Below are 72089 nucleotides of genomic sequence, written 5' to 3'. Positions count from 1 at the left end.
AAATTGACAACCCTCAGAAGAGAGGGTTGGGGGGAGGGAAGTGATCAACCACAGAACTTATATGCATGTACGCATAACCGATGGACATGAACAACAAAGCTGGGGACGGGGTTGGGAGGATGGGGAGGAGAGTATCAATGGGGAAAAAAGGAGAAACATCTATAACAAAAATAAATTAATTAAAAAAATTTTTTAAATAAATAAGTAAAAAATAGATAAATTTGCCCTGCTGGTATAGCTTGGTGGTTGAGCATCAACCCATGCACCAAAAGGTCACCAGTTCAATTCTCGGTCAGGGCACATGCCCAGGTTGTGGGCCAAATCCCTGTTGGTGGGCATGCAGGAGGAGATCAATCAATGTTCTCTCTCATCAATGTTTCTATCTCTCTTCTTCTCCCTTCTTCTCTCTCTAAAATCAATAAAGAAAAATAAATAAATACATTTGGATTAATTTACCAAATTAAAAACTTTTGTGCTTCAAAGAATGTTACTGAGAAAGTGTAAAGATGACGCACAGAATGAAAAGTTATGTGCAAATCATGTATCTGATAAGGGTCTAATATTCAGAATACATAAAAAACTCTTATAACTCAAAATGAAAGACAAAACCCAGTTGAAAAATGAAGAGGATTTGGACAGTCATTTCTCCAAAGAAGATATACAAATGGCCAATAAACACATAAAAAGATGCTCAACACCCTTAGTCATTAGGAAAATGCAAACCATGACAAGATACAACTTCACATCTACTAGGATGGCCATAACCAAAAAGACAGACACTAACTAGTGTTAGTAAAAAATGTATAGAAATTGGCATCCTCATATATTGTTGATGGGCATGTAAAATGGTGCAGCCACTTTGGAAAACAGTTTGGCAATTTCTCAAAAAGTTAAACATAAATTTTGGTTATATACCACTCCAGAGTATATAACCAAGAGAAATAAAACACATGTCCACACAAAAACCTGTACAAGAATGTTCACAATAGCACTACTCATAATAGCCAAAAGGTGGAAACAATACAAATGTCTGTAAACAGATTAATGAAATGAATGAAAAAAATGGAATACTAGTCACCTATAGAAAGGGCTGAGTACTGATTCATGCTACAACATGGATGAACCTTGAAAACATCATTCTAAGTGAAAGAAGCCAGTGGACACAATGGTCACACACCGTATTATTCCTTTTATAGGAAATGTCCGAACAGGCAGAGCTGTACAGACAGAAAGCAGATAGTGTGAGGGTATAGGGAATGGAGAGTAACTACTAGTGGACACAGAGTTTTTTGGGGGTGATAAAAATGTTCTGGAATTAGCCCGGCCAGTGTGGCTCAGTGGTTGAGCACTGACCCATGCACCAAGAGGTCGCTGGTTCGATTCCTGGTCAGGGCACATGCCCAGGTTGTGGGCCAAATCTCCAGTGGGGGAATGCAGGAGGCGGCCAATCGATGTTCTCTCTCATTGATGTTTCTCTCTCTCTCCCTCTCCCTTCTTCTCTCTCTAAAATCAATAAAGAAAAAAATTTTTTTTAATGTTCTGGACTAAGAGTGGTAATGATTGTATAATTTTGGAATATAATAAAAAAGCATTTTAAAGGGGTGAATTTTATGATATATGTATTATATCTAAACAAAAATCATAATGGATAAATTACCTTTATCAGCTTCTGAGAGCAAATGTTACCCGGGAGGAGAGAGTACGGTTGAAAGAGCAAGAAGTCATAGGAGCCCCAAGTTGGCAGTGCAGACTGGCCCAGACAGGAGAATTGGGGCACCCTGCCCTAAACTCTCTTTTTGTTTACAGGCCATTTAACCTGCCCACCTCTCTTCCCCCGCTGTAGAAGGAAAATAACCTCAACCACAGGCGGGGGGGAAATCACTAAAATCAACATTCTTTGCCTTAAAGGTTGTTTCAGTCACCAAAAAATGGACAAGTAATTTTCAAAACAGCGCAATCAACAAAATATGTATATATATTTTTTTCACAGCTAAGAAAGGGAAAGGATAATGAAAAATCCTGGCTTCAGGAAGCGCTTACTTGCCAAAAAATTTATCAAAAACATGTGGTCCCAGCTCAAAGCCTGGATCCATACACAAGTCTCAAGATGATGGAGTAAGCTGTGCAAGTTTACATAAAACAGGTTCCTCCAAGCCCCACAGATGCCTGTTGACTTCCAAGAGGGGCAATCGAATAGCAGGTTTAGTTACATGGCACTGCCCGCTTGAAAAGGTAACTCGGGAAGTTAATGCTTAAGGAACATCCTCAGGAGATCCACCTTGGATCAGGTGTCTGAACTTGGCCCGACTAATTACACACCTTCTTTCATAACAAAAAGAGATATCCATTAGGTAACCCTAGAGGAGGATCTGCCTTTTAAATTGTTAACAGACTTTGGACCAAGTAAAATACTTGAAAGGAAAAAGCAATCATCCTTTGGAAGACTTTTGAGCTGGACATTCTCCTAAAAGACTCCTAGTCTGATTAAACTTCTGCCATCTTCCTTCCTACACAACCATCTGGCGCAACCACTACAGAAAGGCTGAGTGGAGGTCTTTGACCTGTGATGTAGGCTTATGGTACATTTATGCAGCACTGATAAAGAACCACAATGGATTAATATGGGATCATAAAAAGTTTTTATAGAGGCATGTGAGAGAAAGTATTTCTGAGCAGGTTAGGAGGAACCAAATATTTCGAGTTGTCCCTTTTCTGTCTTGGGGAAGAAAGCTGGCCCAAAGAGGAGACACAGATGGGGGAGTCAGGATGGGGAGTGAAGAGAAATGCAGACATCATCAACATTTGGGCACCAGAGAACTAGGATGAGACAGCAGCAAAATGGTCTCTTGCTAAAGAGTTTGAGAAGTAGTTGCTGTTAATGTACCTGATTTTCAAATAAATTTTTAAGAAATCACTCAACACTTAGCCTCAACCTATAGTCACCTGGAAGCAGATAAATATAAGACAAAACTAGAATTCAAGGCAGCAAATGAATACCAGACAGTAGGGCGGCTGGCCTCCACAAGGGGCCCCTGCTGATTTCTGCCTGCGGCTTTAGAGAAAGGCTAAGAGTGGTCACTAATTTATAACGCATGTTTAATCCTAACTTAAATTATTGTCATTTAAACCTGGACAAGTTCTCTTGTGAGATCTTGGTCTTTATTTTCTTTCTTCTTTCTTTCTTTCTTTCTTTCTTCTTTCTTTCTTCCTTCCTTCCTTTCTTTCTTTCTTTCTTTCTTTCTTTCTTTCTTTCTTTCTTTCTTTCTTCTTTCTTCCTCTCCCTCCCTCCCTTCTTCCTCCCTCCCTCCCTCTCTTCTTTCTTTCTTTCTTTCTTTCTTTCTTTCTTTCTTTCTTTCTTTCTTTCTTTCTTTCTTCTTTCTTTCTTTCTTTCCTTCCTTCCTTCCTTCCTTCCTTCCTTCCTTCCTTCCTTCCTTCCTTCCTTCCTTCCTTTCTTTCTTTCTTTCTTTCTTTCTTTCTTTCTTTCTTTCTTTCTTTCTTTCTCTATCTCTCTTTCTTTCTTTCTCCCTCCCTCCCTTCCTCCCTTCTTTCTTCCTCCCTCCCTCCTTTCTTTCTCTCTCCCTCTTTCCCTCTTTCTTTTAGATCTTGGCCTTTAAAATAACATACATTCACCTCCTATTCTTTTTCAATATTTCCCCTGTAACTTTTTCACGACTTTTCAGGTTCCACTTGGGGATATCTCTAGGGTACAGATTCTCTGAGCCCCAGCCTTCCCATCAACTGAGCGCTTGAGATGTGGCTAATCCAAACTGAGATATGTGCTGTATTTTGCAGATTTGGTAATATGTTTTAAATAAATTTTAAATATTGGTTCCATGTTGAAATAAATTTGAGGTATATTGGCTTCAGTAAATTATTAAAATTAATTTCATCTGTTTTTTTTTTGGCTTTAATATGGCTGCTAGAAAATTTTAAATTGCATAAATAGATCACATTCTATTTCTATGGGACAGAGCTACACTGAGCTTTTAATACATAAAAGCGCCTTATGACTAAGAAGAGACTGTAGCGGGCCTGGTTTCCAAACACATTCAACCACACAACCATTTTTCACATAACACCCTGCTCTACTTATAGACTCCATCTCCTTTGTGGGGTCCAAACACAGAACCAAGTCCCTTAATTCCTTCAAGCTGCCTGGAGTCTGTTCAGTGACTGGTAGCAGTTTCAGTGCTCTGCCCAGAAGTATGCCTCCCAGAGAAACCGATGTATGGAAATGAAGCAGCCGAGGCCCTTCGAGGATGTACCTCCTTGGTCTGACAGCTTTAACATGGTCAAGATCAGCAGGAGCAACTTCCACATAGGTATTCAATGTGTGAGTAGTTTTGGCAAAAATAAAATGAAAGTCCATTTTATCATTTCACCGAATCTCATACCATCACAGAATTCACTTTTGGAAGGTATCTAATCCAATACTCTAGATTAGAGTGTTCCAGATTCGAGAACAAACATCTAGCTGCTGCTAATATGCCAAATATTTATTCAGTGTTCACTGTGCACCAGCCACTCGTTTCATCCTCACCAACACGCATACCAAGTACTGTTATGAGCAGTCCAATTTCACAGGTGCTGAGAAGATCAGAGAGACTGGACCACTTCTCTGTGGTCACACAACCTGAGGGAGGGGCTGGTACATTTCACTTGCTCTCCTGCCTCTGGCAAGTGGAGAGACAAAGTATTGCAGCGATAGCTGACAGTAATATGCAGAGTTTGCACTAGACAAATGACTGCTATAATGTATTCAGAAGAGTCAATACTTATTTTAAACAATTTTAAAGCAATTAAGGTCATAATATGGAAATGGAAACTGTCAGAAAAACCCCTGCTTTTTCATTTTTTCATACCTACAGGTGGAAGTTTCCTGTGATGTGTATTACTGTTACATACACTGACATACTGGAGAGCTACCAGGCATCTTTCCCGAACTTTACATTTTATGTCTCTTGTGAATTTACATACTAGAGTTTCCACATGCAGATATGGGAACAACACACACCTGGAGAAAGCTTTGAGCTTTTCAGATTTCAGGGCTCAGAGTACAGCCAGGTCAGAGAGAATGGTGTTCTGTTCAGCTATGGTTTCTGTAGGGATGCCTGGGACCCCCACAGAAGTTAATGCGGAATATGTTTGGTTATTAGTTAATTCTTACCTTTTTCAGGATAAAGAGAAGGAAACGGTCAGAACTGATGAGCTTCCACTCCTTCCCTGGGCCAGAGCTGACTCTAGCAAGGATCCTGACTCAGAGTATTAGGTTCTGCTGCCTTCTACTGGCCACAGTGAGGCTCTGCACAAAACCCACAGGCAGGAAAATTAAATTCAGTGCTTCATTAATACAGGGACTCTTTTTAAAGGTGGAGGTGGAAGGTGGGGATCTCTGTAATATATTTGCAATCCCCAGACTGAAAAACACCATTCTAAATCATGCAAATGGAGAAGTTCAAAAGCAACCAAGCCTTACATTCTAAGAGGTGCTTTAAATATCTGTGGGAGATCCTGCAAGGCACAGATGTTATCTTTGTTCTCAGGATTAGGTACCTGTAGTTCCACAACAAATCTTGCAGTAATTGATGACCCTTTGTCAGGGCACCTCTCTACTTAATGTTGGTGTTTATAACTCCATTCTTACAGAAACACACCCTTCCCTTAGTTTCTGTGAAACTGTACATGTTTCTCTTCCGTGCCCTGTATGCATTTGTCTCCCTGGCGCCTCCCCTGCAAATAGGGATGTTTTTGCCATCGCAGCATTCTGTCCTTTGATGCTTCCTTGTTAATGAGATTTCTTTATTCCGACAATTTCCAGTATCACCTTCTCCAAAACTCCTCCACCTCCACCCCTCCACCTCTTCAGAAGCAAAATCTGCCTCTCTCCTTTACAGGCGAGGCAACCATGTCACCCTGTCCTTAACTTGATAGCTGCAGTCACCTTTATAGGTGTCTGTCTCAACCCCTAGACCTCCAGCGATTTAAGAACAGAGACCAGGTCTTAGACATTTTAAAATAATATACTTGTTTATATCACTTAAATTTGAAAATATGCTCAGCATTATTAAAGGAACCATCTTGACTAAGCTGTTTGAATCGGAGGTTTATGACCTAATAAGACATAGACACAAACTGAAACGCAAGACGGAATGTGAGAGACAAATGGCAGGTTACAGAGCTGACAAAACCACAAACACAAAGAAGCAATTACCTCTACCCAGAGGAGAAAATGGAGTTTGAGAATTATCTGAAATGATAAGTTATATATGTGGGACTGGGGGGGAGGGGGTTGTTATATATGGAAACTATTCCAGAGAGAATTTTTCTCTTGTATTTTTAAGATAAAACACAAGCCTATGAGACAGGAAAAGTTTGAGTGTCTTCTATGGGCAAGGAGAAGTGCTATTTTTTTTCCCAGAGCCTAAGAGAGAAAGACAGATGGGGTCAGGTCACTGAGGCCTTAAAAGCCAAATAAGGAGGGTAGTATGACATCTCGACTAGGCAGGAACCGGGTGGAATGTCTGTGCACCGATGGAGCACAGATACCCTGCACCCAGATACCCAGCTGTACCCCACTTTTCCATGAGAGCTGTAGCACTTCTGGGAAGATTGTCATTCATCTCTTACCCTTTGTGACAGCAAGGATGGACCTGGAGAGTATTATGCTAAGCAAAACAATCCAGACAAAGACAAATATCATATAATCTCACTTATGTGTGGTATCTAATGAACAAAATAAACTGACAAAATAAAACCAGAGGCATAGATTCGGGGAACAGACTGTCAGAGGTCAGAGGAGAGGGGAATAGGGGGACTGGATAAAAGAAGATGAAGGGATTAGCCAAAAACAAAATCTCATGGACTCAGACAACAGAGCGGTGAAGGCCAGAGGGAAGGGTGGGCAAGGGCTGGGTAGAGGTGGGCAAAGGGGGTGGGAGGATAGGGCACATCTGTAATAGTGTCAACAATAAAAAATAAAAAAAACTGTTCCTGGAGTTGGGACAAACACAGACATGACCTGGGTGGCAGCTTTGAGGGCGGGTCCCCAGAGGCTGTCTGACTTGGTAACCCAGGCAGAGCCCCAAGGCCCAGGGTTCCAAGTGCCCAGGGTAACGTGCGGGCTCCTTGTGAGGTGGCTGGTACAACCACGATGAAAGGGCCACACAGGATTCTAAAGAGTCTCTTCACCTCTGGACACCTCAAGATACAGGCAATTTTTGGAGGGACACCCTTCCCTACCCCACCTCAGACTGGGTGTAGAAAGGAGGCATCATTCCCTTCATTGTACAAGAGCAGTAGTTCCCAAATTTGAGTGTTTGCCCAAATCACCTGGAGGGTTTGTCATAGCAAACTGCCCCAACCCATAGTATCTAAGTTAACAGGCCTGGGACAGAGCCCCCAAATTTGCATTTCCACTAAGTTCCTGGGTAAGGCTGATGCTGCTGGTCCAGGGAACAGCCTTTGAAAACCATTGTACAACATTCCTGGGAAGAAAATGCTAAGAGCAGAACCCATGCCCGTTCTGTTCCTCATGGAGTACCCAGCACCCTGCAAAGTACCCAAGACTAAGAGGCCCTCCAGAAACATATGGATAAGATGGTTATAAACAAGTGCATACCAGATGACATGTGACAGATGAAGTCCTGTACTCCATGCCTTCCCAGAAGAGGTCATCCCTGCCTTTGTACAGATTAGTGTAACAAACACCCATTTTGTTTTAACATTTTAATAAATTTTCTTAGTTTTTTTTTTTTAATCCTCACCTGAGGGTATTTTTCCACTTATCTTCAGATAGAGTGGGAGAGTGAGAGAGAGAGAAACATTGATGTGAGAGAGACACATTGACTGGTTGCCTCCCACACAACCCCGACCAGGGCCGGGAACCAAACAGCAACCAAGGCACATGCCCTTGACCGGAACGGAACTCAGAACTCTTTGGTCCGTGGGCTGATGCTCAAACCACTGAGCCAAACTGGCCAGGGCTTAGATTTTTTTTTTAAACAAGAAAATGTCGCGGAGTTTAAGCAGAGCTCCACCTCAGACATTCCTCCTCTCCCTCCCAGAGGTCAGCATGTCTTGCAATTGGTGTGATTCCTTCTCTTTCTTGTCTTTTTACATTTACATATATACATATTCAGTAATAGATATTCAGTATGTAGGAGTATTATTTGATGTTTGTAAAAGTCATGAATGCATCATATAGCGTGTTGCCTGGTGTACTTATTTGATTCAGTATGAGTTTATTGTGGTAAAATATACATAAAATTTACCATTTTAACCATTTTTGAGTGTATGGTTTAGTGGCATTAAGTGCATTAATTGTTATACAACCACCACCACAACCATCTCCAGAACTTTTCATCATCCTGAATTAAAACTTCATACCCATTAAACAATAATCCTTTAACATAGTGTTTTAGGATTTCTTCACATTGATGCATTTAGTTTTCATCATTTTAACTGCTGAATAGTATTCCATGATCTGTCTATGCAACATTTATTTTTCCACTCCCTTCTGATAGACATTTAAATTATTTCCAATTTTTATCTATTATAAATACTCTTGTATATGTCTCACTGTGCACACATCCATCTAGAAGAGGAATAAGGGTGAAGACAAATGCATCTTCAACTCTACTAGACAACATCCAAAACACTTTCTGACCCTGGCATAGCATTGACCCCATATGCCAAGGTTGTGGGTTCAATCACTGGTCAGGGTACATACAGGGATCAACCAGTGAAAGCATGAATGGGTGTAACAGCAAGTCAATGTTTCTCCCTCTATATATCAATCAATAAATAAAAAATGATACAAAAAGCTTTCTGTTCCTGAAACACAAAAACCTCAATTTCCCCACATTCCTGACATTTGGTCTCACTGAACTTTTAATTTCGGCCAACCTGGTGGTTATAAAATGACCTCTCATTTTAATTTGCATTCTCCTGGTTACTGGTAGGTTGAACATCCTTTCCTTTATTTATAAGGAACTCAGATGTCTTCTTTTGTGAATTCCCTGTTCAGATCTTTCCCATATTTTCTATCAAATTGTTTGATTGATTAGTTTTTACATATTCTAGAGAATATTCCTTATGAGTTACAAATATCTATTCCCAGTCTATGACTTGTGTTTTGTTTTTGTTAATCCTCACCCAAGAATAACTTTTATACTGATTTCTTTGTTTTTTTTTAGGGAGAGTGGAAGGAAGGGATTGGGGAGAAACATCAATGCACGACCCATCAATTGGTTGCCTCCTGCGCACACTCTAACAAGGGCCTGAGATTGAACCTGCAACCCATATACGTGACCTTGACTGGGAATAAAGCCCATGATACTTTGGTACAAAGGTGAGCTGCTATTCTAACCACCAAGCGACACTGCCAGGGCTGTGACCTGTCTTTGAACTTAAAGTGTCTTAATCCTCACCTGAGGATATTTTTCCACTTATCTTAGAATAATGATGATTTCATATAACCTAACTGATTGATAATTTCCTTTCTGATTTGTGATTTTTGTGTCTTAAGAAATCCTTCCTACTAAAAAGCTTCTGCACAGCAAAAGAAACAACCATCAAAATGGAAAGGCAACCCACTGTATGGGAGAACATCATTGCCAATGATACATCAGATAAGGGGTTAATTTCCAAAATATATACTCATACAATTCAACAAAAGGAAGACAAAAAACCCAATTTAAAAATGGGCAGAGGAGAAGAATAGACACCTCTCCAAACAGGACATATAAATGGCCAAGAGACATATGAAGAAATGATCAACATCACTAATCATCAGAGAGATGCAAATTAAAACAACAATGAGGTATCACCTCACACCTGTCAGAACAGCTGCCATCAACAAATCATAAACAACAAGTGTTGGCAAGGGTATGGAGAAAAGGGGACTCTAGTGCACTGCTGGTGGGAATGCAGACTGGTGCAGCCACTATGGAAAACAATATGGTGTTACTTCAAAAAATTAAAAATTGAACTTCCATTTGACCCAGTGATCCCACTTCTAGGAATATACCCTAAGAAGCATGAAACACCAATCAGAAAGAATATATGTACCCCCATGTTCATAGCAGCACTATTTACAATAGCTAAGATCTGGAAACAGCCCAAGTGTCCATCAGTAGATGAATGGATAAAAAAGCTGTGGTACATGTACACAATGGAGTACTATGTAGCTGTAAGAAAGAAAGATCTCTTATTCTTTGAGACGACATGGAGGGACCTAGAAAGTATTATCCTAAGTGAAACAAGCCAAGCAGAAAAAGACAAATATCACATGATCTCACTTATATATGGAATATAATGAATATAACAGTCTGAGGAATAGGATAGACCCAGAAACACGAAAGTAGGGTACAGACTGACAACTCTCAGAAGAGGGGGTGGTGGGGGTGGGAAGAGATAAACCACAGAACTTATATGCATGTATACATAACCAATGGACATGGACAACAAAGCTGGCGACAAGGCGGGGGTGGGGGGTGGGGAGGAGGATGTCAATGGGGTAAAAAAAGAGAAACATCTGTAACAAAAATAAATTTAAAAAAAAATCCTTCCTGAGGGAGAAAAAATGGCAGTGGAGTAAATGGAAGCTACACAGATGATCTCCCAAAACCAAACAGGAATTACAACTAAAATAAAGACAAATTGGCAGAAAAAAGCAACAGAAAAGCAGTGGAAGAGGACCATATAACCAGAAACATTGGTAGGTCTGCAGAGGCGTGAGAGGGTGGTGGGCTGGGAGCCCACAGACAGCAGTGGCCTTAGCTGTGAGCAGTGCCCTCGGGGTTAAAATCACAAGCTGGCTCCACAGAGCAGAGGGCCAGGACAAAGCACTAGATTGGCTACAGCGACTCACCTTGGGCTCCGGCAGAGGAAGGGCGGACTGGACTGAAACTCTGTGGGGACACCCAGGATTTGGAGGGTGCTCAGAGTTTTTGATGAGTTGCAGCAACAAAGGATGGTGGCCAACTTGCTCCTTCCCTGCCAAACAGATTGGTGGCCAGCTTGCTCCTTCCTGGAGCTGTGGGGAAAAGCAGCAGCCCTTCCCTCGGAGACTCAACCCCACCCAGGCAAAAAAAAAAAAAAAAAAATGCAAATTGAGGCTCATTAACATTGGCCCCACCATCTGGAAATCCTCTTATGAAAAATACCTGAGGGCTACATCCCAAGGCCCTGAGTAACTGAAACTAATAGCCTTCAGGCAAAAAGCTAGAGGATAACTGGACTTTTCCTGGGCTTGCAAATCTATCCAGGAAAGTAAGATTTCACAGTGGTGTTTAACATGGGCCCTCCCATGCTCATCCAAGCCCAGTAGAGGGAGCCACAGACAGCATAACACAAACACCCACAAGGAAAATTTGGCAGGCTCCAAAACCCACAGAGATAGCCAAAATGGTGAAACAAAGAAACAAATCCCAAATGAAAGAACAAGAGAACTCTACTGAAGATGAGATAAATGTAATGCAGTTAAGCAAGTTTTCAGAGGTAGAGTTCAGAGCTATGATCTTGAGGAAGCTCAACAGCATAAGTAAGGACATCAACACCATGAGTAAAGATATAGAAACACTGAAAACCAACCAAGTGGAAATGAAGAATGACATAGCAGAAATGAAGAACACATTGGAAGGACTAACCAGCAGAGTAGAGGAAGCTGAGGACTGGATCAGTGAATTGGAAGATAGGGTAGAAAAAAATCAACCAATCAGAAAACCAAAAGGAAAAAACAATTAAACAATTAAAAAATAGCTTAAGAGAACTGTGGGACAACTGGAAACATAATAATATTCGCATCATAGGAGTCCCTGAAGAAGAAGAAAATGAGCAAGGTTTGAGAATATATTTGAAGAAACAGTGACAGAAAACTTTCCTAACTTGGTGAAAAAAAAGAAGGCATTCAAATTCAAGAAGCACAGAGAGCCCCAAGTAAGAACTCAAACAGGCCCACACCAAGACATAATAACTGAAATGCCAAAAATTAAAGACAAATAATCCTAAAGGCATCAAGAGATAAGCAACAGGTTACCTACAAAAGAACCCCCATAAGGCTCTCAGCTGACTTCTCAACAGAAACACTACAGGCCAGAAGGAAATGGCATAAAGTAATCAAGATCACTCTGAATCTAAGACTACTCTGTCTAGCAAGGCTATCATTCAAAATAGAAGGTCAAATAAAGAGCTTCCCAGACAAAAATAAATAAATAAATAAATAAATAAATAAATAAATAAATAAGGCTAAGGGAATATATTAGCACCAAACCAGCACTACAAGAAATGTTAAAGGGGCTGCTGAAATTAGTAGAAGAAATAGGAAGAAAAATATAACCACACTAAACAAAAATGGCAATAAATAAGTATCTATCAATAATTGCCTTAAGGCCACAGTCTTCGTGGAGAGTCGCCGTGGTTTCCTGCTTCAATAGTGCTTGGATGGAACCGGTCCTCGACCCATCCCCACCCCCCCCAGCCACTCGATCCAGCCTTCCGCCACCTCCTCACAGTGCCTCGAACATCCCCAAGGCCCCTGCTTCAGCGCCACGCAGCCACCTCTCCTTAGCCACCCACCATGACATCCACTAAGTCCACCGCATAGGTGCACCAGAACTACCATCAGGACTCAGAGTCTGCCATCAACCCCCAGATCAACCTGGAGCTCTACGCTTCCTACATCTACTTGTCCACATCTTACTACTTCGACTGCAATGATGTGGCTTTGAAGAAATTTGCCAAATATTTTCTTCACCAATCTCATGAAGAGAGGGAACATGCTGAGAAATTGATGAAGCTGCAGAACCAACAATGTGGCCGAATCTTCCTCCAGGATATCAAGAAACCAGACCGTGATGACTGGGAGAATGGGCTGAATGTGATGGGGTGTGCATTACACTTGGAAAAAAGTGTGAATCAATCACTACTGGATTTGCACAAACTGGCCACTGACAAAAATGACCCTCACTTGTGTGACTTCCTTGAAACTCACTACCTGAATGACCAAGTGAAATCCATCAAAGAACTGGGTGACCATGTAACCAACTTGTGCAGATTGGGGACCCTTGAAACTGGCATGGCAGAGTATCTGTTTGACAAGCACACTCTGGGAGACAGTGATGAGAGCTAAGCCTTAGGCTGACTTTCCATACCCACGAGGGTGACTTCCCCAGTCACCAAAGCAGTACGTGCATGTTGGAGATACCTTTACCATTTCTATAACTTGTACCAAATCATCCACTTACATCTTTTCATTTGTACCATTCCTTCAAATAAAGTAATTTGGTACCCCCCCAAATAATAATAATCACCTTAAATGTAAATGGATTGAATGCTCTGACACAAAGTAGCTGACTAGATAATAAAGCATGACTCACATATATGTTGTTTACAAGAGACCCACCTCACAAAAAAGACTTACATAGGTTGAAAGTGAAGGAATGGAAAAAAATCTTCCAAGCCAAAAAAAAAGCTGGGGTAGCGATACTCATATCTGATATATGTATTAGATTTCAAAATGAAGGCCGTAACTAGAGACAAAGAAGGCCACTACATAATATTGAAAGGATCTATCCAACAGGACAACAGGACGATATAACCTTGGTAAACATATATGCACCCAATATAGGAGCACCAAAATATATTAAAAATCTTCTGGAGGACTTCAAAGGAGAAATTGACAGCAATACAATTATAGCAGGGGACTTCAACACCCTGCTGACATCACTGGATAGATAATCTAGACAAAAAATTAGCAAGAAAACAGAGACTCTAAATGAAGCACTAGATAAAACGGATTTAATCTTCAGAGAAGTACACCCCAAAACTACAGAATTCACATTCTTCTCAAGTGCACATGGGACATTCTCAAAGATAGACCACATGTTAGGGCACAAACTAAGTCTGTACATGTTCAAGAAGACTGAAATCATATCAAGCATCTTCTCAGCTCACAACGACATGAAACTAGAAATCAATTGCAACAAGAACATGCAAAGACATTTTAACACATGGAGGCTAAATAGCATGTTATTGAACAATGAATGGGTTACCATGGAGATCAAGGAAGAAATTAAAAACTTCCTGGAAACCAATGAAAATGAACACACAACAACACCAAATCTATGGGATGCAATGAAAACATTTCTGAGAGGGAAGTTCATAACACTACAGGCCCACCTCAAGAATCAAGAAAAATTTCTAATTGACTACCTAACCACCCAACTTAAAGAACTAAAAAGCAAACAAACAAACAGACAAACAAAAACACCCCAGAGCAAGTAGAAAGAAGGAAATAGTAAAGATCAGAGCAGAAATAAATGACATGGAGACCAAAAAAAAAATCAAAGGATCAATGAAACAAAAAGCTGGTTTTCGAAAAGATAAACAAGATTGATGGACTCTTAACTAGACTCACCAAGAAACAAAGAGAGAGAACCCAAATACACAAAATCAGAAATGAAAGAGAATAAGTAATAACTGACACCACAGAAATACAAAGGATTGTTAACAAATACTAGGAACAATTGCACGGCAACAAATTGGACAATCTAAATGAAATGGACAAATTTCTAGAAACACATAGTCTCCCAAAACTGAACCGGGAAGACATAGAAAACTTGAACAGACCAATAACAATGAAGAACATTGAACATGTAATCAAGCCCTGGCCGGTTTGGCTCAGCGGTTAGAGCGTTGACCTACGGTCCTGAGAGACCCGGGTTCGGTTCCCGCTAAGGGCATGTACCTCAGTTGCAGTTTGTCCCCGGCTCTGGTCAGTCGTGCGGGTGGCAGCCACTCGATGTGTTCCTTTCACATCGATGTTTCTCTCTCTCTATTCCTCTCTCTCCCCCTCCTACTCTACCTGAACAAAAAATGGAAAAATGTCCTCGGGTGAGGATAATAAAAAATAAAAAATTAAAAAAAGGAACATGTAATCAAGACTCTCCCAGCAAACAAAAGCCCAGGCCCAGATGGCTTCACAGGGGAGTTTTACCGAACATTCAAAGAACTAACACCCATTCTCCTCAAACTATTCCAGAAAATTCAAAAAAAATGAAGACTTCCAAAGTCATTTTATGAGACCACCATAATTCTAATTCCAAAATCAGATAAAGACACTACAAAGAAAGACAACTACAGACCAATATCCCTGATGAACATAGATGCCAAAACCCTGAACAAAATACTAGCAAATTGGATCCAGCAATACATCAAAAAATTATTCACGATGACCAAGTGGGATTCATCCCAGGGATGCAAGGTTGGTACAATATTTGTAAATCAATAAATGGGATACACCACATAAACAAAATGAAAGATAAAAACCGTACGATCATATCAATAGATGCTGAAAAAAGAATTTGACAAAATCCAGCACCCATTTCTGATAAAAATGCTGAGCAATTTGGGAATAGAGGGATCAAATCTTGACATAATAAAGGCCATATATGAAAGACCAACAGCCAACATCATACTCAATGGACAGAAACTAAAAGCATTTCTGTTAAGAACAGGAATAAAACAAGAATGCCCACTTTCACCACTCTTATTTAACATAGTACTGGAAGTCTTAGCTACAGCAATCAAACATGAAGAAAAAATAAAAGGGATCCAAATTGGAAAGGAGGAAGTGAAACTGTCATTATTCACAGATGACATGATATTATACACAGAAAACCCTAAAGACTCCATCAAAAATCTACTATACTTAATAAATGAATTTGACAAAGTAGCAGGATACAAAATTAACGTCAAGAAATCGATGGCAGCCCTGGCCGGTTTGGCTCAGCGGTTAGAGCGTCGGCCTGCGGTCCCGAGAGACCCGGGTTTGGTTCCCGCTAAGGGCACGTACCTTGGTTGCAGTTTGTCCCCAGCCCTGGTTGGGTCGTGTGGGTGGCAACCACTCGATGTGTCGCTTTCACATAGATGTTTCTCTCTCTCTCTCTCCCTCTCACTCTATCTGAACAAAATATCGAAAAATGTCCTCAGGTGAGGATAAAAAAAAAAAAAAAGAAATCGACGGCATTCTTATACATTAATGATGAACTCACAGAAAGAGAAACTAAAAAAGCAATCCCATTTAGTATCGTGGAAAAAAAAAAATTAAGATACCTAGGAATAGACTTCACCAAAGAAATAAAGGAACTATTTGCAGAAAACTACAGGTCATTGAAAGAAGAAATAGAGGAAGATATAAAAAAGTGGAAGCACATACATTGTTCATAAATTGGAAGAATTAACATCATTAAAATGTCCATATTACCCAAAGCAATCTATAGATTCAATGCAATCCTCATCAAAATACCAATGACATACTTCACAGAACTAGAACAAATACTTCAGAAGTTCATATGGAACCAAAAACCTCGAATAACCACAGCAGTCTTGCAAAAGAAGGACAAAGTAGGTGTTATTATAATACCATATATCAGGTTATACTACAAAGCTACTGTAATTAAAACAGCCTGGTACTGGCACAAGAACAGGCATATAGATCAATGGAATAGAACAGAGAACCCAGAAATGGACCCAAAACATTATGCTCGATTAATATTTGACAAAGGTGGCAAGAACATACAGTGGAGTAAAGACAGCCTCTTTAATAAATGGTGTTGGGAAAATTGGACAACTACATGCAAAAAAATGAAAGTAGACCGTCAACTTACACTATACACAAGAATAAACTCAAAATGGATAAAAGACTTAAATGTGACTCATGAATCCATAAAGCTCCTAGAAGAAAATATAGGCAACAAAATTTCAGACATTATACGCAGCAGAATTTTCACTGATACATCACCTACAGCAACAGAAACAAAGGAAAAAAAGAACACATGGAACTACATCAAACTCAAAAGCTTCTGCACAGCAAAAGAAACAATCATCAAAATGAAAAGGCAACCCACTGTATGGGAGAGCATAATTGCCAATGATACATCAGATAAGGGGTCAATTTCCAAAATGCAACTCATACAGCTCAACAATAGAAAGACAAAGAACCCAATTAAAAAATGGGCAGGGGAGACCTGGCCGGTTTGGCTCAGTGGTTGGTTGGAGTGTTGGCCTGTAGTCCAGAGGGACCCGGGTTCAGTTCCCGCTAGGGGCGCATACCTCGGTTGCAGTTTGTTCTCATCTCTGGTTGGGTCGTGCAGAAGGCGGTTGCTCGATGTGTCCCTTTCACGTCGATGTTTCTCTCTCTCTCCTCTCTCTCTCTCTCTCTCTCTCTCTCTCTCTCTCTCTCTCCTTCTCCTTCCCACTCTACCTGAACAAAAAATGGAAGAATGTCCTCAAGTGAGGATTAAAAAAAAAAAAGGGCAGAGGAGCTAAATAGACCCCTCTCCAAACAGGACATACAAATGGCTAAGAGACACATGAAGAAATGCTCAACATCACTAATCATCAGAGAGATGCAAATTAAAACAACAATGAGGTATCACCTCACACCTGTCAGAATGGCCGCCATCAACAAATTATCAAACAACAAGTGTTGGCGAAGGTGTGGAGAAAAGAGGACTCTAGTACACTGCTGGTGGGAATGAAGACTGGTGCAGCAGCCACTATGGAAAACAGTATAATGTTACCTCAAAAAATTAAAAATTTTATTGCCATCTGACCCAGTGATCCTGCTTCTAGGAATATACCCTAAGAAGCCTGAAACACCAATCAGAAAGAATATATGTACCCCTATGTTCACAGCAGCACTATTTACAATAGCTAAGATCTGGAAACAGCCCAAATGTCCATCAGTAGACAAATGGATAAAAAAAGCTGTGGTACATATACACAATGGAGTACTATGCAGCGTAAGAAAGATCTTTTTTTTTTTTTATCCTCATCCGAGGACATTTTTCCATTTTTTGTTCAGACAGAGTGGGAGGGAGAGAGAAATATTGATGTGAAAGGGACACATCGAGTGGCTGCCACCCACACAACCAACCAGGGCCAGGGACAAACTGCAACCAAAGTACGTGCCCCTAGTGGGAACCGAATCCGAGTCTCTCTGGACTGCAGGCCGATGCTCTAACCGCTGAGACAAACCAGCCAGGGCAGAAAGATCTCTTATCCTTTGAGATGACATGGAGGGAACTGGAAAATATTATCCTAAGTGAAACAAGCCAAGCAGAGAAAGACAAATATCACATGATCTCACTTATTTGTGGAATATAATGAACATAACAGTCTGAAGAACAGGGTAGTCCCAGAGACGTGGAAGTGGAGTACAGACTGACAATCCCCAGAAAAGGGGTTGGGGGGATAAACCACAGAACTTATATGTATGTACGCATAACCAATGAACATGGACAACAAAACTGGGGATGGGGGGCAAGGAAGGGGGAGGAGGGTGTCAATAGGGATAAAACGAGAAACATCTGTAACAAAAATAAAAAAATAAATCTTTCTTGCTCTGAGGACATATACTCTTATACTTTCTTTTGAGTGTAAAGATTTACTTTTCTATATAAAACCCCTAGTTATCTTATAACTAACACAATTATACTGCATTGATATTTGGGTGTGAAATTTAGTAATATGTACATTTTACTTTTTTTTTTTTTTTTTATCCTCACCCGAGGATATTTTTCCATTTTTTGTACGGATAGAGTGGGAGGGAGAGAGAGGAAGGGAGAGAGAGAGAAAAACATCGATGTGAGGGGACACATCGAGTGGCTGCCACCCGCACAACCAACCAGGGCCGGGGACAAACTGCAACCGAAGTACGTGCCCTTAGCGGGAACCGAACCCGGGTCTCTCCGGACCGCAGGCCGACGCTCTAACCGCTGAGCCAAACTGGCCAGGGCCATTTTACTTTTTATATGTTTCAATTTTTTAGAGAGAAGAAGGGAGAGGGAGATAGAAACATCAATGTGAGAGAGAAACATCAATCGGCTGCTTCCTGCACGCCCCCTACTGGGGATCAAGCCTGCAACCTGGGCAAGTGCCCTGATAGGGAATCGAACAGGGACCTCTCAGTCCATGGGAGGATGCTCAATCCACACCAGCTGGGCACTATTATGTACACTTTAATTATTCCATTTCTATTTGTAATTTTTGGCATTTCTAATTTTTTAACTTAAAGCTCAAAGAATTGAAGATACACTGGCCATCCTTGACCTTGATGGGTCACTGACATTCACTTTACACATCCAAGAGTGAGGACAAGAGTGTCTGGCATTGGCTGTATAATGGGCCCTAGTGTGATAACTAGACTTGATTTGTGGGACATTAAGCACCTTGGATAGTTGCAGGAACTTCAGAGGGGGAGGCACTGCAAAGGGCAGGATTTTATTTTGCCAGCCAGGTGGGGTCTTAGAGTCTTGATACTGGGTATTAATAATAATAGGCTAATGAGTACTTCACCACAGATCAAGTATGGCCACTTGGGGTAAAAGGTGTGGGCCTTGCTCTGGCTCAGCGGTTAGAGCATCGGCCTACGGTCCAGAGAGACCCGGGTTCGGTTCCCGCTCAGGGCACGTATTTCGGTTCAGTTTGTCCCCGGCCCTGGTTGGTCGTGTGGGTGGCAGCCACTCGATGTGTCCCTTCGTGTCGATGTTTCTCTCTCTCTCTCTCCCTCTCTCTCTCTCCCGCTCCATCTGAACAAAAAATGGAAAAATGTCCTCGGGTGAGGATAAAAAAAATATATATATATATATAAAAGATGTGGGCCTTGACTCCACAGGCAGTGGGGGGGCCCTCCAGGTTGGGGTGTGTTCAAGATGGAAGTTGGGGGATATGTACAGACGTGTAAGAAGGCTGGGACAAGCCTGTGGAAGTAGAGAAATTAGAGGCTATCTTCATCAGTTGAGGCTGCTATAATAAAATATCATAGACCAGTGACTTAAATATTTCCTTATCTCAGTTGTGGAGGCTGGAAGTCCAGGATCAGGGTGCTGGCAGATTCGGTGTCTGGTAAAAGCCCTCTTCTTACTTGTAGATGGCTCCTTCTTGCTGCATCCTCTCATGGCAAAGAGCAGGCGAGCTCTTGTCTCTCCCTTTTTTACAGGGACACTCATTCCATCATTGGGGCTCCACCTTCAAGACCTCAGCTAATCCTAATCACTCTGTCTCCTAATACCCTTGCATTGGGGATTTAGGTTTCAACATATGAATTTTAGGGGTTCACAAACATCCAGTCCACAGCAGAGACCGCTGCAAACCATTCAGGCAAATGAAGTGTGAACTTAGGAAGAACCAGTGGAGGACTGGAGTGGATGGATGTGAGCAATACCCAGAAAAGTACAATCAACTGGAGGACAGACTAAGCAGAGGGAATCACCACCAACTGTCACGGTGCCTCTCCCCCTCAAAGGAATCCTAGACTCTTAATGTTCATCCAGTCCAAGCACCCACGTGTTGCTTGCAGCAGCCTGCCAAGCATGGAAATGGAAACATTCCTGCTCACTCTCTTTGAAGAATACAGTCTCAAGGACAGAGGATTGGCTGTCGGCAGAGAAATTCGAGCCAAGGAGGACCAAACATGAACAAGACCAGATATGTCCTGTGTTCCAGATGTGAGTGCTTTGAGAAAGTTAAAACAAACTCGGTTTTTGTTTTGTTTTGTTTGCCTCTGCCATTGTCTCTTATTCCTCATTGTGTATTCTGTCTCTCTGATTTCAAGTCTGGACACTGAAGCGAGGTCCACTCCTGAGCTGTTTTCAGCATATGCTGAGCATACTGCTAATGCAGAATAGTGCCAGACAAGGACAGCACCCTTGGGTAGGATGAACTCATTTGTCATCCTTCTCTAAGTGGTCTCTGACCAGAGGAGATAATTAAGGAATGTGGTATATTTGGGGACAAAGGGATTAAGAACTGAGAACAAAGATTAAATAAATAGCTGCTCCTTTGCTTGGAGAACAGTAAACTCTAGTCAACTTAGGGCTTAGTTCTGGAACTAATTTTATTTAACAAATTCTTAGAGCAAGTAATAGACACTAAGCCTGAACCATAGAGGGGCACGTACTTGTCTTCTCATCTTTTCTGCATCTCTCCCATCCTCACTCCTGCCTCTTTTTTCCTCCCCACACCAAATACTAGGGAGAATTTGGCTTCCAACCATCATGATTCATTACAATGTGATCATGTGCAGAGGGTCTTAAACAATGGGGGACCAAGAGCCAATTATATGTAATTCAGAAAAATGTGAAGAATGTACCCAAACCAAGGTACTCAAGATTTCATTTATATATTGCAGAATCCCTAAAGGACAGGAAGCTGGAAGTGGTTGGGATAGGATCTCTGGTTAGAAGGCAAGAGGAGCTTTCCTTAAGAGAGGAAAACATGGAATGTCAGAGTGAAGAACTGGATAAATAATCAGGATGGGTGGATATCAAGGGCTCAGCATTTGGGACAGTGTAGTCTGCATTTTAAAAAGTAATGTGCAGCCCTGGCCAGTGGGGCTGTTGTTAGAGCATCGACCTGCACACCCAAGGGTCGCAGGTTCGCCCCCTGGCCCAGTCGGGGCGCATACAGGAGGCCATCAATTGATGTCTCTCTCTCATCTTGATGTTTTTCTCTTTTTTCCCCTCCTCCCTCCTTCCCTTCCTCTCTCTCTAAAAATCAATGGAAAAAATATCCTTGGGTGAGAATTAACAACCAAATTATGTGCAAAACTTCACTCATTTTAATTAGTGGAGACAAGAGCAAGGGATGTGAAAACACAGTAAGAACATAAACTGAGTTTTTTTCTAGAACTATCTTTTTTTAAATGTTTTTATTGATTTTTTAGAAATAAAGAGAGAGAAACATCGACATGAGACAGAAACACAGCCAGCTGCCTCCTGCACGCCCCCTACTGGGGATGAAGACTGCAACCCAGGTATGTGCCTTGACCAGGAATAGAACTGGGACCTCTCAAGTCTATGGGATGATGCTCAGTTCACTGAGCCTCACCTGCGGATTCTAGTACTATCTTTCATATATCAAAAAGACAAAGGGAAATGCTAATTTTGTAGCAGTTGATACTCTGGGTGCAAACAATGAAATCATTTCACAGCACCAAATGAATAACTTTGGTGGTTTAAAAAAAATGGAATTCACTGGGGAAAATACTACAGCATGGTGGGATCTTGTGGAATGTGGCTACCTTTTGAGATGTGCAGGGCCAGAAAAACAACGACTCATTGTTTTTTGTTGTTGTTGTTAATCCTCACCTGAGGATATTTTTTCCATCTATTTTTTATTTTATTTTATTATTATTTTTTTAATCCTCACCCGAGGATATTTTTACATTTATCTTTAGACAGAGTGGGACGGAGAGAGAAAGAAACATCCATGTGAGAAAGACACATCAACCGGTCTAGATTCTATCCAGCTTTCCCACCACCATTTATTGAATAGACTGTTTTTACTCCATTGTATGCTCTTGCCTCCTTTGTGAAATATTGAGTATAAAGGTGTGGGTTGATTTCTGGGCTCTCTGCTCTATTCCACTGATCTATATGTCTGTTCTTATGCCAGTTCCAGACTGTTTTGATTACAGTGGCCTTGTAGTATGGTTTGATGCTCAGTATTGTTATCTCCCCAACTTTGTTCATCTTTCTCAAGATTGCTGAGGCTATTCTGGGTATTTGGTGCCATCTAAATTTTTGGAATATTTTTTCTAGATCTGTGAAATATGCCATTGGCATTTTAATTGGAATTGCTTTTTTTCCCCCTTTCTTCTTCTTCTTCTTCTTTTTTTTTTTTTTTGAAAGAGAGAGAAAGAAAAAAAAAAACATCAATGAGAGAACATCAATTGGCTGCCTCCTGCATGCCCCCCACTGGGGATCAGGCCCACAACCTGGGCATGTGCCCTGACCGGAAATTGAATCAGTGACCTCTTGGTGCATGGGTCAACGCTCAACCACTGAGCCACACCAGCTGGATGTGACCTATGGATTTTATCAAAGATTGTAAAACACCACTAATGAAAATGAATGATTATTGAAATTACTGAAGCATTAATAAATTAATGGAATAATATTATACTCCCTGTATTTTAAATTTCTCCTCCAAATTCAAATTCTGTTCTCACAGCATTTGCCACTGTATTACTCACTGATGGGATCATAGTTCCCCTTTGAGGAGCCAGTAAAACCTAGGAACTCTCTTCCCAGAAATGTACAAGTAGACATAATTTTGCACATAACTTCATAAGGTTCATAGATTCTCCTCTTCCTCTCAAAAAAAACCCACAAAACATCCCTAAGACCTTGACCTATCACTTGGTATTACAGCAATTCCCTTTCATTGGCTGGGGTTTTGACCTGTTCACAGGGCCCCAACACTGAGCACAGTACCTTCAAACTATAGCTGCTCAAAGATAAGGTTTGTAGTTAACCCAACTTTTTAGCAACTTTGGTGGCATCAAAGAAATGATGCTTAGACGTGAGGAAAAAGCATATTTATGTTGTTCAAGAAAAAAAATTATTGGCCTTTCCAGCTGTTTCCATTTTTTTTTTTTTCCTCACCTGAGGATATTTTTCCATTTTTTGTACAGATAGAGTGGGAGGGAGAGAGAGGAAGGGAGAGAGAGAGAAACATCGACGCGAAGGGACACATCGAGTGGCTGCCACCCGCACGACCAACCAGGGTCGGGGACAAACTGCAACCGAAGTACGTGCCCTTAGCGGGAACCGAACCCGGGTCTCTCCAGACCGCAGGCCACGCTCTAACCGCTGAGCCAAACTGGCCAGGGCTGTTTCCATTTTTTTAATCCTTACCTGAGGATATGTTTATTTTATTTATTTATTTATTTATTTATTATTTATTTTTATCCTCACCCGTGGACATTTTTTAATTTATCTTCAGATAGAGTGGGAGGGAGAGAAGAAGGGAGGGAGAGAGAGAGAGAGATAGGGAGGAAGAGAGAGAGAGAAACATCGAGTGGTTGCCACCCACATGACCCCAACCAGGACCGAGGACAAACTGCAACCGAGGTACCTGCCCTTAATGCAGTGGTTCTCAACCTTCCTAATGCCATGACCCTTTAATCCAGTTCCTCATATTGTATGTGGGTGTATCTGCATGTGGGTGGACCTGCCTGGAGATGGATAGAGGAGCGGTGTCTTGGTTCCTAAGACCATCAGAAATATGTGTTTTTGCCCTGGCAGGTTTGGCTCAGCAGTTGGAGCGTTGGCCTGCAGTCCAGAGAGACCCGGGTTCGGTTCCCGCTAAGGGCATGTACCTCAGTTGCAGTTTGTCCCTGGCCCTGATTGGGTTGTGCGGGTGGCAGCCACTTGATGTGTCCCTTTCACATCGATGTTTCTCTCTTTCTTCCTCTCTCACCCTCTCACCCTGTCTGAAAAAAAAAAAAATGTGTTTTCCAGTGGTCTTAGGCAACCCCTGTGTAAGGGTCGCTCGACCCCCAAAGGGGTCGCAACCCACAGGTTGAGAACTGCTGCTAGCGGGAACTGAACCCAGGACTCTCTGGTCCACAGGCCGATGCTCTAAGCCCTAAGTCAAACCAGCCAGGGCTGTTTTTATTGATTTTTAGAGAGAGAGAAACATTGATCGGTTGTCTCCCGTATGTGCCACAACCTGGGATTGAACCCACAACCTAGGTATGTGCCCTGACCAGGAATGAAACCCACAACCTTTTAGTGTACAGGATAACACTCCAACCAAATGAGCAACCCAGCCAGAGCCAGCTGTTTTCATTTTTATTGTGATATAGATCACTTGAAAATTCCACAGCATGAAAACAGAGATGGTTTCTCTTATAGACAGGGATCTGGAACCTTAGTCCTTGGGAAAGATGTGTGGTTACAAGAATAAGCTTAGACAGGGGCCTAGGGGAAAAACAGAGAGTGCCCCAAACAATCTAGATGCAGCCTAAAATTGCCTTAGGGGTCTTGTTTCTTTCCAGAACCTGCCCACCAGGACAATGCTGGCTGCCACAGCACAGACAACCAGGGGTTCCAGGCACAGGCTCTACTTCGCAATCTCGTCCAGGCCTCACAGCTGTACTACCTGACCTGCCAAGGTCCCATCTTGCTTTCACATTCTCTGGCCTTCCCAGGATCTGAACCTATTACCTCTGGTCATCCTGGTTCCGCATCTGAACTTCCGCCTGCCCCATGAAAACCTATTTTCAGTAGGGTTTGGACCCTTGCCTCCTGGCCCTAAGCCCTGTTACCAGACAATCCCAGGGCTGCAAATTAAGGCCCAGAGGTGATGGGGTAGTAGGTAATGAACACTCTTGTAACCTGCTGGGAAGCAAAGGATGGCCTAGAGAATCCTAGCTCTGACCTGGGCTGAGATGAAGGAAGACAGCAGAGGGAGATGTCTGGGAAGGTATCATCTCAATGGAACTGAGCGAGCATTTTGGGCTGTTGCCTCCAAGTGTAGGTTAAAGAGCAAGATCTCAGGCATCTTTGTGGCCTCGATGCTGGTCCTGGTCCAGCAAATAGTTACTCACAATGCAGGCATGTGCCCTGACCAGGAATGGAACCAGCAATGTTTCAATACATGGGGTGATGCCCAACTAACTGAGCCACACTGGCCTGGGCTGGAAAGAAGACTCTTGATTGGAATCTTGAATAGGTTTACTTATAATTTGTCAGGAACAGGGATAAAGTGGTACAAGCAAAGGAATTGTGCTTGCTGAGACTCTAAGCAGAGAATAGAAGGTGAGCCTGGAGATCTGTAAGTGACTCAGCATGGCTGTATGGCTAATGATTAGGAAGCAGGCACCTTCTAGAGATTAGATCAGAGAGGAAAAGTAGAAGCTCGATCATGAAGGTTTACTTACTTACTTATTTTTTAATCCTCACCCAAGGATATTTTTCCATTGATTTTTAGATAGAGTGGAAGGGAGGGAGAGAGGGAGGTGGGGGCAGAGAAAGGGGGTGGGTGGAAGAGAGAGAGGGAGACATCGATGTTGAGAAAGACACATCAATTGTGTACCTACTATATGACCCAACATGGTCTGGGAATCAGACCTGCAAACAAGGAATCGAACCCAAGACCCTTTGGTCTGTAGGCCAACATTCTAACGCTGAGCCAAACCAGTCAGGGCATGAAGGTTTATTTTTTAATTTTTTTTTAATCCTCACCCTATCTTCAGATAGAGTGGAAAGGAGGGAAGGAGGAAGGAAGGGAGGGAGGGAGGGAAGGGGAGAGAGAGAGAGAGAGAGAGAGAGAGAGAGAGAGAGAAACATTCCATGTGAAAGAGACACATCTACTGGCTGCCTCCCGCACAACCCTGACCAGGGCCTGGATGAACTGCAACAGAGGTACGTGCCCTTGACTGAAATCGAACCCATGACTCATTGGTCCGTGGGCCAACTCTCTAACCCGAGCCAAACCTGCCAGAGTGAAGGTTAATTTTTTTCAAACCATATTAAGGAGTCTGAAGTTTATTTACTTAACCAATGCTATAACTTCACTGTTTCTTTAAAATTTTGACTTACACCCAGCAGGTGTGGCTCAGTGGTTGAGCGTGGACCCATGCACCAAGAGGTTGCCAGTTCGATTCCCAATTGGCGCACATGCCCAGGTTATGGGCCCGATCCCTGGTGGGGGGCATGCAAGAGGCAGCCAATCGATTTCTCTCTCATTGATGTTTCTATCTCTTTCTCCCTCTCCCTTCCTCTCTCTAAAAATCAATAAAGAAAATTTTTTTTAAATAAAATAATATAAAATAGTCTCAGCTCTGGTTCCCAGTACCTCTCCGCTGCATCCCTTCCCCACCTCCCCCACTGGCCAAACTTGATGTGACCCCAGTCCTACCCAGTGGCCGCCCCTCTGACCACCACCCCGCCCTGCACCCCTGGAGCGCACCACTCACCTTGCCCACTCCCACCTCCTCTCTGCCCCCTCCCCCACCGGAATCCCGCTCTGTATTTCCTTCCTCTCTCCCCCACCCCCCGCACCATGAAAGAAATTTAAATTAAAAAAAAGAAATAAAATAAAGTTTTGACTTACTTTTTATCCTAAAGAATGTCAATTAAATCACAGGTAGATGTGAAATGTTATATTTCAAGATGTTTGTTATATCTTTGCAAAGTGTGTTGAAATGAACACATAAGTATCAAAATAAAATGTTCTTCCATGTACTCCCTAAAGTTATCTGTGCACAGCCATAAGTGAGTGCCATATTTTAAGAAATAGAGCTAGAGACAATGGAAGCCACATAAAGATTTTAAGCAGCGAAAGAATACTATCAGGTTTGCCTTTGATACATATTCTGGCAGTTAATCACTTTAGACTGAATGGAAAGAAGTAAACATCACAACAAAAAGACCACAAACTAGGATATCTTAATAGTCCAGGTGAAAGATGAGACAATGAACAAAGACAGGAACAGTGGGAGTGAAGGGGAGGATATGGATATAAAAACATGCAGGAGGTAGAATGGACTGATAATAGTAAAGACTGAAAAAAGGGAGGCGTTGGGGATAAACTCCAGGGTTCTAGCATGGGCAGTGCAGCAGACAACGGTCTATGCACCAGGACATCAATGAACGAGAAGTCAACTGGGGGGCAGGGCAGGGTTGAAAGGAAAATGATTATTTTGGTCTGGAACATGCTGAATTTGAAGTGTTTGCGGAACATGTGTAAGTGCTTGAATGTCTGAGTCTAGGGCTTGGGCTGTCCTCTAGAGCAGTGCTGCCAGTAGAAATATACAGTGAGCTGCCCTGGTCATTGTAAATGTTCAAATGGCCATGTTAAAAAAAAGTAAAAGGACGTCTTGGCTGCTGTAAAGCGTCAGCCCAAGCACTGAAGGGTTGTGGGTTTGATTCCTGGTCAAGGGCACAAATCTGGGTTGCAGGCCCAACCCTGGGATATGCATGCAGGAGGTAACCAATCAATGTGTCTCTCTCACATTCATGTTTCTTTCTCTCTACCCCCCCCCCCACCTCTGGCCCTTCTACTCTCTCTAAAAAAATATCCTCAGGTGAGGATTAACAACAACAACAAAAAGTAAAAAGATACCCATGAAATCAATAATGTATTTTACATAACCCAACATATCTAAAATGTTATATTTCAAGATGAATCAACATAAAATGTATTGAGATAATTTACTTTTTTCTTTTAAAGTCTTCATAATCCAGTGCATTTTTTCCATGAGAGCACATCTCAGTTCAGACATTCTAACCACTTGTGAGTGGCCACTGTATTTATTGGACAGCGTGGCTCCAGAAGGAAGAACACGAGAAAGTCAAAGACAAATCTGATGAATATCAGTGCTGGGGTGTGTGGATGGGAGAGAAAGACACTGAAAGAGGACAAATCAAAAAAGATTTAAGTAGTAGTCCAGCTGGTGGGGCTCAGTGGTTGAGCATCAGCCTGTGCACCAAGAGGTTGCCAGTTCGATTCCCAATTAGAACACATGCCCAGGTTGTGGGCCCAATCCCCAGTGGGGGGCATGCAGGAGGCAGCCAATCAGTGTTCTCTCTCATCAATGTTTCTATCTCTCTCTCCCTTTCTCTCTAAAATCAATAAAGGGGAAAAAAAATTCTTTTTAAAGATTAAGAAGTAGCCAAAAAGATTAGGGAGAGAATAACAGAAGAGCTAACATCCATCCTATAGAATTTCAAAAAGAAGAGGGACACTTAATGGCCTCAAATGCTGCAGAGGGGTCCTCTGCAGTAGGCACTTGGGCTCCAAGCAGACTTAGCCAAGTTTAAATCCTGGCTTGACTGCTTAGCTGGGTGCTGTGGCAGAGGCTGTTGATGTTATGGATGCCTGGCCCACCTCTGGTTTACCTGGAACCTCAGGAACAGTTTTCAGCCCACTGACAGCATCCCACTTCAGTCACCTGCCTGCCTGGTACTCAGGGATGCTTCTGTGGGCCAGGAAGTCTAAGTCTCTCATAGTCCAGTGAAAGACAGGTACAGGGGACTCACCAGCCCCCCAGGGACAACACTTAGCCATTAAAGGATGAGAGTCAGTGGATGAATACCCCCACCTCCTTGTCTGCCAGTGGCAAAATTTTTTTCTTCTTTTAAATCCTCACCCAAGGATATTTTTTTCCATTTATCTTCAGACAGAGTCGGAGAGAGAGGGAGAAACATCGACATGGACAAGACATATCGACCAGTTGCCTCCCCTACGACCCTGACCAGGGCCAGGGACCGAACCGCAACCAAGGTACATGCCCTTGACTGGAATCGAACCTGTGACTCCCTGGTCCTTGGGCTGACACTCCAACCACTGAGCCAAAACAGCCAGGGCTGCCAGTGGCACAATTTTAAGAGGGTGTATATGTTTTCTATTGCTACTGTGACAGATTACCACAAACTCTATGGTTTAAAATAAGAGACATTTATGACCTGACAGTTTTGTGGATCTGAGGACTGACATGGATCTCATCTGGCTAAGATCAAGGTGTCAGCAGGGCATTCCTTTCTGGAAGCTCTATAGGAAAATCTTGTTTCCTTACCATTTTTCAGCTTCCAGAAGGCCCCCATTTTCATTGATTTGTGGCCCCTTATGCCATCTTTATAGCCAGCAACATTGGGCTGAATCCTCATGCTGCCATCTCTCTGGTTCTCTTTCCACGCCATCTTCCACTATGAAGGACCCTTGTGACTACATTGGGCCCTTTCAGATATTCTAGGGTAATCTCCTTTAATTAAATAATTAGCAAACTTAATTCCATGTGCAACCTGAATTCCTCTTTACCTTGTAACATAATGTGTTCACAGGTTCCAGGGACGGGGACACAGACATCTTTGAAGGGTGTGGCGGCATTATTTTGCCTACCAGATGGGGGTTCCATACAGCTTCTCAGAGGTGTCAACTGAGTCCTGCTGCCCAGAGTGGAAACCCACTCATTTACATTCTTTCTGGCTTTCTCTTTCCCTACCTCATTTTGTCTACTTCTTTTTTTTCTTAATTGATTTTAGACAGAGAGAGAGGAAGGAAGATGGAGAGAGATAGAAACATCGTTGGCAGAGAACATCGATTGGCCACCTCCTGCATGCCCCCCACAGGGGATTGGGCCCACAACCTGGGCATGTGCCCTGAGCAGGAATCAAACTGGTGACCTCTTGGTGCATGGGTCGATGCTCAACCAGTGAGCCACACCGGTCAGACCCATTTTGTCCAGTTCTTGACTTGCGCTTCCCGAGATCACTTCTCGAATAAACTCCCCCAAATCCTCATTTCAAGATATGCCATGGAGGGACACAAAGTAAGACAGTAACCTTGGGTAAGTTACTCAATCAGTCTAAGCCCTAGTTTCCTCCACCACAAAAGCAAATACATAATAGTACTTACCTCCTGAGGCTGTTGGGAGGATTCTGAGATGACATTCATAAAACACTGTACAACGAGGTACAATGTAAGTCCACAAGAAGAATTAGCTATTGTTGGAGGTGTGGCCACTAGAGCAAAGAAGGAACTAGAGAGGGCTGGGCTAGAGACAGGGTGAGAAAACTGGGGGGTTTCCTCCAAGGGCATTTCCATTTTCTTCTAGAGGTGCATCTGCTGTTGAGGGCAGTAAAATGTGGTATAGACTTTGAAGAGAATAATGAACATTAGGAATATATACTTAAGGATTTTTGAGCTTTCAGAAAAGCCCAGTTGGCATGAAGGCCAACTGGGGAAAAGACAGAGAAAAGCTTGCATTTAGGGCAAAGGAAGGGAGGGAGAACAGATCTGATGTATTTATTATCTGACACCAAGACTGAGGACTGGTTCCACGTAAATGAAGGCATTTGTGGCTTAGTCAAGTCTACAGCCTCTGCTCAGGAGAACTTGACTCTTGTACTGGAGCTGTTGAGAGTTCCAACAGGGAAGCTGGGGGAGGAATGAGCATGTTCTGAGGAGCTAAATCTCCCAGACTCAGCAGGGATCATCAGCTTCCTGCTCACCCCGCTATGCCATTTGATATCTCCACTGGGCTCTGTCCAAGATCTCTCACTTTGTCCCTGAACTCTCTCTATTGGTTAATCTTACCTTTTTTGAGACATCAAGCTATGTACATGCTGATGGTACACACATTTGCATCTCAAATATACACCACCCCCACCCCGAGAACCAGACCTAGTCTTACCTATTGCCTTCTGCCTAGACTATTTGGCAGGCACCTGAAACTTAACATTTCCAAAACTGAACTCACCCCAAACTTGTTTGCCTTCCAACAGTTCTTGCTTCAATTAGTAGCATCACTAACCACCCAGTCCCCAAAAACTAGAAATCTGAGGGCCATCTTATGCTTCTTCCTCCAACCACACATGAAATCCCTTCATATCCCCTCTTCTGTATTCCTGCTGCTTCAGTTGAAATACCCTGGACACCATGCTCGACTAGTACAATTACCTTCTCATTAGAGATGTGGCCTTGTTTTTCCCTCTGGGAGAGGGCATCCTCCCAGATGTGACACAGCCTTTTTACAAACTATACTGGTAACAACAAATCTGACAAACTCTGCTGACTGTGGCATAAAATTTGAACTGCTCAGCCTGACACTAGCATCTTCTTACAGGGCCCTAATCCCCTCTGTTGCATCATCTTCTCTAATCCCCTAACTCCGTTTTTTGTGGTTGTGACATTTTTTTTCTTTTGCTAAAAAACAAACCAAACCCCAAACCCACAATACCTGACAAAATTCATTTTAAAAGGGAGGGAATCAGGATAAAAAAAGAAAGATATCTGCATTCTCCTGCCCTGATTATGGAGATCTGGGGTGTTGCCTGGGATTGTGTATAGCTGAGACTTCACAGGTGATTCAGGTTTGTCAACCACAGGATTATGCCATTCGTGCAAAAGTCCTACAAATCACATCAAAGAACCCAGAGAAAGGACGCAACAGAGAGGAGCGTTTCTTAGGACACCGGCATCAGCCCGGTCTTCCGGGTTGCATCACTTCTGCATCCTCACCTAGATGAAAACCCTGGGCGATTGCCAAGCAGAAATTTTAAGAATGAAAAGGGCACCCGCATAGCCTGCAAACCTCACCTGCAACCTAACTCACCTTTCAGTACCTTTCAGTTACCCAAAACATTCCCCCCCCAAATACATTTGTTAAATGCTGAGCCATTCTATAAATTTGGTCCTCCACACTCCGTGGTTTTAAGGGAAGCCCTAAAAGATACCGTCTGAAACCACTGTTTTAGTCAGCAACGCGCGAGAAAGTTGAAAACCTGAAAATTGACTTCACAAGCTGAAGCTCTCCAGTCGTTGCTAATTCAAACACATACAGTATTAACCTGCCATGTTTACTTGGATGCGTGAAGAGCAAATTATGTAACTGGGGAACTTTAAGCTCTGACTTCCTAGCAAGCACCTAAACGTCCAAGAAACTGTACAGTCACTGAGGCTCATGTTAACTCCTGAGCCAGGCTAAACAATGGACGGGAGAGCTGATGAAGTCGTCAGGCAGCGAACGCGCCGTTTGTGATGTTAAGCCCTCCGTCTGGGCGGAGGTGCCTTTTCCTCTGCTTCCACTCTTTTTCAAATAGTTTCCACGGTCATTGTTTTCCAGCGCCACACGACGTGCGCGCGCGGGAGCCGGTCCCGCGTCCCACACCGCGCAGCGCGGCTGAGCCCGGCCAGGTTCTGGAAAACATTCCGGGCCCTTCCAGCGGGTCGAGGAAGAGTAGGTGGCCTGGGCGCCAAAGGCGGCTGCCAATGCAAGTCTCAACTTTTGAAATCAATCCATTTTGCATCAGGCAACGGATGCCACCGCTCCTCTGCTCTGCAACCCCCCACCCCTCCCCCGAGACCAATCATTGCCGCGCTCCGGCCGGCACAGCGCCCCCGCCCCCTTCCCGGGCCGCACGCCGCCACCGAGCCGCTCCGGCCGCGGCCCACCGCCTCTTAAAGGGAGGTAGACGGCCCTTAAAGGCCCCTCGGCGCGGCGCACGGCGGAGCGAGGCGGCCCCGTTCCCGGCAGGGGCCCGCGGAGCCGGGCCGAGCCCCCGCGGCGCCCAGCGCGGCCCGGGCTCTCCCGCCCACCGCGCCGCCGCCGCCGGGAGCGGCATTTTTATTCAGGCGACGCTTAAGGGAGCCCGGCGCGCCCGGTGCATTGTGGGAGCGGCGGCGGCCCGTTTTCGGGAGGAGGCGGAGGGCGCAAAGCGAACCGGTAAGCGCCCGGCTCGGGGAGGGGGGGCGCGACACCAGGCTTAAAGGGGAATATTCGTCCGCAGGCCCCGGGCGGCCGTGCGGATCCCCCTCCGGGCCGCCCGGGCTGCCTGGAGTCGTGCACGGCAGGCGCGCGCGAGCGCTGCCTGCAGAGGGGCCGAGCCAGGGCTTGGTGGGGCCGCTTTAAAAAAGAAGCACCGCCCGCGCCGCCGCCGCTGCCGCCGCGCGGGGCCGAGGAAGGAGGGAGGGAGAGAGGGCGGGGGAGGAGTGGAGGGGGAGGGCGGCGGTGGCGACGCAGGGGTTAATTTTTTCGCCCGCCGACATTTTTGTGTGGCGGCGGCGGCGGCGGCGACCCGCGCGCGCGCGCGGCGGGAGAACCTAGGCCGGTCTCCTGGCGCGGCGCCTCCCCGCCCCCCCCGCGTGCGCTCTTCGGCCGCGGCGCCTTCGGATCCTGGGCGGCCCGGCCGGGCCAGTCGGCGGGCCGGGGTCCCGCCGCGCCCGCCCCCGCTGTGGCCAGTGGGCCGCGCGCGGTTCCCGCCGTCGCTGCCGCTGGGAGGACGGACGGCGAGTGGGCGGCATGGCCCGGCCCGCGGCACCGCGCTGCCTGCCCCGGCCGCGGCCAGCCCGCCGCGCCGCACAAAGAGCTCAGGCCCAGTTGGCCTTTAAAGGCAGCAGCCTGAGATTTAAGGTGTCCTGGAGTTGCGTGCCCCGTGCTCCGGCGGCTTCGGTGTGTGCTTCGCGGCGAGCGCCTGGTCGCTGCGCCCACGTCGCCCTGTCCCCTCCATTGTTGATGTCCTGGGCTTAGGGGCTTGGGGGGAGGTAGGTATCGGGCCGGGCTGCACCCTCTCCCACCCGCACTTACTGGGCTCCCCCAGACATGCGGCCCCCCGTGCTATCTGGTTAAAAGAAACTTAAATGTGGCTGGGAAGGAAAGGGTTAACCGTTATTTTTAAATATTCATATTATTGTTTTAAAGGTGTAAACAGGCGGCTTTCGGGTTGGAGTTGACTGCCTCTTGTTATGCACATTCCCTCTCCCCCTTCTCCCCTTAATTGTTCATTTCCCCAAACAACCCCCTTCCTCATCTCGTCCCCCAAATGTAAGAAGTTGTCTCTTTAAGGTTCGTTGTGAGTGTGTGATTCGTGTCCCTCGTTTCATTTGGAATTTTAAAATGCCACAGTGCTTTCCGGACTTAAGGTGTTTTAAACTTTTTTCCCTTTAGAAATCTGGGAAGACGTAAATGATGTCTAAAAGGAAGTTAGTCCCCCGATCCCCAATTCCCCTTCCTGCTTTCTCTCACCTTTTTTTTGGGGGGGGGGGGATAGGGATTAGAGTAGGAAAATAACTGGATGCCTCCTGAGGTTTTTGTTTTTCCTGTTACTGAGGCTGTGTTAAATGCAAGGCATTTTGAGAAGAAAGGACGGTGTTTTGTTCCAAACTTTTCCAAGTCAACGTGCTATTTTACTTTTCTAACTCTCAAATGACCTCAAAATTTCATCTCGGTCACTTGCTTTTTGCTCTCCTGCTGCCCTCCTTTTGGACAGGTTGCTTTCTTGGAATGTTGGCACAGTTGTACGTTTCAAACCAAAATCATTGCTCACCCCAAACATGTTTTTGTAAAGATGGTTTAGATTACTGCCCAAACTTTGTAAGATTTGTTTTAACTGTGATGCCCTTCCCAGGGTATTGAAAACTATAAATGGGAATTGTGTTCTTGATCATATGTTTTTATAAGGGAAACTGACCCTATAACTTGGGGTGTCTGTAATTCTAGGCCCAGTAAAATATCTGGAGGTTCATAAACCCTTGGAGCACATGTGAGTTTTTGGGATAGCCCCAAAAGTTTGAAACTCTGAAGTGCTTGTTCCAGAAACTTCCAGTGGTACCAAGTACCATAATGCTAGTGATTTAGTACAGTTTAATTTATCATTTTAGTTCTGCAGTGAAAATATGCAGTAGCACATTTTGTCAGTGATGTGTGTGTACTAGTTCGTTGGGCGATGTTTGCTTTCTAGGAACTAGCACTGCATTAAAAGAGAACTTGACACCCCTCTCTTGAAGAAAAATGTACCTTGCTGTGTTAAACAGCCATTCCAGTTTTCAAGTTGTGTTCTTTAGTGAGGCTACTTTTTAGTTTGGGATTGTGTTTTGTACTTCTAGCTCAGTAGAAACATTTTTCTAAAATTGAATTTAGCATCATGAAGAATTTCATCAAATGCTTTTCATCAACATCCTTTTCCTGCAAAGTATCCAATAGGTGTTTTATTTTTCTTGGTGATATAGCAAAGATATCAGAAAAGTTTTCCAGAAAAGTCACTTAACATAATGTCTGATTTCTAAGTCACAATGCTTCTGGGTTGACAGATGAAGTGACTAGACTTCTCATAACACTTCCCACTGGAAGAACCTTTGTGACTTACTTTTCAAGATGACTCTGTGTCATGTAAGCCAGCTGGCCCATATAGTTCCTTTTTCAGAGGAGGGCTTGGTAACCCTGGCAGCCTCAATTGTAACAAACATCAGATCTTACATAGAAGATGCCTGTGATGGTATAGTCACTTTTTTAAATGACTTGTTTGGCCCGGCCGGTGTGGCTCAGTGGTTGAGCATCAACCCTGATCCCTAGTGCAGGGCATGCAGGAGGCAGCCAATCGATGTTCTCTTTCATCTATGTTTCTGTCTCTCTCTCCCTCTCCTTTCCTCTCTCTCTCAAATCAGTAGAGGGGAAAAAATTTTTTTTTAAGTAAAATGACTTGTTTGGGCCTAGCCAGACCAGCTCAGTGGATTGAACGTCGGCCTGTCTTCTGAGAGGTCCAAGTCCCTTCCTGGTCAGGGCACATGCCTGGATTTTGAGCTTAATCCCCAGCAGGGGGTGTGTAGGAGGCAGCTGATTGATGTTTCCCCGCTCACATCGATGTTTCCATCTCTCTCCCTCTCTCTCAAAAAATAAATAAAAACATTTTTATAATAAAATGACTTATATGGCTTATGCCTCACTGTGACCAAACTGTTATGGCCTCAAATAATTTCTCTGAGGTCTTGTTGATTTCAGTCCTTTTCACTTTCATGTATTCACTTGATTCTTGGCAGATACTAGTGAGAAATCTTTTAATGGTGCCTTTATATTTTGGTGATACTCAGGTGGATCTGTAAAGAAACCAGTGGACTAAGAGAGGGAGGAGAGGAGCCCAGCTGTGAGGTGTGTGTGCCCAAGAACCATGTCTACACGGGAGTCTTTTAACCCGGAAAGTTATGAATTGGACAAGAGCTTCCGGCTAACCAGATTCACTGAACTGAAGGGCACTGGCTGCAAAGTGCCCCAAGATGTCCTGCAAAAATTACTGGAATCCTTACAAGAGAACCACTTCCAAGAAGATGAGCAGTTTCTGGGAGCAGTTATGCCAAGACTTGGTATGTGAACCATTGTTTCTTTTATATTTCCCTGAGTAAAGCATCTTGGCTGCAGTGTAGTCAGAGTCAAGAACCATGCTTCTTTCCTCCCATGTTGCTTTTAAAAAGTTTTTTTTTTATTAGAAAGATTCAAAGGACAAAGCAATGGTAACTTACATTATTAAAATTTATTTGGAGGAGGAAGTACTTGAGAATCATCAAGAAATGTGCTCTAGCCCTGGCTGGTTTGGTTCTGCGGTTGGAGCATCGGCCTACAGTCCAGAGAGACCCAGGTTCGGTTCCCGCTAAGGGCACGTACCTCGGTTGCAGTTTGTCTCTGGCCCTGGTTGGGTCGTGCGGGTGGCAACCACTCTGTGTCCCTTTCACATCAATGTTTCTCTCTCTCTCTCTCTCCCTCCCACTCTATCTGAACACAAAATGGAAAAAAAATGTCCTCGGGTGAGGATTAAAAAAAGTAAAAGAAATGTGCTCTAACCATTTATAAACTATTAAGTACATGTGGGACATAGTAAAGCATTTTTTGTTAAATTGATTTTTTTTGGTTTGCTGAGGATTAAGCAGAAACTCCTTTATCCTAGACTTTTCCTTAAAATGCTTACATTCTCTTCATTGCCTTAGGAAAGGTGGTGCTTAAGCATCATTGTGCAGTACATTGAGAGCAGTGGCTGGGTTGGGGTGGGGGACTTGGCTGTTTCTCCTCAATATGTTTGAAAAGTTCCTGTGGGTAGGAGGGAGAAGAAAGCTGTCCCAGACAAAGAAAGGGAGAAGACCAGACTGATTCTGTACTTGACCCCAGATGTCATCTGGAATTGAGAGCCATGTTTTCAGGTTTTTTTCTCTCTTTACTGAATTACCAATGTCATTAGTGGTTTTGCCTTTTTCCAAATATAGATCTCAGAAAGAAATTCTGAGCTATTGGGATATTGTTTGTTAGCTTTTGTTGTGTTTTTTGTTAGTACATGATGCAAGACCGTGGTCACTTTGCTATTTGAATGTTTAGCATGTATTCTAGGAATCTGGATGTTTTGTAGTTCCGGTGTGTGACCTGATCAGCTTTCTTTTTAATTTTTTTATTTTTAAGCTGCTGAGCAGCCATAATAAGATGAAGTCTTACTTAAGGAGAGAGATTTGCACAGAGCTCTTCCTGCTCTTTAAATATTTTTATTGATTTTTAGAGAAGGGGAAGGGAAAGGGAGAAAAAGAAGCATTGATGTGAGTGAAACATCAATTGGCCACCAACTGGGGATCGAGCCCACAACCTAGGCATGTACCCTGACCGGGAATCAAACCAGCAACCTTTCGGTGCATGGGATGACGCCCCACAACTGAGTCACACCAACCAGGGCTGATCAGCTTTCTTTTTTTTAATCCTCACCAGAGTATACTTTTCCACTTATCTTCAGATAGAGCGGGAGGGAGAGAGAGAGAGAAACATCGATGTGAGAGAGACACATCGAATGGTTGCCTCCTGCATGACCCTGATCAGGGCCGGGAATGAACCGCCACCAAGGTATGTGCCCTTGGCTGGAATTGAACCCAGGACTCTGGTCTGCGGTCCAATGCTCTAACCACTGAGCAAGACCAGCCAGGGCTGATCAGCTTTCTTGCGTAAGGTTTTTATTGCAATTATTTTCACCCATTATCTTGTGAATACAGCATTGGTTTCAACCCAACGTACTCTTTCTTCCCTGATATACAAAGCAGAGTTACTTTGATTAGGAGAGAGAAAAGCCCACAGCCCACACTCTAGGGGCCTCAGGATTCCCAGGAGCTCAATTTGAAATGTCCTCATCTAGCTGATGTCTGAGTGTGGAGAAATAGCACATGAATGAGTTAGATTGGATAACAGTTTACTTGATAAGAAATCAGAATACAGACAGTTCCTGATTTATGATGGTTCAATTCATGATTTTTTGATTTTATGATAGTACAAAAGCAAAACGCATTTAATAAAAACCATACTTGGAATTTTGAATCCATTCTTTTCCCAGACTAGTGATATGCAGTATGATGCTCTCTCATGATGCTGGGCAGTGAGCCACAGTCCCAGTCAGCCAGGAGATCACATGGGACACAACTGATACTCTGCAATGTATTCATTGTGTTTGATGATTTTGCCCAACTGTAATTAATGTAAGTGTTCTGAGCACATTTAAGGTAGGCAAGGCTAAGCAATGGTGTTCAGTAGGTTAGGTGTATTAAACACATTTTTTTTAAATGTATTTATTGATTTTTTTAGAAAGAGAGGAAGGGGAGAGAGAGATAGAAACATCAATATGAGGGAGAAACATCGATCGCTGCCTCCTGCATGTCCCCCTTACTGGCAGTGGAGCCCACAATCCAAACATGTGCGCTGACTTGGAATTGAACCGGGACCTCTTAGTCCATGGGACAACGCTCAATCCACTGAGCCACACTGGCCAGGCTAAATGCATTTTTGACTTAAGATATTTTCAGCTTATGTTGGGTTTATTGGAATATACCCCCATCATAAGTTGAAAAGCATCTGTATACTGAAAAATCTCTTAAAGAACTTTGTCAAGAAAAATAAGCTACGGAATGGGACAAAAACAATGCAATAAAAGCCTTATGAATAAAGTAACAACTCCTTTTTATAACTTCCCTCTGCTGACCTTATTGAGCACTTGGGCATGCTGTGCACCATCAAGTACTTTGATAATGGGTAGGATCATTTGCTCCTTTCAGCAGTCCCATGATGCTTGGCCAGGGTCAAGACCTGGAATCCACATCTTCCAATTCCTCTGTCCTTGTCATCTGATTTCCCAGTCTAAACATGTTCAAAATGGTCAGAGAAGCTGCACCACCTATAATCCTTAGCAGTGGCAGAAGGGGACAGATATCACCAGCAAGGGAAGAGGCAGGGGGAAAGCAAATACAAGAACACTAAGGCAATGGACTGTGGTCACTTATGGCTTTTGAGAAGTAAATGAAATGGCTCTTTTCCCAGAAAAATGCGCATCCACAAAATTTGCCTTTATGGCATTTGGTATGGTTAGCTCTGGACCCCAGGTTATAAGCAAATAGTTGCTAAAGGAAGCATAGTGTTAAAACTGTGTACAGAAATGGTATATCTTGATGGTATAACTTTGCTTTGGAATCAGATCTAGATTCCTATCCTAACAGTCATTTACTAGTCACTACTGTTACTCTCTGCACATTTTTAAGCCTCAGTTTCCTGATTTATACAATGGGATAATAATACGGTTTGTAAATTACTATACCAGAAATTATCTACGTATGTATATGGCACCATGTATAAATGTACCCACATATGTAATATATACGTGTGCATGTTTGTCTATAAATTTATACACACAAATGTGCTTATCTGTTTTTCCATTTTTTTCCCTAAAAGAGCATCATATTTCCTAGATTCTAAGATGCTATTAATTGATGGATGAACTGTAACCATTGTTAAAGTACATGTATTAAATGTATTCTAACTAAAGAAATGTTAAAATAAGTGTATTGAAGAAACTGGTACATCTGTTGCCTGGTACTTAAGAGCTGTCAAGTATTCATAGTTCCTGGCAGTGGTGATGGTATGATGATTTGGGTTTTCTTGGTGGATGGTTTCAGTCTTGCTGAAAACCTAGAATTCCCTATTGCCCACTGATAATTGAATATACATTGCTTAGATTGGCACTTGAGGCTTCCTCCACTCCTGGCATTTCACTTTGTTCATACTTGTCCTCTACCTGCATTATCCCCCTCTCTCTTTCACCTTGATAGCCTAATTTTTTCAGGCCCATGGGCCATCTCAGGCTCACACTCCCTTCCTTGAATTTTGATATGTGATTTGTAAATCAATTATTATGGACCAGTGCTGTTCAAAATAAATATATAAGCCTCATGTGTCATTTTAAATTTTTTAGTAGTCATTTAAAAAAATAGGATTAGGTGAAATTAATTCTAATATATTTCATTTAACCCTATAAAATATTACTTCAACACTTACTGTAAAATATGAGATTTAGGTCTTTTGGGGTACTAAGTGTGTAAAACCTGGTATATATTTTACACTTACCATGTATCTCTGTTTGTAATAGACACATTTCATATGCACCGTGACCATGTGTAGCTCATTGCTTGTGAACTTAGAAATGGGGGTAAGGTGAGCGTTTATTTAGTCCTCTAAACATGCTCAAGAGTCCTCAGTTAGCCCTGACCGGTTTTGCTCAGTGGTTAGAGCGTCGGCCTGTGGTCCAGAGAGACCTGGGTTTAGTTCCCGCTAAGGGCGCATACCTTGGTTGCAGTTTGTCCCTGGCCCTGGTTGGTCATGCGGTGGCAGCCACTCGATGTGTCCCTTTCATGTCGATGTTTCTCTCTCTCTCTCTCTCTTCCTCTCTCTCCCTCCCACTGTATCTGAACAAAAAATGTCCTCAGGTGAGGATCAAAAAAAAAGCGTCCTCAGTTAAAATGCTCTGATGTGCCCAGCTAGTGTGGCTCAGTGGTTGAGCATCGTCCCATGCACCAACAGGTTGCTGGTTAGATTCCTGGTCAGGGCACATGCCCAGGTTGTGGGCCAAATCCCCAGTGGGGGGCATGCAGGAGGCAGGCAGTCGATGTTCTTGCTCATTGATGTTTCTCTCTCTCTCCCTCTCCCTTCCTCTCTCTCTAAAATCAATAAAGAAAAAAAATTTTTTTAATGCTCTGATGCTAGGTATAAATAGAAATTAAATACTTTACAAGTTAAATATTGTAATTCAAACATAAGATTATTGAAATTAGAAACATTTAAAGCTAAAATTCAGCGACTATTTTTAGTTTCTCTCTCTTTTTTTTTCTTTATCCTCACCTGAGGACATTTTTTTGTTTTTTGTTTAGATAGAGTGGGAGGGAGAGAGAGGAAGAGAGAGAGAGAGAAACATCGATGTGAAAGAGATACATCGAATGGTTGCCACCCGCACAACCCAACCAGGGCCAGGGACAAACTGCAAGCAAGGTATACGCCCTTAGCGGAACTGAACGTGGGTCTCTCTGGACCTCAGGCCGATGTTCTAACCGCTGAGCCAAACTGGCCAGGGCTAGTGTCTCTTTTTGTAGTCCTATAATTTATATAAACAAAAAACAAAACTATATTTTACTTATTTCCAAAGTGAATCATTATACACTTGGAGTAACCAGTTAGAATGATCAATTTAGGGAGAATCAATATGAGTTAAATGTGGTTCTTGCTCTATTTCCACTTACGTGCTAAACAACAGTTGTTAAATGAAATTTCTGAGAGTCTGCACATAGGTACATGGTTTAACAAGTCATTGCACACATTCTCGTCTAATATACGTGAAAACTGATCGCTGGTAAAGTGGGTTCCATTGTCACAGATTTGTGAGACTTGCGATTCTGAGATTAAACTCTGTTCCCCAACTGGATCTTCCACCAAGAGTTTGCCATGTGGTGTAGTTTTTAAAAAAAAAAAAAATCAGCTTGTCTTCACAGAGTCTGTGCCTTTTTATTAAACTTGATTTTATTTTTGCATTAGTAATAATGGACCAAGACCTGGGAAAATAAGGTGCCTCTATGCCCCAGCCTCTGTTGGGTATGTTGCTTGAAATAGTTGTACCTCAGCATTTTACTTATGAAAATACGAAAAGTACACAAGTCTTCGTTTCAAGTGATTCAGTATGATTTATTCTTGTTTTGTTTGGAATTCTGAGTTGCGAGGGTGGCATCCCCTTGCTTCCTTTTGTACTTCATCCTGCCTTTTACTCTGCCTTTGGCTGATGGACTGCTCGGGTGAAGTCAGAGGGCCGGTGGCATCCTTTTGAGAGGTGTGTAGGAAAGCACTCTATTCAGCCTACTTGGTGGAAAGGTCAGTCTGAATTTGTAAAATGCCTGCATTACAGGTGTTTTTTAAAGAAATGGAACTTAGAGTAGCTGGTCTTTTTTAAAAAATGTATTTTTATTGATTTTTTTTTTTTAAGATAGGATGGGAGAGGAAGAGAAAGATAGAAACATCAGTGGGTTGCCTCTTACACACCACATATTGGAGATTAAGCCCGAAACCTGGGCGTGTGCCCTGACCAGGAATTGAACTGAAGACCTCTGGGTGCATGGGATGAGGCTTAATCCACTGAGCACACCAGCCAGGCCAAGAGCTGGTCGTGATTGTTTCTAAACTAATTTCAGGAAAAGAGAATTATATCAAATTAGCCTATGAGTTGTCTATGTTTTTCTAACTGTTTAGCAACAATTTTAATAAATTGACATATTTCCAACAGGCTTATTTAACACATTTTTTCCCCTTTATATTATAAGTTAGTAAAATGACATATGTTTTCACAAGGGGGATAAACATGGAATTTTAAGGTTTTCTCTTTTAAAAATGCTAAAGGTGCCACAGTGTTTATATACTTACTTGGTTGGAAATGATGAATTCCTGTTCTGGCTCTGTCCTCTTTTTTTCTAATTTATCATTTTCATTTTTTACTGAAATGTGGAAGTAATGATACCATTATATCTGTGTAAAATATTTTACACATTTTCTGTTGGTAAAACAGTGTCTAAAGATAAACTCAAAGATAAAGACAAACTCAAATGAACTAATGATAAAACAACCCAAGTTCCATTTATGCTTGAAGTTCCATTAAAAAAATTCTATATGGTGCCAGTCACATGATGTAGTAATACAAAGTAATTCAAGGCACCATTTAGAGCTAAAATTATACCATATTGAACTTGAATCTTCATGACTAACAAATTTTACCCTTATTTTCTATCTTCTGCTAGTTATGTTACACATTTATTTCAGTATGCTTCTTGACAGGAAACACATTGCTGTATTGGCAGCATGTAGCTCTCAATAGGTGTCTCATTCAAAGCCCTCCTGTTCAGAACGCTGATGGCATAAGATGAAATGGCGTTTTCCGTTAGTTTGTGGGTGATGATGACTTCCATCTTTGCAGGCATTGGGATGGATACTTGTGTCATTCCTTTGAGGCATGGCGGTCTTTCCTTGGTGCAAACTACGGATTACATTTATCCTATCGTTGATGACCCTTACATGATGGTAAGTTTGGCCTAATATGTTTTTACATCTGGAACTATTGTTTGGTTGGTTTTTGGGTTGTGGCTGGGGTTTTGTATGGTTGTGTGGCTTTTCTTATTTTTGTTATATTCAAATCATTCTCATCCACCACTGCCCTGACTCCTGCAGTTGCAGCCATTTGATCTGTTGCCTACTCATGCTTGGTACTGCACATGAGCAATTAGGCAGCAGTCCCTCTGCTGCTTTTGTGCAAGAACACCGCTGCCTACTAATAGTATCTGCTGACTGTCGTGTTTGTAATTTTTTTATTCTTTGATAGTTTTAAACCCCTCATTCCAGTGTTTCAGGCCAGAGATGTTACGATACTCTATAATAGGTCTAATCCTAGATGTTTCCTTCTGGAATAGAGCTCATCACAATTTAACTTCTTGACTATTTATTCTGATTCCAGGCATTCCCCTTACTCTGACTGTGTTACATACTCACTGTGTAGGACATGTATCTGAACTGCTGGATTCAAGTTCCTTTGTGCCAAGGGCACTGGGATCAAGCTGCACACATAGGGACTTGGGCCATAAGGCAGCTAAATGGGTGTGGGTGTGGGGTGTTCACCTCTCAAGTACCAGTGACAAGCACACAGCTTAATAGAAAGCTGTTTTCCCTCCACACATCCCTCTGTTCTCTCTAGAACAGTATTCCTGAGAGACTGAGGTGTGCCATACCCCAGGTGTTCCACCTGACCAGGTAGCAAAGGTAGCTAGAATTGGAATTCATCCTTTTTCCAGCATCTCTTATAAGCATCTGAGAGAAGCCAGAAGAGAAGGGGCAGTAAATCACTGCAGCCCTAACCAGCATTTGGCATACAAGTTGCAAACCACTTGTTGCCTATTTATTGTTGAAATTAAGTCACAGAAGGCTATTACGCTCATTGCCAGTCTGACAGATAATCATTAAAAAAACCACCCTGGCTGGTTTGGCTCAGCGGTTAGAGTGTGGGCCTCGGAGCCTGAGAGTCCCGGGTTTGGTTCCTGCTAAGGTCATGTACCTTGGTTAGTTTGTCCCTGTCCCTGGTTGGGGTCGTGTGGGTGGCAACCAGTCGATGTGTCTCTCTCACATCGATGTTTCTCTCTCTTTCTCCCTCCCTCTCGCTCTATCTGAAGATAAATGCAAAAATGCCCTCCAGTGAGGATTAAAAAAAAAACCTAAACAAGCAAAACAAAACTACTGAAAATGATAATACTTGAGAGGATTATATCATGAGAAAAGTTTGTCATTTTCAGCTAAAGGTAACTTACATTTAAAATTTTTCTAGTGTCAATAAAAAAATCTTTACTACCACATTCCTGTTGAGTCCTATTTTAAAATCTGATAGTTTCTTTTTCTCTTTAGAAATAATTCTGACTTAAGGCTTAGATGTGCTTTATTTCTTCTATTATCTTGTTTTTCAATCTAGATGATTTTTCTATTTATCTTCTGTAGCCTTGAAAAGAAGTCACAAAAATTTCTCCAAGTGTACAGAAACATATTCTTTATAATCAGTCAAGTCCACATTTTTTTTGTTTGTTTTTTAGAGTTTAAGAGAAGTGGCTGTTTCGAAGATTGCTTTGGAGCACTTGTTTTCACTCCACATCTCTTTCTCCCAGTCCATCACTCGAACCTTGCTCCCTCTGACATCTTCTCACTCCTTGTTCTCCATCTAAATAAACTGCAGGCTTCTCCCAATATGTAGATAGGAAGGAACATGGAAATTGTTTGAACTGTCTGAGAAAGAAAAGGTGGGAACAAGAAGGACTTGGAATGAGTGAATGGACGTCCGGCTCAGTGGTTGAGCATCAACCCATCAAGAGGTCGCCCGTTCGATTCCTGGTCAGGACACATGCCCAGGTTGTGGGCCCAATCCCCAGTGGGGGCATGCAGGAGGCGGCCAATTGGTGTTTTGTCTCATCAATGTTTTATATCTCTTTCTCCCTCTCACTTCCTCTCTCTCTAAAATCAATAAAGGGAAAAAAAAATTTTTTTTTTTTTTTTTGCATTTATCCTTAGAGTGGGAGGGAGGAAGGGAGAAAGAGAGAGAAACATTGACATAATTGAGACACATTGAGTGGTCGCCACCCACATGACCCCATTCGGGGCTGGGGACAAACTGCAACCGAGGTACATGCCCCCAGCGGTAACCGAACCGGGGACTCTCTGGTCCGTGGGCTGACGCTCAAAGCTCTGAGCCAAACCAGCCAGGGCAATTTTTTTTTTTTTTTTTTTAAAGAGTGAATGGCGCCCTGGCTGGTTTGGCTCAGTGGTTGGAGCGTCGGCCTGCGGTACAGAGAGACCCGGGTTCGGTTCCCGCTAAGGGCGTGTACCTCGGTTGCAGTTTGTTTCCCGGCCCTGGTTGGTCGTGTGGGTGGCAGCCACTCGATGTGTCCCTTTCACGTCGATGTTTCTCTCTCTCCCTCCCGCTCTATCTGAACAAAAAATGGAAAAATGTCCTCAAGTGAGGATTAAAAAAAAAAAAAAGAGTGAATGGCCCTGGCCGGTTTGGCTCTGGTTGGAGCGTCGAGAGACTTGGGTTCGGTTCCCGCTAGGGGTGCGTGCCTCGGTTGCAGTTTGTCCCCGGCCCTGGTTGGGTCGTGCGGGTGACAATCACTCAATGTGTCCCTTTCACGTCGATGTTTCTCTCTTTCTCCCTCCCACTCTATCTGAACAAAATATGGAAAAGTGTCCTCAGGTGAGGATAAAAAAAAAAGAGTGAATGGCCTAGTTGTTCTGTGATAAGGAAAGGTAACCAGTCTTCATATCATAAACAGAACCCCATTCCAGCAGCTGCCCATTCCTGGAAAATCCCTAGGTTCTCTTGGAAGGTACTCCGCAGGCTCATTCTTTGTTTCTACACATGGAAAGTCCCCTCGTCCCTCTTGTTCTTTCTCATGTCTCTGCTCTCTTCCAGGGCAGGATAGCATGTGCCAATGTCCTCAGTGACCTCTACGCAATGGGGGTCACAGAATGTGACAATATGCTGATGCTCCTTGGAATCAGTAATAAAATGACCGACAGGGTAAGTAGGAGATGGGCCAGTGCTTACTGTCTGTTGTCTTGGTCACTTCACTTGACTGGTCAACCCTTCTTTTTCCATATGTAAAGTGAGGAGCCCAGGTTGCATGGCTTCTGTATTTCATCCTGTTCTCCTCCTTTTGGCAGTTAATGAATTAAAATAGTCTGCCTATTCATATTTTCATTTCTACCACCTGCTTCCCTTTCTTCTGGATAGACTGAAGCCAAGACATTTATGTTTGTTTTAAAGTCTAGGCCACAGTAATAGTACCTCCACACCAGGCCTGTGGACTGGACCAGCCTTACAGACCCAGGGCATGAGGCCTCGCAGGGGCCAGGCACCCTCCCCTTTGGTTGCTGGTTGGTCACTGATGGGGCTGGGAAGTCACATCTGTTCCCGTGCTTACCTGTCAGTATCTTATAGTCTTGCTATCTGTACCTGTTCTCTGACCCAGAGGTGAATTCCCTTATATATTATTTTTGAAAGATACTTGTTTTTATCCCCCAAAAGAAGTTTGCCCTGCCTCATAGAACTGAGAGTTTTTAGCAGGCCCTTTTCTGCCTGCACAAGTGTTCTCTTGGGCCGTTGCTTGCACACAGCCATCTGGGCGAGGGCGAGGGGTGCATATTAAATGAGTCTTGGAATTCTTAAGGACCAGTTAAAGAGTTGGCTCAGATTTTGGTTAGCCTTGTGCACCCAATCACATTCCAGTTTTTATTTCTCTGTTGTCTGGGCTCCATTCACATTGTAACCTAGAATATCTTCCAGCTTTTGATACAATGGCTAGTGTAAACTATTCCACTCCCCTTTCTAACTCCTTGTACAGACTGTGAACTTTCAGGACATCTTTTAGGATTTTATGAACCTCTTTATAACTGTAGGTGTAGCTTCTCTTTTCTCGGTTTTGAACTGAATTATGTGACTTTTAATTTGTATCCTTTTAAACCCTAGGAAAGGGATAAAGTGATGCCCCTAATTATACAGGGTTTTAAAGATGCAGCAGAGGAGGCAGGAACATCTGTAACAGGCGGCCAAACAGTGTTAAACCCCTGGATTGTTTTGGGAGGAGTGGCTACAACAGTCTGCCAGCCCAATGAATTCATCATGTAAGTTGGTTTTGGTTTTGTTCCATGGCACCTGGCCTGGTTCTCTTTCTTTTCTTAAGATAGATTCATTGAGATATAATTTGCATACTATAAAACTCACCCATTTAAAGTATATAGTTCAGTGGTCTTTGGTGATATTCACAGTTTTGCACCCAACACCAGAGTTTTAGAACATTTTCATCACCCCAACAAAAAACCCAGTCCCCCTTAGCTGTCACTCCCCATCCTGGCTCCTTTTACTTTACATAATATTAGCATAATATTTTTAAGGTTTATCCCTTTTGTAGCATATATCAGTACTTTGTTTCTGTTTTTGTTTTTTTTTGTGGTCACAAGGTTTTGCAACCATCACCACTATACAATTCCAGAATATTTCAGTCACCCCCCCCCCCCAAAAGAAGTCCTGTATCCATAAGCAGTCACTCCTAATTCCCTCCTCCCCCCATCCTCTGGAAACCACTAATCTACTTTCTGTCTCTGGATTTGCCTCTTCTTGACGTTTCATTTAGGTGGACTTGTACAATATGTGATGTTTTGTGTCTGGCTTCTTTTACTAGGCATAATGCTTTCAAATTTCATCCATGTTGTAGCATGTATCAGTACTTCATTTGTTTTTATGGCTGAATAATGTTCTATTGTATGGACATACTACTGTTTATTCATAGGTGATAGATCTTTGTGTTATTTCCACCTCTTATGAAGGATGCTGCTATGAACATGCCTTGTACAAGTTTTTATGTGGACATGTGTTTTGATTCTCTTGGGTATATATACCTAAGAATTACTGGGTCATGTGACAACTGTTAACTTGAGCAACCGTCAAACTGATTCCCAACAGCAGTGTAGGAGGATTCCATTGTCTCCGGGTCCTCTCCAGTATTTATTACTTTTATATATATATAAAATAGCCATTCTGGTGGGTTGAGGTGATATCTCACTGTGGTTTGATTTGCGTTTCCTTGGTGGCTAATTATATTGAACATCTTTTGGTGTATTTTTTAGCCATTTCTAGATCTTTGGAGAAGTTTCTCTTTTAACACAAGTTATCCCTTCCCAGGTTTTGTATCCTGTTAAGAAAAGCCTATTATTCTCTTTTCTGAAGGAAGTACAAACTCCATTTGTTTCTCTGATTTTGTGAATAGGTTCTGATAGGCACTGTGTTCACATGGCTCAGAATTCAAAGGTGTAAAAGGCTCTGCAGTGCAGTCCATCACTCAGCCCACGCCACCAGTTTCCCTTCCTGCAGGCAACCACTTGTACGAGTCTTCAGAAATCTGAGTGCCAAGTAGGAAACTTATTATTGGTCTGTCTGAGTTGGGAACTTTGATGTTGAAATCACCAAAACGTTAGACCCACAGATTTGAGCCAAATCCCACTGCCTGAGAAACAGTCTTTGTTTCAGAAGTCTTGTTGCCTCAGAAGCATGATGGGTCTGTATTGAAAGTTATACATGAGCATGGCTGAATCAGGACCTGATCAGGCCTTTGCCTTTGAAGACTGAGTGATGTATTTGCTTCCTTGTGTATTTTATTGGAGGGCTGGATCTAGTAGGTAATGGGTAGTCTCTTCTATTCTCTTTCAATGTTTATGTTCCAGTAATAATAGCCTCAGTAGCAAGCTGCAAGGTTGTAACTCGTGGTAGTAGTGACTTAAATGTAAGTGCTTGCAAAGTCAACATTTTTACCAGCCTTTTCTTTCTCCTATTTAACAGATGATGAGTTTACCTCCTTGATTAATTTGACCAGACCATGCCCTTGTTCTTTTATTTCAGGCCAGATAACGCAGTGCCTGGGGACGTGCTCGTTCTGACCAAGCCCCTGGGGACGCAAGTGGCCGTGGCTGTGCACCAGTGGCTGGATATTGTAAGTGACACTGCCTGCACTAGGGGAGGGGTAGCTGAATAGGAGTTTTCAGGGTTGCCGTAGTTTTCCTGGTGGGATTTGGAGAAAAGGGCATTCATTTACATTCAGGTCAAGTATCTCTTCAATCTGCTAGCACTGAGAGTACGCTTTTACTAGAAGATGTATCAGCTCCTGAAGTAAGTGCCACTTTTTGTCCATTCAGGGAGCCCCTCACCTTTGACATGTTTTAACAAGTTTTAGGTCTAGTTCTTCTAAATGTCATCAGCTTGTCATCTAAAAATGAGCTCCTTCATTTTCCCTACCAGGGAGTTTAGTATCAGTCATGCCCTTATAGAAATACTAGGAATTGTCCATATTCTTTTATTAAGTTGGATTTTCATGTACTGAATGGTTAAAGTAGGTAAGTCTAGGATTGGGGCTGCAAAGAAGCTCTGTAAAGAGAAATTTGCAAGGCAGTGAGTTTGGTTTATTTGGTGCTGAGATAGCTTTATCTTTTGTATCTTAAACATCACTAAAAAATAATAAGAAAAGAATGTGTGGAAAGTTTGGTGCTTGGGATATAAATAAGACCAGAGTTATTGACAATTTAAATTGTTTTAGTCGTGAGGTTTTTGTTTGGTTGTTTTCTCTTTTCAAACTAATTAGTAATTCAGAACATTTTGATAAATAATTATCTTGTACCGAGAGCATCTAGAATATATTGATGTTTATCCTGAGTCACTTTTCCCCTGAGCTATAATAATTCACTTAGGATTTTTCCCATTGTCATAACTCAAAAATTAATACGATTCATGGTATATCTCATATATCTTGGTGCTTTTAATTTCTACAACTGTCATCTGAAACTACCAGTCCTGATAAACAGTTAAAAAAGAAGACAATTTTATGTTATTCATAACCAAGTATGTGTTAGGTTGATATAGCAGATAGAGAAAATCTGTAAGGCTGCCACAGTCTAGTTATTTTTCCCTTCTCATCCAGTGATGATGGGGAGATTTCCCATCAAGTATGATCATCTGTAGGTCTGACTGGAAAGCCATTACAGGGCAGTAATCCACAGAGTTGCTTTGCAATACAACTGCTCAAGTCTGAGTAATTCAGCAAGGGAGTTGGAAGCAGGTGAGAGAAAGGGGCATCAAAGATAAGGGTTTTGGAATCTTTCTCTCCTCTCCACCTCACCCCCAACCCGACACCTTTGTTTTTATACCAATTTTTTTTAATGCTCAGAATTGTAAAAAGCAATTTCCAAAGACTACATAAAAGCACAATACCCTTTTCATAAAAGTCAGAAGCAACCAAAGATCATATTGTTTAGGCATCTGTTTGTATGAGAAGAATATTTTTTGAAAGGCAGTGGTATGACAAGTATAAAATTCAGAGTAGTCGTTATGTCTAAGGGAGAGTGGGGAGCAGTGGGATAAGGGAGGAACACATAGATAGACCTGTTACTGCATTAAGTGGTAGATAATTGGTATCATTAAAAAATAAATGAATGCATGCATGATGGACATTAATGGACCATGATGACAGTCTGTCAAGAACCCATAATCATAAAGCAAACTTCTTTGAAAATCAACTGAGGAAAAAGGAAAACACCTTTTTCCCCTTATATGATATCCCTTGTGGTCACCATAGTTGTCCTCAATGCTCATACAATCGATGTTGCTTTTGCATTCCATATTTGTCCATAAGATGTCTTGTTCCAGAATTCAGGTAAAGTCAGTAACATTATAATTATATGAAAAATAAAGCCATCAGCTTTATAGGAGAGGTGGAGAGATGAACCAGAGAACGTTCAGAACTACTCATGTGCAATTTACGCCCTGTCACAGAGAGAAGCTGCCAGTGTTCGCATACCTTTTATTGCGTGCACACTGCAGCCATGTGTCCTGCTGCTTTTACCTAGCCACTAGATTGCAGGTGCAGTATTTTACTATAGGAGTATGGGTTGAGAACACAAAAGATACCAGGGCAATATGTCTGATGAACACCTGACTGAAATAATAGTTACGGGGAGGGGAAAATTAGAAAACCTAATTTGTGTATAAAATTAGAAAAATAAAATTTCCTATAGAATGACTAAAGCAAAATAGGCATTTTCTTTCAGTGGTTAGAAATAAAGATTAATCACATTTTTTCCCTCTTTTCTCCCTCACATATGTTCCTATATTAGCCTGAAAAATGGAATAAAATTAAACTAGTGGTCACTCAAGAAGATGTGGAGTTGGCGTACCAGGAGGCAATGATGAATATGGCAAGGCTCAACAGAACAGGTATTGAGGCAGGGTCAAGAAGGGAAATATTTTATAGGCTTTGCAGGTCACATACAGTCTCAATTGTGTCGATTTTTTTTTTTCTCCTCCACAACTCTTTAAATATGTAAAAGACCATTTTAGCTGGAGGAACAGGCCGTGGGCCAGTTTGGGCCGTTGATAGCAGATCCTCCTCTGTTGGTCCCTAGTTAAAGACAGATTTGGGTTTGAAAATGGAATATATGTATTTCCTTTCAGCCAAAGGAGGAAAACAGGATCCTGTTCACAAGATTATTAAAAAGAAAAATGTCAGTTAAGTCCCAGAAGGAGTAACTAATATGTGGTATACAAAGTTCAGTCATTCAGTTTATGTTTAATGATACCTATAGTATGTCCTTGACTCTTCCAAGTGATGGGGACACCTCAGTGAACAAAACAGGCAAAAGTCCCCCCCTCTTGGAGCTTACATTTCTAAAGGCTGGTTTGCTTCCAAATTATCTGTACAAGCAACCCACACAGATGCTTCTCTAGGAATAAAATATGTGCAGGACTTATGGGACAGCAGTGCAATACCCATGTACACACCATCTCATATGAGAAGCATAGTGGCCTTGGAAGCCCAGAGGTGTGCCTTCCAAATCCAGTTCATACATTTCTGCTTAGGGGTAACCATTGTTTTGACTCTAATGTTTATTCTCATGCTTTTAAAATTTTTATCACTTAGACTTGTATTCTTAAGCAGTAAATTAGTTTTGTGTTTTTTATTTTATTGAATCATACCTATATCTGTTTTTCTTTCTGTTTTGTTTACTGTTTAATGTTCCTGATTATCATGCCTGGGGTGTGTAGCTGTATTTCATTCATTTTCTCCACTGTATAATTTTCTATTCTGTGACTTACTTATCTGGCCTACTGCTATTGGGCGTTTGGGTTGCTGCTGAGAACTTACTTGGTCACGGCTTCTGGTGCATATGTCTATGAGGTCTGTACTTTCTAGATGGTGCTAATTGTTTTCCAGAGTGGTTGTACAACAGTTTACAATGGTACACTACATTTAAAAATATTCTTTAGTATATTTTCTCTTCCTTTTTATTTTATATATTTTTTCTACTGTAAAAAAATTTTATTCATTATGGAAAAGTTCTTAGGAAATGAAAAAAGGAAATAAAAACATTTTCTATAGTCCCAGCACCCAAAAACCGCTTCTGTTAATATTTGTATGTATTCTTCCAGGATTTTTTTCTGTTTGGTTGGTTGGTAGTTTACTGTTATTTTATTGCTGATGTTTTAAACTTGAAATTGTCATACATTTCATATGTATTTGGAATCTGCTTTTCTTATTTATTTATTTTTTAATTTTTTTCTTTATTGATTTTAGAGAGCAAGAAAGGGAGCGGGAGAGAGAAACATAAATGAGAGAGAATATCGATTGGCCGCCTCCTGCATGCCCCTCACTGGGGATCTGGCCCACACCCTGGGCATGTGTCCTGACCAGGAATTGAACCAGTGACCTCTTGGTGCATGGGTTGACGCTCAACCACTGAGCCACACCGGCCGAGCTGGATCTGCTTTTCTTCATTTAATATTACTAAATTCTTTTTTCCATTATATAATTTTAGTACACATAATTTTTAATGGCTAGATCTTCTATCAGAGAGATAATACCATAATTAATTTACCTTTTGCCTACTTTTGAAGAACTGATTTTGAGATCAAATTTTCCCATAATTTTTTTCCTGCATTCCAGGAATTTTTTTTGGCTTTGTTCCCAAAGTTGAACAGTAATTATTTAATCCTTTGTCCTCAGATGTCTCATCACCTAACAGCCAAGGCTTTTAATTCATGTTTCTGTTCTTGTGCCACTTAAACTGTTTAAGGAGTCTTTTTCCTTTTCTTTTTTTGGCCTTCAAATTAAGTAGTTTAATAATGAAAAAGTGATTGATAATTGGTAATGGATTTATTTTTATCTGTGTGGATTATTATTTTGCATATATTTGAGCATTTATGATTCCCCATCTTTATTTGTTATATATTGTTGGTAGGGATACAATATGGCAGAATGTTTGTGGAGTATTTGGTCATATCTAGCAAAAATTATGCATACATTTATTTAATCTAGCAGTCCTACTTCTGTGAATCTGTCCCAAAGCTACAGTGGCCAAAATGTGAAATGACATATGTACAAGGCCGTTCATTGAAGCACTATTTGTAATTGCAAAACAAGGAAACACTTCAAATGTCCGTTGATAAGGCACTGAATTATCTATTCTGTATGCATACACGTAGCTCTAAAAGTGGATGAGAGGTCTTTGTTACTAGGGTATGACTAAATTAAAAAAGGGTCAGAATCATATATACAAATATGCTACATTTTATATATTCATTTGAATGCATATTTTATACTTTCAAAACGAAGCGATGGAAATAGACTCTCAGAACATGCATTGTTTTATAAGTTTGACTTTGGAATGTTTTATGTCATTTTATATAGTTAAAAATTTTTAATAAAAAAGCACATTTACAAATCAAACCACATTTTTTTAAAATTATTTTTCTTTATTGATTTTAGAGAAAGGGAGAGGGAGAGAGAGAGAGAGAGAAACATCCATGAGAGAGAATATCTATTGGCCGCCTCCTGCATGCCCCCCCCACTGGGGATTTGGCTCACAACCTGGGCATGTGCCCTGACCGGGAATATAACTGGAGACTTTTTGGTGCATGGGTCGATGCTCAACCACTGAGCCACACCAGCCGGGCCAAAGCACATTTTTTAAAAAGTTGCCTAACATATATCAACTTACTGGCAAAGTCACATGGGGAAGAATTATATGAAAGAACCTAAAAACTGTAACCTTTAATTTGAAATTATCAGTATAAACGCAACGTTTTCTTTTCCTCTAAAAATGCCTATTTTCAAGTCTATCAAAAAGGCCTAAAAACAGTGATAACCCATTAGTAATGAACTCCTAGTGCCAAGATTCTGATCTGAAAATTACCATTTTTCACTAAAAAATGCCAGGACTCCTTGGGAAAATGCTGGTTACAATTCTGGGACAGGAAATACAAAAGATAAACCTGGAACATCCTGTGTCTGCAAGTAATGGTGCTATCAACAGTTGATGGGATCACGTCACTTCACATAGCTTGAGAGGAGGCTCCCACCAGTCAGGTTGGAGGGGGCAGGACAATATATTAAAAAGAAGAGTGATGGCAGTTAAAGTATATCAAGTGTCTAAACATCAATGACATAATGACTAAATGTTTTTGGTCAGCGTTTGAAGTTGCAAGGGTACCAACTTGTTCATAGAAATAAACTAAAGGAATCAACCACACATTTTATCGTTCTTGTATAGACTGTATTTTGGGGGAAAACAACATTTTAAAAAAAATTCTGTATAACATCAAAATTACAGCTAAACTACAGAACAATCATAATTAGTAACTACCTGAAATCAAGCTGAATGGAAGTCCTACAACTACAAAATTAAAGAAGTTACCTTGAGACTGGTAGGAATGGAAACACGGACCAGCTGGTGGATAAAAATCAAGAGGAATACCTCAGCTGGGAAGGACCTCCCTGAGAAGCATGGGGCCCCCCTCCCACATCAGACACCCCAGCTCAGGGTTCCAGTGCCAGGAAGAGAAGTTCTCCTAACTTCTGGCTGTGAAAACCAGTGGGAATTGAGGCTGAGGTTGCTGGAGTCCTAGGCAGTTTCTTTTAAAGGGCCCGTGCACAGACTTGCTTAGACTCACAACCCTTCAGGCTCCAGCATGGGGGAGGCAGCTTGAAAGGCACCAGAGACATATGGGGAAGAACTGAGCTGTTTAGCATTGGGGCAAGAGCTGGAGAGGTAGTTTTCTAAACCCAGACAGACATTGTTGGAGGCCCTTGTTTGGTGAGCCCTTCCGTCACAGGGCAGTCAGATGTGTGCCATATCTGGGAATTCAGCAACCTGGCTCACACTGTTTGCCCCATTCTGGTGATTCCCTGAGGCCCTGCCCCACCCACTTTCAGGCCCACCCAAGCTGTTTCCAGTGGCTTTACCATAGGATTGACCTGTTTGGGCTCTTTAGATTTTCCTATATTCTTTCAAACAAACAGCACCTGGCCTCAGGGAGCTCCATATCTCAAGCTGACTGGCTCCTAGCCTGGCACTAGAAGCAGCCGGCCTTGGTTCACAGCTTGACTTTGCCTAGGCACCTCCAAGACCAGCACAAGAAGCAGCCTTCTATAGATTGCTTTGTAGCTTATGCCTGGGAGTCCCAGATAGAACACAGGCAGAGGCTGATCTTGCCCCAGAGCCAGCACACCCACTGGACAGCTTTAGACCATGTCAAAGCACCACTGCCCAACCACCTACACAAGTGATAAATTAAAGGAGTGGATTCGGTGAGTACCAAAGCCCTGCTGAAGTAAGTCTTGCTCTGTGTGATGGTCCGCTATACGGCTGATCCTCCAAGGTGGTCAGAGGTCAGTGGTCAGTGGGCACAGCCAGTTCTTGCAGCTGATTAGCCTGAGTAAATCCCTCCCATTGATGTACCAACAGCAATCAAGATTCAATTACAGTAGATGGGTGTACAGTCCACACTAGTGCAACTTGAGGGCCCAGCTTGGGTGACCAGGGAAGCTATACCACTGGAGCCTACAGGACATCTACTACAATAGGCCACCTTACGGAACCTAGGAGACATAGCAATTTCACCTAATACATAAAAACAAATACAGCCCTGGCCAGTTTGGCTCAGCGGTTAGAGCGTCAGCCTGCGGTCCTGAGAGACCCTGGTTCGGTTCCCGCTAAGGGCGCGTACCTCGGTTGCAGTTTGTCCCCGGCCCTGGTCGGTCGTGCGGGTGGCAGCCACTCGATGTGTCCCTTTCACATCGATGTTTCTCTCTCTCTCTCTGTTCCTCTCCCTCCCGTTCTACCTGAACAAAAAAAATAAAATAAAAACAAATACAGGGAAGCAGCCAAAATGAGACAAAGAAACATCCCAAATGAAAGAAAAGAACAAAACTCCAGGGAAAGAACTAAACAAAATGGAGATAAACAATCTAACAGATGCAGAGTTCAAAACACTGGTTATGAGGATGCTCAGTGAACTTTGTAAGAATTTCAGGGAACTTCGTGAGAACCTCAAGAGCATAAAAAAGGACTAGTCAGAAATGAAGGATGCACTAACTGAAATGAAGAATAATTTACAGGGAATCAATAATAGAGTTGATTCTACTATCAGATCGTCAAGTTGGAATGTAAGGAAACAAAACACCCAATCAGAACAGTGAAAAGAAAAAGGAATAAAAATAAAATGAGGATAGTGTAAGGAATCTCTGGGACAATTTCAAGCATACCAACATTCGTGTCATGGGGATGCCAGAAGGGGAAGAGAGAGCAAGAAATTGAAAACCTATTTGAAAAAATAATGGCAGAAAACTTCCCTAACTTGGTGAAGGAAGCACAGAGTCCCAAACAAGATGAACCCAAAGAGGTCCACACCAAGACACATCATCATCAAAATGCCAAAGGTTAAAGACAGAGAGAATCTTAAAAGTAGCAAGAGAAAAGCAGTTAGTTACCTACAAGGGAGCTCGCATAAGACTGTCAGCTAATTTCTCCAAAGAAACTTTGCAGGCCCTAAAGAGGTGGCAAGAGATATTCAAAGTGATGAAAAGCAACAACCTACAACCAAGATTACTCTATCCTGCAAAGCTATCATTTAGAATGGATGGACATATAAAGAGTTTCCCAGATAAGAAAAAGCTAAAGGAGGTCATCACAACCCAACCAGTATTATATGAAATGTTGACAGGTCTTTGAAGAAGAAGAACAAAAATATGAACAATAAAATGGCCGTATCTATCAACAATTGAGTCTACAAACAAAATGAGCAAGCAGAACCGAAACAGACTCATAGATACAGAGAGCTTTTTGTTGGTTGCCAGATGGGAGGGGATTTGGGGGAATGGGTGGAAAAGGTGAAGGAGTTAAGAAGTACAAATTGGTTGTTAGACTGACAAACCTGAAAGGGAAGGGGGGTGGGGAGATGGTAAGAGATAAATCAAAGAATTTCTATGCATATATGCATAACCAATGGACACAGACAATAGTGTGGGGAAGGCAGGAGCGGGGAGGAGAGTGTCAATGGGGGCAAAAATGGGGGACATCTGTAATACATTCAACAGTAAAGATAAGTTTAAAAAGAAAAAATTCTTTATAGAAAAGTCACATCTAATAAGTGTAGGAAGAAGGATTGAATTACATATTTGCTGTTTTTGCTATCCCCTTTAGTAAACCTCAGGAATAAACCGTGGCTGCTGAAACTGTAGTCATTAAGACAGTGTGATATTGTTGCAAGAACAGAAAAATATATCTATGGAACAGACTAGAGAGTCCAGAAATAGACCCCTATAAATATAGTTAACTAATCCTTGACAAAAGAGCAAAGACAATTCAGTGGAGAAAAAAATAATCTTTTCAACAAATGGTGCTGAAACAACTGGACACCCATAGGCAAAAAATGATTATAGACACAAGCCTTATACCTGTCATAAAAATTAACTCAAGATGGATTATAAACCTGAATGTAAAATACAAAACTGTTTAACTCCAGGAAGGTAACAAGAAAATTTAGGTATCCTTGGGTTTGGTGATGCCTTTTAGATACAACACCAAAAGTACTATCCATAAAAGAAAAAGGTTGAAGTTGGATTTCATTAATACAAAGAACTTTGGCTCTGTGAGTGACACTAAGAGGCTAGAAAGACAAGCCACAGGCTGGAAGAAAATCTTTGCAAAACACAATTCTGACAAAGGACTGGTGTCCTGAGTAATCGGAGAACTCTTAAAACTCAACAGTAAAAAAACAACCCAGTTTAAAAATGTGCGGAAGATCTGAATAGACATCTTACCAGAGAAGATACACAGATGACAAATATTCAGATGAAATGGTGCTCCACATTATGTTTTTAGGGAATGGCAATGTAGAACAAGAGACTACTACATGCCTACTAGAGTGGCTTAAAACCAAAACACTGACAACACCAAATGCTGACAGCAGTGTGGAGCAGTAGGAACTCTCATTCTTGGTAGTGAGAATGCAAAATGGTGTGGCCAATTTGAAAGACAGTTTGGTGGTTTGTACAAAACTAAATATACCAATATGATCTAGCAATCGTGCTTTTTGGTATTTACCCAAATGAATTGAGAAACTTCTGTCTACTCAGAAATCTACACACAAATGTTTGTCACAGCTTTATTTATAATTGTTAAAATTTGAACACAGATCCTTCAGTAAGTGAATGGATACATAAACTGGTACATGGGACAATGGGATATTTGACAGCTAAAAAGAAGTGAGTTGTCAGGACATGCATGCAAAGACCTGGAGGAACCTTATGCATATTTACTAAGTGATAGAATCCATTCTGAAAAGACCAAGCACCATTATTCCAACTATATTACATGCTGGAAAAGGTGAAACTAGAAACAGTAACAAGATGATCAGTGGTTAGCAGGAGTTAGGGAGAGGGATGAGTAAGTAGAACACAGGATTTTTAGGGCAGTGAAACTTCTCTGTATGGTAATATAATGATGGATACATGTTATATACACGTTGTCAACACCTATAGACTACAACATCAAGAGTGAACTCCAATGTGAACTATGAAATTTAGTTAATGTATCAGTATTGGCTCATCACATAACAAATGTACCACACTAATGTTACCATATTAATAAAAAGAGAAGGGAATTATGGAAACTTCCTGCATTTTCCACTCAGTTTCTGTAAAACTCCAAAAATAAAAGGTTTTGTGTTTTTCTGGGTTTTTTTGTTTTGTTTTCTTTTATTTTTATTTTTTAAATAAGGTATTAACCTTCTACTTGTAGAGAGATTTTTTGGAATTTAGGTCAGTCTTTAAAAGTCCTATTCTTTGTCCTGTCCAGTGTGTCTCAGTTGGTTGGGTGACTTCCCGTGCATCAAAAGATTGCCAATTTAATCCTGGGTCAGAGCACATGATGGGGTTATGGGCTTCATCCCCAGTAGGGGGTGTGCAGGAGGCAGCTGATGGATGTTGTACTCTAGAATCGATGTTTCTCTTTCTTTCCCTCTCTCTCTAAAAATCAATAAACTATTCTTTTTTAAAAAAGGATTCTTTTTAAAAAAAAGTCCTCTTTGACTTTAGGATGGTTTATACAGGTTTACCTTTTGTTGTGATTGTAATTCTTCCATACAGATATTTTGATTTATTGGGAAGTTGCTGTTACATGAAGCAGCTGATAGTTCTAAGTGGTTGAAATGAAAATAAACCAACTTTTACAATTTCACTGTGGGTTTTATTGATTTTATTAAATGACATTTTTATTTCAATATCTCATCTCCCTGACAATTAGGAATTTTGACATCAAGGGGTATTTAAGATTTCAACTTGAGGAAAGGTTGGGGTGTTTTTTTTCCCCTCAGAAAGTCTCCATTTATTACTCCGGATAATAAATTTCTTTCTGGTCTCTTAGCTGCTGGACTTATGCACACGTTCAACGCCCACGCTGCCACAGACATCACCGGCTTTGGAATTCTGGGCCATGCGCAGAACCTGGCCAAGCAACAAAGGAATGAGGTGTCTTTTGTGATTCACAACCTCCCCGTCCTGGCTAAGATGGCTGCTGTGAGCAAAGCCTGTGGAAACATGTTTGGCCTCATGCATGGGACCTGCCCGGAGACATCAGGTACAAGGATTCTGGGCCCAAATCTGAGGATTAAACTAGCGAGGCTAATAGAAAGTTTTAAAAGAAGAAGCCAAATACATGAGCATGATCCCATTTTGTGAGGTCCGTGTTGATAACTTTGGCCTTCTTCTTGGTCCCTTAATGCTGTAGATTACCAATCTCCCACCATCCTGTGTGTGATGGAGCAGACTTCACGTCCATTGTTTTCTGTTTAGTGATAGAATGGAAGGAAGGAAGGAAGATTATGGGGAAAATAACCCACTACTTAATTTTCATTGGAAATCTAGCATTTAAATTAACTAATCATAGGTTACATTGAACAAGCTGTTGTTTTCCTTGGGGAAAAAAGTCTAAAATGCTTCAACAATGGAACACCATAGTATATTTCCAAAGTAACATTTTTTTTCTTTTGACCCATTTCTTTCTCTTTCCCTTTTTTTTTTTTTTTTTTTTTATCCTCACCCGAGGACATTTTTCCACTTTTTGTTCGGGGAGAGAGAGAGAAACATCGGTGTGAAAGGAACACATCGAGTGGCTGCCACCCGCATGACCCACCAGGGCCGGGGACAAACTGCAACCGAGGTACGCACCCCTAGCGGGAACTGAACCCGGGTCTCTCAGGACCGCAGGCTGATGCTCTAACCGCTGAGCCAAACCAGCCAGGGCTCCCCTTGATTCTTATATTTTATCCTTTTTTTTTGTTTTGTTTTTGTTTTTTGTTTTTTTGTTTGTTTGTTTTTTTTATCCTCATCCGAGGACATTTTTCCATTTTTTGAACAGACAGAGTGGGAGAGAGAGAGAGGGAAACATCGATGTGAAAGGGACACATCGAGTGGCTGCCACCCGCACGACCAACCAGGGCCGGGAACAAACTGCAACCGAGGTACATGCCCTTAGCGGGAACCGAACCCGGGTCTCTCCGGACCGCAGGCGGACGCTCTAACCGCTGAGCCAAACCGGCCAGGGCTTATATTTTATCCTTTAAGTCCCCCCTATTTTTTCAGTTTCATTTCTATTTTTTTTCCTGTATACAGTAAAACCTCAATATAAATGATTAATTTGGACGAGGGAGTGTCTGAAAGTTTGATACATAATAAAGTAGGTTTTCTGAGTGCATATGTTAAAGGAACTGACAAATTAGTTTACCTGTTTTTACTTATGTAGACACATTTGTGTAATTAAAATTAAGTATGTATGAGAAGTTTAATTTCAGCCCTGGCTGGTGTTTCTCAGTGATTAGAGCGTTGACCCATTCATGAAAGGGTCTCAGGTTCAGTTTCCAGGCAAGAGCGTGTACTTGGGTTGCTGGTTTGATCCCTGGCCCCAGTTAGGGCGAGTACAGGAGGCAGCCAATTGATGTGTCTCTCTCACATCGATATTCCCCCCACCCCACTCTCTCTTAAAAAATTAAGGGAAAAATATCCTCAGGTAAGGATTAACAAAAAAAGTTTAATTTCATATAAAAGCTTTCTATATGTATTACAATAATTTTAAATTTATACTGAATAATTCAGTAAATGCATGCACCCAACAGTCACTGAGTAAAAAATGCACATGGCTGGGGTGTGGCTTTGCACACATCAGACTACTAATCAGCATACGTTAAAACTGCTACAGAAAGACCACCTGACAACAGAACCAATTAGCGAGATGCAGTTGGATCACGTGCTAATCATTTGCCGAACAAGTTTTACAAGCAATGACTCTTGGATTTAAATATGCAGACTATAGTTGTAGATATGTAATATTTATTTATGTCGGTGAAATTACTACAGCATTTTTTCCTTATGGCCTACTTGATAAAATTTGTCAAAAATAACAGTGAACTAATAACAAAATATAACCTGTTAATTTAATTATAAGCAAGTTTTGGTTAAAAGCATTTAACAATTAACAGGGTATTAATTTTCACTGACATACAGACCTGAAATTTTTTCCATTAAATCCAAAGTCTTTTAAATTGAAGTCCACAAAATCGAGGGTTTACTGTAACTCAATAATTTTCCTACCTTGGTAAAAGAATCTAACTATCTAGGGATTTAAGAAATACACATGCCTAGCCCTGGTCATCCAGTACACCAAAACATGGCACATTTGATTCCTGGTCAGGGCACATATCCAGGTTATGTGGATTCATTCCCTGGTTAGGGTGGGTGCAGGAGGCATTCAATCATTGTTTCTCACATCTTTACCTCTCTCTCCCTCTCCCTCTCCCTCTCCCCCCCCCACCCACCCTTTCCCCGTCCGTCTCCCCTCTCTCTAAAATCAATTAAAAAAAATTTTTTTATAGAAGTATGCATATCTAGACCCAATTCCTAGGAAACTCAATTCGGTCGCAACTGGGGTGGGCCTGGTCGTCAGTAATTATAACAGCTTCCCTAAAGGTTCTGGGGTACAGCCATAGGCAATGACCACAAAGCCCTGCTCACATGTCAGTCCTGTAGAAGTGCTGTGGTTCTCTGGTAAGTTTTCATTTAATAGAAGATCCTCTCTTTAAGAAAGAAGCAAACTTCACTTCCTCTTCCTGTAAGTGGCCTAAGGTGACCTGAAAATTGTTCACTATTCACTTCACCCAGAAAACCCCATAAAACTGCAATCAGGAGGTTCAAATCTTTGTGTTCACTTAACAACACCCAGGCCATCAAGGGTGTGCATATTTGAAAAGCCACCAAGTATCTGAAGGATGTCACAACAAAGGTGGAGTTTAGTAGGTGTGCCCAGGCCAAACATGGGGCTGGACACAGGGTTGGTGGCCAAAAATGAGTGCTAAACTTTTGCTGCACTTGCTTAAAAATGCAGAGAATGATGCTAAACTTAAGGGTTAGATGCAGAGTCTCTGGTCATTGAGCACATCCAGGGAAACAAAATTCCCAAGATGTGGCGCAGAATTTACAGAGCCCAGGGGCTCATTAACTCACATATGAGCACTCCCTGACACACTGAGATGGTCCTCGCTGAAAAGGGGCAGGTTGTTCCTACACTAGAAGAGGAGGTTGCACAGGAGAAAAAGATATCCCAGAGTAAACTGAAGAAACAAAAATTTAGGGCATGGGCCCTGGCTGGGTGGTTAAGTTGGTTGGAGCATCATATACACCAGAAGGTGGTGAGTTTGATTCCCGGTCAGGGCATATACCTAGGTTACAGGTTCCATCCCCAGTCAGGTGCACATGGGAGGCAACCAATCTATGTTTCTCACATTGGTATTTCTATCTATCTATCTATCTATCTATCTATCTATCTATCTATCTATCTATCTATCTATATCTATCTAATCTCCCTATGTCTCTCTCTCTCTCCCTTCCTTTCTCTGAAAATCAAGCCTGGCCGGTGTAGCTCAGTGGTTGAGCATCGACCCTGCACCAAGAGGTCTCCAGTACGATTCCCGGTCAGGGCACATGCCCAGGTTGTGGGTCCAACCCCCAGTGGAGGGCATGCAGGAGCGGCCAGTCGATGTTCTCTCTCATAGATGTTTCTCCCTCTCTCCCTCTTCTTCTCTCTCTCTGTCTCTCAAATCAGTAAAGAAAAAAAAATTTTTCTAAGTCAATAAAAATGTATCCTCAGGTGAGGATTAAAAATAAAAGGAAAGTTCCTACATTATCGAAGCCTCAAACACCTACTCCTACACAGCATTCAGTGGTTCACAGATAGGTAATTTTCTCAGTTGAAAGTTTGTTTACAAAGTATGTTTTTTACTATAGTAGGAGTTTTCCAAGAAACGTCTTAATTACAGTTTAATCTGTAATAGGTGAAGGCAGAATAGAGCAGGCTTCTTAGTTGGATGGAAGGGGCAGCTTGAAGATAAAAAGTTCTTGGTTGAGTGTAAATCTGCAAGATTTTTTTAGAACAATAGTGACAGAGAAACTGCTCGCACAGCATCACAACTAATGATAATCATTTTTTCTTTGCCAGGAGGCCTTCTAATCTGTTTACCACGTGAGCAAGCAGCTCGGTTCTGTGCAGAAATAAAGTCTCCCAAATATGGTGAAGGGCACCAAGCATGGATTATTGGGATCGTAGAGAAGGGCAACCGTACAGCCAGAATCATAGACAAACCCCGGATCATCGAAGTCGCACCACAGGTGGCCACTCAAAATGTAAATCCCACACCTGGTGCCACCTCTTAATCTAGACCTAAATAGCTATTTGGTTTTGTTTTTAAATAGATCTATTTCCTTTATCATCGTTTCAATTAAAGACTATAAACAACCACAAAAAATCTCATTGTGTCTTACACATCTGGTGACCTGAGGTCTATTTGTGAATGGATGCAATTAATAAAATAAAATCCATTGCCTTTTTTTCCTGTTACATTAACTGAAGATGCACCTAATCTTGAGGCAGCTTCTGAGTTGAGAATTATATTGTTATCCAATACTGTTGATTCATTTTGAATCTTTAGACACTTATCTCTTGCCGCATAGGCTCTTTTTAAAGGTGCTTTCACATAGCACAGACATTACCAGTTGTAGTGTCAAATTGCAGTTTGTGTCTTTCATTTCATGTGTATTTATCATCAGTCTGATCTCTTTTAAGTGTCTTGAAAGGTATTCTGGGAGGATGGAATTGGTAAGTGACACAGTGGCATCCCAGTAGGAAGAGGGTTGCATGATTCCTTGGAGTGTTTGATTTGTAAAGCCTAGTCTTCTCATTCAAGAGCATCGCTTTGATCCAGGATGTTTCCCAATAGTGCATTCAGTTAAATAAGGCAGGTGCTTCACTCTGCATGGAAAGCACTTGGCAGACAAAAAGGAAATTTTCTTTCTTTTTCTTTTTTTTTCTGTAGCCTTCTTAGTATTTACAGTAATATCATTAACTGTTTTATCAATAGCAAAAACAGGATACTTTTTGCATTGTAATTAGATGTTCTATAGTGCAACAAGGAATTGCCTTCTAAAAGGGGGGTTAATGTATTATACTCATTTACAGTTCAATATATAATTACACAAATTTTTAAATAGAATCAATAATAAAGACTGTGCTGTGGATGGTAGTGCTTAATACATTTTATATTTTGTATAGTGATTTCAGACTTTTTGTTTTCTTAAAATCAGCTATTTAGCCTAATTCTGAGCATTATTTTGTCCTTTGCGCCAGTACTTTTTTGTGTACGCTTTTTGTGATGTGTTAAAAATCTGCATTGCCAACATTGCAGCTCGAACTTAAACTTGTTATTCAAATAAATATTTAATTTTTTTTATTGCTCTTGTATAATCAGATGCCCCTTTTAGTGTTATTTTAGAAGCATTGGGAGGGTTTTGGCTAAAGTACAATTTATTGGGGAAAACTAGATTTTAGTTTTATAAAACTTTCAAGTCTTTCATGGGACCTATATTTTCTTGAATTAAATTTTGTAGTTCTAGAAAAAATAGGCGATCTAAAAAGGTGTTTATCTGTGTTACCTAGAAGCAGAGGCTTTCTTATATTGTAACCAACTAAGCAATCTGGAAGGATTCCTGTCATTAAGCACAAGTGCACTGACCCCTCAAGTGTCTACATAAGAGAAAAAGCACCACATCGCTGCAAGTTTCCAAATGCTTCTCGCTTACAGGCCCCAAAACCATGTGAATCGATCAACTTCTTGCCAAAAGAAACTGCCACTGGGGAGAGAAAGCCCTGGAAGAGGCTTTGCCGTGGACACTCCCCCTCTTCGGGAGCCCAAGGGCAGCCTGTCTGGCATGTGTCACTGGAGTTCAAGTCATAAGGATGGTGTGCGGTACCTGAGAGGCTGCTATAGAACTGAAATTAATTGGACATTTTATAGGATTTATACAAATGTTGGTCCTCAAAAGATACAAACAAGTGGTCTGCAAAATAAAATGTGTTGGAAACCTCTGAAATGAACATACTGTTGAACTTTTCTTTTCTTTTTTTTTTTTAAATACACTAGTGATGACAAAATCTGAACAACTTTCAATGATCAAGTCTTGAAGGCTGATTTCCTTGGTGGCAGGCCTACTGAAAGCAAGGCCTACAGGTTATGTGCTTGGGAAATCATCTTTGTGAAGATTCATATATATAAAGGTAAAATGTCGGGTACTTAGAGGTCTGTGTCCTTCATGTGATCCAAGGAGGAAGAGCTGGACTTCAAGGGGTGTTTCTCAGAGAGCGGTCCAGGTCCAGCTCACCTGCATTAGAATCATGGGGGTTCTTGTCAAAGGCGAAACTTGAGCCCCACCCCAGACCAACAGTCAGTGTGGGGGGCATGGGACTAGGGAATCTCTTACGCAGTTCTGTGCACTGAAGTTAAAACCACAGGACTAAAGAAATGGTGTAGAGGGGTGGGAGAGGCAGAGGAGGGAAGGAAAGTGAACTTGCTCTTACAATATACTTCTCCAGGAATTTTTCTTCTATATCTTGACCATTCTATTTACTGATCTGGGCCCAGCAAAACAAAAAAGCCCAAGTGTCTTGAAAGTTTCTTGAATCAGGTGATTGTCATTGAGTATTTGTGTTCTTGGCGAAATCATTGTAGAATATTTTTAAGTTAAGTAACCTGTTAATAAATAGAAAATTATTTGGCTTCCTGGAAGCACTTTAAAACTTCACTTTGCCCTGGCCAGTTTGGCTTGGCAGTTGGGCGTTGGCCTGTGGACCACAGAGTCCCGGGTTCAGTTCCCGCTGGGGGCACGTACCACAAAAAACAAAACAAAACACTTCACTTTGAGATGTGTGTTCATCTTGGTATAGTGATTTATTTTGTTTAATCTCTTTGATAGTTGCATCCAAAAACATAGTTCATTAGAATGCACAGAATTAGTGTATACAGCCCAAAGAGGCTGGGCCTTTGAGGTCAGTTCCTTCAGGCAACAGTTATTTGCCAAAGAACATCAAAGTTAAGCTTGTTATTTGCATGGGCTGTGTTGAAGCATTTATTGTGATTCAACCCAGGAAAAGAAACTGAAATATTATGCAAGCAATAAATACTTTCTCTTTCAGCTCAGGTTTTTTTGTTCTTTTTTAATTTAATCCTCAGGCAAGGATATGTTTATTGATTGTTTTAGGGAGAGAAAGAGAAACATCGATGTGAGAGAAACACCAGTCAGTTGGGGATTGAACCTAAAACTTGGGTATGTGCCTCTTTGTGTATGGGAAGGTGCTCCAATCAATAAGCCACACCAGCCAGGGCAAGATTGTTTTCTTTTTAACCTATCTCATTTGAGGACTTTAAAATACATGAAGTCCAGAGTTTTCTTATCAATACTCATGATTACTGTCAAATGGTTGAAATCAATAAAAAAAATTTTAAATTACTGTATCTAGCTCTAGAGAGTAGAGTTATGGTTGCCATGGGCTGGGGGAGGGGAGAATGAGAAAATGTTGGTCAAAGACTATAGATTTTCATGTAAAAGATGAGTAAATTCTGAACATCAAAGGTACAGCATGGTGACTAATAACATGTACTTGAAACTTGCTAACAGAGTGGATTTTAAGCATTCTCACCCCCCTCCCCCCGAGATAAAACTGAGAGATGATGTGTTAACTTGATTCTGGTCATCATTTTACAATGTAAACATATATCAAATTATCCCCTTATACACATTATATACATATATATATAAATTTGTTACCTATACCCCAATAAAGCTAGAGAGAAAAAAAATAATCTGTAGCTCTACATCCCAAGAAATCATGTTTTTGGAGAATATTGACAGTAAAATGCTTATGCTGTAATACAAGGTGAGAGAAAACAATTTTTTGAAATATATATATGTGTATATTCTAACTATATGAATGGAGAAAAATACACAAAAATCTAACAATGGTTTTATTCTGGAGAGCAGAAGCATGAGTGATTTTGTTAAAATTCTGTATTTTCAATTTTATCTGTAATGAATATTAGATTTTATCAGAAAACATCATTTAAATATATTTGTCATATATATTTAAATATATATTAAAATGAAAAAAGCCAAAATGAAATACACATGAAGGGCCATGGGAGCACACAATTTTCCTGCGAGACAGATAGGTCCCTTTCTTCATTCTTGGACACTTTAGCTTTAGGACAGAAACAATTCTTTCCCCAGCAGAGTTCCTGGTTCCACCTCTCTCCGCTCTGGCCCACAGACACTGCTTGTGGAGAAACGGCATGTGCAGATTGTTAAACCCTTGCCAGTACTCACCACCTTTCTCTCCAACCAGCTGTGAACCCTCTTCTACCACAGATGCTTGCCTGCATGCCCTTCTATTTCCTCTGTACTTTAGACAGCCCTGCACAAATTAGGTCCTTCCTTAAGAAGTGTCTCAGGTTTGTTGGTTGACTTCATGTGGTGCTAGGTAATTTACCCGAGTCCTCTTGACATTTCTCAATCCAGACAATTCCATAAGCGATCATTTTATCCTTTCTTTCAGATTCATACATATCTTTTAGTTTCTAGTTCAGGAGTTCAGGTGGGAAGATTAAACATCTCTTTACACCATATATTATCTCAATTCTTCACACTTCTTTTAATTAATTGAAGAAAATAAGCGTACATCTCTTTATCTGGAAATAATTTATAGGAAGTTTGTCTTATAGCTACAACATAACAGCTTAATTATATCTGTGTCCTTATGTCTAGTTTTATTTTCATAAAAGTCTATGATCATTATGGGACAGATTCTGAAATTCTAATTCAGATCTAAAGAAATGGTAGTGAGTGGAGTGTGTGTGTGTGTGTGTGTGTGTGTGTGTGTGTGTTTTCTCATATTTCCTGCGCCACAAAAAAACAGAGATTGAGAATTCTCATCAGGATGGAGGGGGGTTAGTGATATGTCAAAGTCACCTGGAGAGACTTTCATTGGGGTTAGGTCTCACCCAGGTAATACAGGATGAGCTCATCTGGAGATCCTTAACTAATCACATCTACAAAAATCCTTTTCCCAAACAAGGTCACACACCCTTTCCAGGGGTTAGGAAGCAGACATACCATTTTTTGTTTGTTAATCCTCACCTGAGGATATTTTTCCATTGATTTTTAGATGGGGGGGGGGGGATTGGCTGCCTCTCATACCACTCTGACCAGGGGCCAGGGATGGAACCCAGATACATTCCTTGACCGGAAATCAAACCTGTGACCCTTCTGTCCAAGAGCGATGCTCTAACCACAGAGCCAAACTGGCCAGGGCAGGAAGTGGGCATGACTTTTTTTAGGGAAGGGCATGATCTTTATTGGGGAAGATAGGAATTGCTTTGAGATGTCTGTTAGAAACCCTAGTGACGATGTGAAGTGGGTGTTGGATGCACAGTCTGCAGTTTATTGGGTAGTACAGGGCAGATACAGATTTAGGAATCATCAGTTCACAGAAGGAACTTCAAGTCATGAGACCGGAAGAGATTCCTGAGGAAAGTAGTGTTTATAGAAAGATGCCAAAGGACTGAATTAGGAGCCCAGTGGAATGAGGAAGAACCAGCAAATGAGGCTGAAAAGAAGCAGGGAGTGAAGTCTCTTCAGTGTTTCACGGGGTCCAGTGAGTTATGAAGTGAGAATCGGCCACTGGATGCTCGACCTGGTGATCCCTGGTGTGCTTGATGAGAGCAATTTCAGTGAGATGATAAAGGTAAATATTGACTGACTTACAAAGAAAATAAGAGGAAAATGGAGACAGTGAATTTATACAATTTTTTAAAGTTTTGCTGCAAAAGGATGGAGAGATGTGTAATAACTAGAAGAAGTGGGATCAATAGGGGGCTTGTATAAGATAGGGGAAATAGTCATGCTTATATGTGTTTTGGGGGGAGAGGATAACAAAGATGGAGAGAAGAATCTCTGGAACAGGTTCTAGAACAGTCCAGACAGGGAGTTACTGCACAAGGGGAGGGCCGGCATTCCCCGGAGCACGGGGCAGTCCTGTATTTGAAAAGAAAGCTGAGAATGGGCAGACTTGCAGGAGGATGGCAAGTGTGCTTGCTTCCTTTTGGTGCATGAATGAATAGAATGAACTTTAAAACCTGCTGCCAGATTACCTGGCCTACAGTCATATCTGCTCTTCTCAGGAGGGAATACATAGCATTTGAGGAGGACGTCGGAGAGAGTGGAGAATGGCATTTTTGAATCTGCAATTGATTATGATTTCTCCTTCATATGATGACATTTTTTTAAGTGTTAACAACACAAACCATTTCATCTAAGGTTTCCTGAGGTCATACCCATTTTTCTTAGCTGCTCAAATGTTGCTATTATATATATATATTTTATCCTCACCTGAGGACATTTTTTCGTTTTTTGTTCAGATAGAGTCGGGGGGGGGGGGGACATCCACATGAAAGGGACACATCGAGTGGTTGCAACCTGCACGACCCAACCAGGGCCGGGGACAAACTGCAACCGCGGTACATGCCCTTAGCGGGAAACAAACCCGGGTTTCTCTGGACCGCAGGCCAACACTCTAACCGCTGAGCCAAACCAGCCAGGGCTTATTATTATTATTTTTTAATTATCTCCTCCTTCCCTTTTTCCCCTCCTCCACTTCCTCTCCCTCTTTCCCTCCCCGTTCCCTCCTCCTCTTCCTTCTCCTCCTCCTCCTTCTTTAATCTTCATCTGAGGATATTTTCCCATTGATTTTTAGATAGGGTGGAAGGGAGAGAGAGAGAGAGAGAGAGAGAAACATGGATGTGAGAGAGACACATTGACTGGTTGCCTTCCACACGACCCCACGATGACCTCAGTTTGAACATGCAACCCAGGTACCTGACCTTGACCAGGAATTGAACCCGTGATACTTGGGTTCGCAGGCCTGTGCTCTAACCGCTGATCCAAACTGGCCAGGGTTCTTCTTTAACTTCTTATACATTTTGGGGGAACTACTCCTTAAATGATTTTGAAAATTGTTTCAACATTTGTCTTCAAGGTTGCTTTCTTATTTTTTTATTTTATTTTTTAAAATTTATCTTTATTGTTGAAAGTATTACAGATGTCCTTCTTCCCCCCCCCCATTGATCCTCTCCTCCCTGCTCCCACCCCACCCCCCAAGCCCCCACTCCACCTTTAAGGTTACTTTCAATATTTAGGTAAAGTAAGCACGTTACTAGAAGGGAGGAGGTAAACTCAAAATAATATTCACAATTCTAACTTTAATAAGAAATGAATAAATACTAAACTCTGAAGGAGAAAGAAATAATCACTCTTGTGATAATGTTTACATTCTATTAATGCTCTGTTTCAATAGTATATTTTTTATTAACACAATTACTAAAGATGTCTACTTAAGGCATTTCCAAATAATCTAAATTGCTATTTTATAAAACTAGCAAAATCCATAAATTACTTTACCTAAAAAGAAATTACTGTTTTAATTCTTCATGGGATCTTAAATTAAAAATCTTAAATCCAGCATCCCTCTAATTTAAAAACAGATAACAATTGGAAGTATTCAAGAATTTCCTCATCTTTTAAAATAATCATAAACTTAAACACATTCTTTGTACAAATGCCTTATGGTAGGGAGGGCAGGAATTTTCACACACTTGTAAAATGAGGGTATTTTAAGAGAGCTTTAAAATTACAGGTGTGGCCCAGCAAGTGTGGCTCAGTGATTAAGCATCGACCCATGAACCGAGATGTCACCAGTTCCCGGTGGGAGGCATGCAGGAGGTGGCCAATCGATGTTCTGTCTCATCGATGTTTATATCTCTCTCCCTCTTACTTCTCTTTCTCTATAAAAAAACCAATAAAATATATAT

The 72089-nt window shown here is 41.8% G+C and overlaps 1 protein-coding gene and 1 pseudogene across 8 annotated transcripts; both read left to right on the top strand.

The window, feature by feature from the left end:
• The first annotated feature begins 12559 nt into the window (after window positions 1-12559).
• On the top strand, window positions 12560-13129 carry LOC118639177 (annotated as a pseudogene).
• A 19583-nt stretch (window positions 13130-32712) lies between these two features.
• Window positions 32713-66462, top strand: SEPHS1 (selenophosphate synthetase 1). 8 transcript variants are annotated; one of them, XM_036271430.1, is made up of 10 exons: window positions 32713-33019; window positions 36160-36429; window positions 43359-43462; window positions 46383-46490; window positions 47439-47593; window positions 49365-49455; window positions 51629-51728; window positions 60215-60427; window positions 64337-64521; window positions 66315-66446. In XM_036271430.1, exons 2-10 carry the CDS (start codon window positions 36237-36239, stop codon window positions 66315-66317), a joined length of 1152 nt encoding a protein of 383 aa, XP_036127323.1. In that variant the 5' UTR covers window positions 32713-33019; window positions 36160-36236; the 3' UTR covers window positions 66318-66446. The 8 variants fall into 8 exon arrangements, with proteins under 8 accessions (XP_036127323.1, XP_036127339.1, XP_036127352.1 ...); XM_036271446.1 differs by having other exon boundaries at window positions 64337-64506; window positions 66315-66429; XM_036271459.1 differs by lacking the exon at window positions 64337-64521 and having other exon boundaries at window positions 66315-66462.
• Window positions 66463-72089: the final 5627 nt, after the last annotated feature.

The sequence above is a fragment of the Molossus molossus genome, unplaced genomic scaffold (assembly GCF_014108415.1).
Source record: "Molossus molossus isolate mMolMol1 unplaced genomic scaffold, mMolMol1.p scaffold_m16_p_1, whole genome shotgun sequence".
Lineage (NCBI taxonomy): Eukaryota > Metazoa > Chordata > Mammalia > Chiroptera > Molossidae > Molossus > Molossus molossus.
Note: the sequence above shows the minus strand (reverse complement) of the source record. Positions and strands in the feature narration are given on the sequence as shown.

Excerpts from the sequence above, each read along its gene's own strand:
- SEPHS1 (XM_036271408.1), top strand. The coding sequence starts at position 36,237 with ATGTCTACACGGGAGTCTTTTAACCCGGAAAGTTATGAATTGGACAAG. Across the intron at positions 46,491-47,438 it reads GTAATAAAATGACCGACAGG|GAAAGGGATAAAGTGATGCC; the intron begins GTAAGTAGGAGA and ends TTTAAACCCTAG. Across the intron at positions 47,594-49,364 it reads CAGCCCAATGAATTCATCAT|GCCAGATAACGCAGTGCCTG; the intron begins GTAAGTTGGTTT and ends CTTTTATTTCAG.